The 72,089-nt window shown below is 37.9% G+C and overlaps 1 pseudogene; it reads right to left on the reverse strand.

Annotated features, from left to right (window-relative positions):
- Positions 1 to 7,830: 7,830 nt before the first annotated feature.
- LOC123934559 lies at positions 7,831 to 11,532 on the reverse strand (annotated as a pseudogene).
- Between the last annotated feature and the right edge of the window lie 60,557 nt (positions 11,533 to 72,089).

Consider the following 72,089-nt stretch of genomic DNA (forward strand, 5'->3'; position numbering starts at 1 on the left):
CAGAGAGAGAGGAGGAAGCAGGCTCTCAGCAGTGCAGAGAGCCCGATGTGGGGCTCGATCCCGGGACCCTGGGATCATGACCCGAGCCAAAGGCAGAGGCTTAATCCACTGAGCCACCCAGGCACCCTGAGATTAGGCATTTTTATAGAAAGCTCCAAAGAGATGTTAATGCTGCAAGGACAACACTTTAAGTAGCAAGGGACTAGTTGACCTCCAACATTCTTTTTCTTTGCATCTCTAGTTTATTTATGGGATATCATTCAACTGGCAATACACACACACACACACACACACACACACACACACACACACATTTAAACTGAGTTCCTCTGTGCCAAGAATTAAGCCAACTGAATGGCACCACTTGTAACCCTTGAACTTAAATATATACTGTCACTTATTTTAATGTTCTGTGGACATAGCCTACCTCTCCTGGAACAATATAAGGTCACTTATGAATGTAGTAGAGTCTTATATTTTTATATTATTCACCATCCTATGCAAAAAAAAATGGTGTGTTTCTAGTGTCAGGATTAATTAGGCAGAAGGTGAGTAGTTATGACTTAATCACTAAGTGGACAATGTGAGGTTGATAAAATATAAAAATGATATGGATATTATTGCTGTGTCTATTTGAGTTTAGTACCACAGGGAAAAGAAGGCTGATCTGTGTCATATTAGCCATTGGCAAATGGAGTCAGGGCATTGGGAATCATTTTGAGGAAACACATATTTCTAATGTTTTCTGAGCAGGACACAAGTGAGAGCCTATATCAGCTAGATTAAACAGACATATCTGCACATGTAATATATATTTTATAGCCCATAGACAAGATTAATATCACCTTTAAAGTTCCCAAACTTTTCTTGGTTCTTTCCCAGTGCTACTCAGATTCCTCCTAAATGTCTCTGGGAAACTTCAGAGTCTCTCAAGTTTGTACTGAGAACTAAACCTTTCAAGGTGTCTTTTATTTCCCTTCATTCCCATTCTGAATTGCCATGGTGGGTTTCATACTTGTTGCTCCAAGTGGCAGGTAACCAGAGGTGAACGTGACAAATATTATATTGTGCACTTCTACCTATCTCTTTGGTTCTTCCTGGCCAGAGGTCACTTGAACGACAGTCCCTTACAGAACAGGATTCCTTGCTCTCTCATACCAAGAGTGTGCATGATAAGAAATGTTGAGGAGTTAATGTTCCAAGAACAAATATTAACCAATGAGGGATGGACTTGATTGTTCAGCTTCTTCAGGCCTCAGTGAGACAATTCTGAGACATGTTAGATATAATTTCTTTGAGGGCCTCCAAGGGGATGGAGCCATAGCTGCCCATATGGTAACCCTTTATGGATGTACCTCTTATCAGTTTCCCTCATTCCTTGTCTCACTCTACCTACTCTCTCATTCATACTCTTAGGGACCACCTACCAAATAAACAGATTGCACCCAAATCCTGACTTCAGCATCTTGTTTTGGTAGAACCTAATGAAGGTAATGATCATTGAAATCTCAGCTGCCCATGAGAGCTCCTTTCTCTGGGACTTCAGCATGCATCCATGAGGGCAGAGCTGGGCTGGTGACCCAACTGTTCTATTGTTCTGCCAGTAATGACCCTCATAGGACATTCCCATTTGCACTCAGATTTTAGCATGCTCCCCTTAGGTTCATGTGCATTTCCTGCCATACATTCTTTCCTGCTTTGTCTAAGATTAGTTGACCATAGAGTTGAGGGTCCATTTCTGGGCTATCTACTCTGTTCCATTGATCTATGTGTCTGTTTTTGTGCCAATACCATACTGTCTTGATGATTACAGCTTTGTAATAGAGCTCGAAGTCTCGAATTGGGATCCTACCAACTTTGGCTTTCTTTTTCAACTTTTCTCTGGCTATTTGGGGTCTTTTCTAGTCCCATATAAATTTTAGGATTATTTGTTCCATTTCTTTGAAAAAAATTGATGGAATTTTGATAGGGATTGCATTAAATATGTAGATTGCTTTAGGTAGCATAGGCATTTTCACAATATTTATTCTTCCAATCCATGAGCATGGAATGTTTTTCCATGTCTTTGTGTTTTCCTCAATTTCTTTCATGAGTACTTTATAGTTTTCTGAGTACAGATTCTTTGCCTCTTTGGTTAGGTTTATTCCTAGGTATCTTATGGTTTTGGGTGCAATAATAAATGGGATGGACTCCTCAATTTCTCTTTCTTCTGTCTTGCTGCTGGTGTATAGAAATGCAACTGATTTCTTTGCATTGATTTTATATCCTGAGACTTTACTGCATTCTTGTATGAGTTCTCACAGTTTTGGAGTGGATTCTTTTGGGTTTTCCACATAAAGTATCATATCTGCAAAGAGTGAGAGTTTGACTTCTTCTTTGCTGATTCGGAGATTCGGATGCCTTTTATTTCTTTTTGTTGTCTGATTGCTGAGGCTAGGACTAATAATACTCTGTTGAATAGCAGTGGTGATAGTGGGCATCCCTGCCATGTTTCTGACCTTAGGGGAAGAGCTCTCAGTTTTTCCCTGTTAAGAATGATATTGGCTGGGGCGCCTGGGTGGCTCAGTGGATTAAGCCGCTGCCTTCGGCTCAGGTCATGATCTCAGGGTCCTGGGATCGAGCCCCGCATCGGGCTCTCTGCTCCGCAGGGGGCCTGCTTCCTCCTCTCTCTCTGCCTGCCTCTCTGCCTACCTCTCTGCCTACTTGTGATCTCTCTCTCTGTCAAATAAATAAATAAATAAAATCTTTAAAAAAAAAATGATATTGGCTGTGGGTTTTTCATAGGTGGCTTTGATGATATTGAGCTATGTACCCTCTATCCCTACATTTTGAGGAGTTTTGATCATGAAAGGATGCTGTACTTTGTCAAATGTTTTTTCAGCATTTATTGAGAGTATCATATGGTTCTTGTTCTTTCCTTTATTAATGTATTGTAATTGTATCACATTATATCACATTGTATCACATTAATTGTATCACATTGATTGATCTGCAGATGTTGAACCAAATTTGCAGCCATCATTAGTTTTTGATATAGTGTTCAACGATTCACTATTCACATATAACACCCAGTGCTCATCACAACACGTGCTCTCCTCAATGTGTTACCCCACCTCCCCACCCCTTCCCTTCTGTAACCCTCATTTGTGTCCCAGAGTCTCTCATGGTTTGTCTCCTTTTCTGATTTCTTCCCATTCAATTTTCCTTTCCTCCCCCTATGGTTCTCTGTGCTATTCCTTATATTCCACATATGAGTGAAACCATCTCTTAAACTTGCTCTCTTTTTCTATTGGCTTAGAGAACATGGAAGCACTTGCATTTTTAAATAATCAATGTTAAAATTCCCTTGGGCTTCAGTGTCCTCTCCTATAAGTCAAGAGTAGGATTAGAGGGTCTCTTAAAGACCCTTTCTACCTCTGTATGCATTTCTTACTTAAGCATTAATCAAAATTATTTGATAGTTCTGTACAGATACTTTCAGGTTCACAATGTTCAAAAAATATAGAGCATATTCATTGTTTAATCAAAAATGTGTGTCCATTGCTGAGAAATTCAAAGAATTCTGTCACTCTTGAGAAGTAAATCATAGTCATCAGAAGCTTCTGTAATTAAGTTTATTACAGAGAGTACAATATAATTTACATCTGCAAACTCTGAACTAACTAAAGTAATGGGATGTCAATTTTCATAAAGTACTCAGTGAAAGAACTTTTGTTGAAGCAGCAGTAATACAAATGGGGCCTGTTAAGGTCTGCATGTCAGACCAAAGGTGTTACAGAGCTGCTATTGACAGTGTGAACAAAACAACTGAGGATGGAAAGCTAGTCAACCAAGTAAGTACTTGTATTTCAAGAAATGGCTTAGGAATATCTTTTCTGAAATGGGCCAACAAAATTTCTAGGTAATAGACCATTTATTCTCTTTCTATTCTTATTCTCCCCAGCCTCCAGCCCCCAGCCCACTGCAGTAGATTCAGGTATGCTAACAGGTTTTTTGATTATACTCTGAAGTAGTATAAAGCTAAAAACAAGTATGTGTGGACATTACTTTTACTGTAGCAACTAAGAACTCAAATATGCTCACTCCTAGAATGATTACTGGTAAAGAGGCATGGGAATGCACAACAGTCTGAGAGCAATCACAACTCGTTCCCTGGGGCTATACTGTCAAATGGTTAAAAACAAGATTCTACAAGCATAGAATGAACATATGTTAAAGGTAACTTCTTAATGAGGGAGCCATCAAAATAGTAAAGCTGATTCAGAATTGATTAGGAGAAAGTGATAGAGTCAAAGAATGAAAGAATGCTAAAATGCAATTGGTAAACTACTTCTATCATTTATTAATATCCTACAGGACTATAGAATTGCAACCTAAGTGGTTATCTTTTTTACCAGACAGAAATTCCTTGCAGCTTATATATGTTCTAGAAATTAATATCTACCTTACAGAGTCACGAGTGAATTTTAAGTCAAATAAATGTACATTTCCTTAGAAAACTAGATACTCTTTGGTTGAGCATATTAGACATCGAATGACAGGCAGTCATTATTTTGCCTTATTTCCAAGTTTGGGATACTAATTTTTTTTAACAGCATATACCTAAAGGAACCCAACTGAGGTTTTCTTAGCAAAGATGAAGGAGGAAATGTTTGTTGGGTAGGCAATCAATAGTGTCTGCCATAAATCTTTTATTTCAAATGACTAAATATCATCAGGTGGTTTAAATATTTTTTCTAGAACATTATCTTAAACAAGGACAAAAATATCAAGCCCTATCAAACTGTTATATATTATATCTTCTATTTTGAGTATTATTAAAATGTTCTAATTTGAGTGGTATTTCAGTGCCACAAGGAGTAATTTTTATTGACATTTCAGTCTAAGTTCTAATTTTGAATGGATACACAGATTTCTTTATTCAACTTCCTTAAAGTAAAGCATTGTTAGTGATGAAATAATTATGACAACAGGAGACATTTTCTTAATTTTCTCCAGGGGCTGTTTTCCATTTGTGATTTGTTTTCTCTGAAGATAATCCTTGAAATATTATATCAAAGAAGAGATTGCTTCTTTCTTTCCACAAGCTTATCTATGGTAACTAAATCCCAATGACACAAGTTTCCTAGTGCCTTGGTATAGGCACTATACCAAGTGCCTATACAAACAAGTGCAAAAACAAACAAACAAGCTTGTTTGTTTTTCTTTGGTTATTATTTTATTTTTTTCCTATTGAGTCAGTAAGACCAAATTTAGAGCTCTATTTCAAGACTACCTGGGAACTCCTCAGGGAACATTTTGATCTGAAGGAAAAGCAAAGCTTGCCTCTGATTTCAAATGGCTCAGGCAGAACTGGGATACTAGTTATAAGAAGCCAATGCAGCCATATGTTCCATTTGGGATAAGATTCACTGTTAAGGAATTTGTCTTATGGTAAAGCTTGGAAATAACAGCTGTTTATAATTAAACAGGTGACTCTCTAGTAATTTCATTTGCAAGTGAGTCATGCCACATGGGTTTTATCGAAGCACGTGAGAAACAAGTTTTGTGCTTAGCATTCCCTTTATTATACCTCCTGGGTTTGTCATTCTATTTTTGTGGCTTAACGAAGAAGATTCTAACAAATGAAAATTCAAATTTTGTTTCAAAAGCCAAAAACCAGTTAACATTTTTAGAAGGGGAACACAGACAGTGACTTTACTCTAAAATCTTATTTCTATATTCACAAGCTAGGTAGGTTTTCTTTTTCAGTGATAAGAAGAGCTAGAAAAGTTTCTGCATTTAATTAAATTCTTCCTGAAGATGTTTATTGTGTCATTTACGGTTGAGCCTCCCTGATTAGACCAGGTGACTATTGCATTGAGGAGAAGTGTAAAGAATAAAATAGTAAAGGATTTAAGATTATCTCAGCAGGACCATGATACTAAAGAGGGAGTTGCCCTGAAGAAATAGTTTCTCATAAACAGTGAATTCTGGAACACTGAAAAGAAAAAAAAAAGAAATAGTTTCTCACCTGGCCAATATGAAGAGAAATGAATCCTTAATTTGTCAAGGTCTGATTTTGTTAATTATAAATATGAAAAAGTATATTATTAACATAAAACTCTACTTCAACTGTTCTATTTTTGTTTCCTAGTATTTTACCTTAAGACATGTACTTTTTAAAGGAAAGTATTAATATGATGTGATAGGGCAAAAAGATCAATTTTAATACATTTCTTTATAAACAGCATCATACAATGACAATGTCTCCCCTACTTTCTTATTCCAGCATTTATGAAAATACTGGTTTTATTTTTTTCCAGGTATTTTTATAGTCCGATGTGTACATGTAGTTACTTTGTTTTAGGATGCATGCCAAAGAAGATGCAGTTTGTAATCTGCTTTCTCCATCTAATATTATATCATAAATCTCATAATTATTTTAAGTAGTAATCTCACTATCTGGTAACTTGCATTAATAGTTTACTTGACTATCTGTTTGGCACTTAGGATTCTAACTATTTTTTAGTGATGTGAGAAAAACTCTTATACATAAAGGTTTTTCTTCTGTTTAAATTTATTTTTTATATGGTAGATGTAGTAGTCAGGATAGGCTAGGTTATGTTTCACTGACAAACTGACTTCCAAATTTCAGTGGCTTAATACAATAATAACTTATTTCTCATTCATGCTACATTTTCATCGTAAGTCAGTGGGGTCAAGGCACATAGTCTTCCGGGATCGCGTCTAATAGAGATTTCACAATATTGCAGCTGCCGTCTGGAACATGCGTCAAGCTCAATTATCATGGCAAAGGAAGAGATACTGGAAAAGTATGCCCAGATTTTCACTGCTTCTACCTGGAAGTAACATGACCCTCTATTCACAAAATATTTTAACTAGCAGGAGTGTTGGAGAGGGAAGAAAGATTATTTTCTTAGAATTCATTCCTGATCTGTTGAAATTCCTTGGTCAAACAAAGGAGATATATGTGTACTTTTGGAGGCTTCTTTGCAAGGTGCTTCACAAAGCAAAATGTGTCTTCTTTTTGGGGGCTGGTGGTATAGAGTGATGACAAAGAGCACGTCCTGGGAGCCGGAGGCATATCTGTGTTCATGTCCTGACACTTACTGGGTACATGTCCTCGGGCAAATTACTTAGGCTTTTTAACCCTCAGTTTCCTAATTTGCAACAAGGGTGTGATTTTCTCTATTGCACTTGAGTAGGATTAAATGAAAGGCTGTGTAAAATGTTGGCACAGTGTGTCAAGCCTGTGGTAAGTGTTCAGTAAGTGGTAAATATTACTGTTTACCACTTTTCATTATGTTTTCATTATGAATATATCTTTTATAATTTTACATGTATCAAATATGAAAGATTCTAAGTTTGGATTATTTAGTGGGTTCAACAGTTGATGGGTTTAGATGTGGTAATTATCAATGTTTTCAAAGCAATGAGGTGAGGGATCATACCTTTTCCCTAGTCATAGTGGATTGACAAGGAGATTCTCGTTTCTGATCACCACACTCGGAATCATCTCTATTACCGTTTCTTTAATCCTAATTGATGATGTAAGCATAAAAAGAAGAGGCTGTACTGTGTTATCAAGATTCCAGCTCTTATTTATAAGGCTAAGCCATTATGTATATATCTATGCTGGTTTTGAGAGTCCCACTCTTGAGATCTGGAGGTGAAACTGGGAGTCAGGATGCAGACAGGAAGAGAGGGATAATGTTTTCTAGGCTGTGGTATTAAAAACATGAAGTCATTTGTTTTATATTTTTCTCAAAGATAATTTCTTTTATTTCACTTGAATAGTTTTTATTTAAAGTCATATATAAGATGACTTTATTCCTGCATCTTCTCAACTGTTTCTTTCCTACATTTGTCCTCTTCCTTTCCTATTAGCGAGATCTGACTTTCCCTTCAAGGATTTTTTTTGCAGTCTTTGTCCAGACTTACTCTAGTGATAACTTGTCCACATGCACAATTGTACCATTCGCCCTCCTTCTTTTACTGTACTCTTCAACATAGACCACACATTTCTTCCTGTAAACCTGGACTACTTTGCCAGTTTGCTGACCTTAGTAGTGTCCTTGCACCATCTGTACTTCATCATCCTTTCAGATGGGTATTGACTGAACACTTCTGTTCTGTCTCAGCTCTTTGGAAGGTGGGGAAAGAGCATTGAAATAACTTTTGTGGTTCTTGCTCTGGTCGGAAGTCACAAAGAGATTGAACTTGATCTGGCTGCTGGCACTTTAGTGACGGCTGCCAACAATTTCTTATTTAAATGTTTGTTTGTAATTTTATCAAATAGGTTTTATTTATATGATATGCCATCTGATACTGAACAAATGTCAGTGTTCTTTTTATTTGGTGGTACTAATAAACATGTTTAAAAATATTTTTGAGGGTTTTTTATGTAGTCTCATTGTACCAGGTGTTATGGTATATAAAACTTAAGATTCTTATCTAAAAGAAATATATCATACACTTCTGGAAATAAATATCTATGGACATAGAGAACTCTTATTAACAGTGTGATAAGATAAGGACCAAAGTAAAGAAAAAATGTATGGCCCTGAGAACATAAGAACTGGCCAATTTCACCTGGGGTGAGAGAATTTTTTTTTTAAGATTTTATTTATTTTTCAGAGAGAGAGGAGCAAGAGTGAGCACAAGCAGACAGAATGGCAAGCAGAGGCAGAGGGAGAGGCAGGCTCCCCGCCGAGCAAGGAGCCCGATGTGTGACTCGATCCAGGACGCTGGGATCATGACCTGAGCCAAAGGCAGCTGCTTAACCAACTGAGCCACCCAGGTGTCCCAGGGGGAGAGGCTTTTGAATTGGGTCTTGAAACCTGAAGAAAGCGTCAACTAGTGAAGCAGGAAAAGTACATTACAGAAAAAGAGAACAAAAGGAGCAAAGACATAGAAGGGGGAAGGTCTGTTGTTTGTACACTTTTCTATAGGCATTCAGAACTCAAGAGAGGAATTTGAGCAGGAGACTGACATAATTTGATCAGTGTTCCAGCCATATGGAGGCTGGATTAGATGGGAGAAAAAAGGGTAAGAGAACCCAGTTCAGAGCCTCTTGTAATGATCTGGGAAAGAAGAGTGAGAGAAGGACAGTTTTTTTAAAATTAAAGTTAAAATTTTGATTCCACTATAGTTAACATACAGTGTTATGCTAGTTTCAGGTGTACTGGATAGTGATTCATCACTGTCATACATCACCTTCATCAGACAAGTGCACTCTTTAATCCCTGTCACCTGTTTCACCCAGCCCCTCCCTCTGGTAACCATCAGTTTGTTCTCTATATTTGAGCCTGTTTCTCGGTTTGTCTGTCTGTCTCTCATTTTTCCCCTTTGTTCATCTGTTTTGTTTCTTCAATGCCACATATGAGTGAAATAATGTATTTGTCTTTCTCTGACTTACTTCACTTTGCATTATATTCTCTAGCTGAGAGGACAGGTTTGCCAGCGATGGTGAAAGTATCGGCCTTGGCAAAGTAAAAGACATGACTCTGTCTATGATTCGGTAAAACAAGCAAAAGATGGATGAAGGCAGAGAGATGAATTCATAAGGCCGAGCTCTATGTGTTTTTATAAGAAGCAAGTATATTAACTTTTCAATTTAAAATAATAATTGTACCATAAAATAATTTTAGATGATGAGGTTCCCACAGAGGTATGCAGAGCTTGTGGGTCTGATCTAAAATGAACATATTCTTTCGGAGTTTAAAAAGTCTGGATTAATAGTAGAAACTATTGGTACAATGACACATTTTTCCTCTAGCTGTGCTTGGCGGCCTAGAAGCAGGGATGGAAAAATAATTGGAGGAATTCAGCTGAAGTTGAGATTCATAAAGTAGATGCAGCAGGAAGTCAGATGCTTTGATTAATCTAGATAGGTGATAAGGGCAAAGCTGAGGTTTTGCACATAACATCCAAGTTGGGTAACCTATAGTTCCTTTAAGCTGTCACACGATATGGAATTCCTGTACCACATGCTTTGCTTTTTTTTTTTTTAAAAATTTTATTCATTTATTTGAGAGAGAGAGAGATCACAAGTAGACTGAGAGGCAGGCAGAGAGAGAGGGGGAAGCAGCCTCCCTGCCGAGCAGAGAGCCCGATGCGGGGCTCGATCCCAGGACCCTGAGATCATGACCTGGGCTGAAGGCAGAGGCTTAACCCACTGAGCCACTCAGGTGTCCTGCTTTGCTTTTTAACTTTGGTATTCTGTCCATTTTCCTTTGGCTACTATGCTGATTCTTCATTTTTTTTCATCCTCACTACTTTTTTAGAATATACTGATGTAAGTAACAGAAAGTTCTTACTCAGTTGGGTAACAAAAAAGGAAATGTATTCTTCTATAAGAAGAAATGTATTAGCTCACATAACTGGAAGTCCCAAGATAGGGAGGATGCAGAGTTGATTGATTTAGCACATTTGTCATCACTAATTCAAGTTTTAACATCCTTTTATCCTGAATCTTCAATGTTGACACTATCACCAGGCTGAGAAAAATGAGAGGAAAGAGACTATGTCTTCCTGTGGCACTTTGTAAAGAGTGAAAAACATTGTCAGTGGCACCCAAGCAGACCTCTCCTCAAGAATCATTGACCAAAATTAGGTTACATGTCTGTTTTTTAACCAATCTCTGTCAAGGGGAATAGGATTATCCTGAGATCACACAGGTCTTACCTTGGAGTTAGTCAGTAGTGCTCACTTCCCCTGAAGAACATGACTGCATGGGACAGGGTGGATCTCTGAACAAAACTGAAGTCCTACAATGAAGGAAGATGAGGGAAATGGATCTTGTGTAGAACAGCAATATTTATTAGTCTTTCATCTTCAGATTTGAAGCTTTGCATATTCGCCCTGAGAAAAAATAGTAGTGCCTGTCATCTGGAAGCCGGCTTGATGCCATCACTGGGCCTTGGTGTCATTATAAGTTGGCTGAGGGCTCACAGTGGGGCCATGGTATTTTATTGTTGAATATAAAATATTTCCCCAAACACCAGCATAAGATGAGGCACAGTTAATAAAAAAAAAAAGTAAGGCATACTCTATAATCAGGTTTGAACACAGATAAAACATGAACATTGCCCAAGCCACAAAGATGAACAAACTTGTTCCTCTTCTAGCTAATCTGAATGACTATTGGTTCTTTACCAAATACAGCTTTAGCTACATTCTAGTTTTCCTTCTTTCTGCATAAAATTAATTAAGACATTCAATTAATTTTTGCATATGGTTTAAGAAAATTGTCTAGTTTCATTCTTCTACATGTGGCTGTCCAATTTTCCCAACATCATTTGTTGAAGAGACTGTATTTTTTCCACTGGGTATCCTTTCCTTCTTTGTCAAAGATTAGTTGACCATAGAGTTGAGGGTCCGGTCCATTTCTGGGCTCTCTATTCTGTTCCACTGATCTATGTGTCTGTTTTTGTGTCAGTACCATACTGTCTTGATGATTACACCTTTGTAATCGAGCTGGAAGTCTGGAATTGTATTGCTACCAGCTTTAGCTTTCTTTTTCAACATTCCTCTGGTTATTCAAGATTTGTTTTGGTTCCATACAAAGTTTAGGGTTATTTGTTCCAGCTTTGTGAAAAAAGTTGATGGTATTTTGATAGGGATTGCACTGAATGTATAAATTGCTCTACATAGCACACACATTTTAATAATTTTTTTTCCTCCCAATCCATGAGCATGGAATGTTTTTCCATTTCTTTTTTTCTTTCTCAATTTCTTTCATGACTATTCTATAGTTTTCTGAATACAGGTCCTTTGCCTCTTTGGTTAGGTTTACTCCAAGGTATCTTATGGGTTTTGGTGCAAATGTAAATGGGATCAACTCCTTAATTTCTCTTTCTTCTGTCTTATTGTTAGTTTATAGAAATGCAGTGTGCATTTGATTTTATATTTCTGTGCATTGATTTTATATCCTTCCACTTTGTTGAATTCCTGTGTGAGTTTTAACAATTTTGAGGGGAGTCTTTTGGGTTTTCCACGTAGAGTATCATGTCATCTGTGAAGAGTGAGAGTTTGACTTCTTCCTTGCTGATTCAGATGCCTTTTATTTCTTTTTGTTGTCTGATTGCTGAGGCTAGGACTTCTAGTACTATGTTGAATAACAGTGGTGAAAGTGGGCATCCTTGTCGTGTTCCTGACCTTAGGGGAAGAGCTCTCAGTTTTTCCCCATTGAGAATGATACTCACTGTGGGCTTTTCATAGATGGTTTTTATGATATTGAGGTATGTACACTCTATCCCTACATTGTGAAGAGGTTTAATCAAGAAAGGATGCTGTACTTTGTCACATACTTTTCCTGCATCAGTTGAGAGTCATATGGTTCTTGTCCTTTCTTTTATTAATGTATTTTATCACATTGATTGATCTGCTAATGTTGAACCACCTTGCTCAGGAATAAGTTCCTCTTCATCATGGGAAATCATTCTTTTAATGTACTGGTGGGAATTAAAGCTGGTATAGCCACTTTGGAAAACAGTATGGAGTTTCCTCAAAAAGTTAAAAATAGAGCTACCCTATGACCGAGCAATTGCACTACTAGGTATTTACCCAAAAAATACAAATGTAGAATGTGAAGCAGCACCTGCACCCCACTGTGTATAGCAGCAATGTGCATAATAGCCAGACTATGGAAAGAGCCCATGGATAAAGCAGATGTGGTATGTGTGTATATGTATTTATGTGTGTGTGTGTATATATAAAATGTATATATATTGCATATATATAAATGTATACATATAGTATATACATATATATAATGGAATATTACTCAGTCTTCATAAAAATTGAAATCTTACCATTTGCAATGACATGGATGGAACTATTATGCTAAGTAAGTATGCTAATGGAAGTATTATGCTAAGCAAAATAAGTTAGAGAAAGACAATTATCATATGATCTCACTCATATGTGGAGTTTAAGAAACAAAATAGAGGATCATAGGGGAAGGGAGGGAAAATAAGACAAAATCAGAGAGGGAGGCAAACCATAAGAGACTCTTAACTATAGGAAATAAAGTGAGGTTTCGTGGAGGGGCGGAGGGAGGATGGGATAACTGGGTGATGTAATGAGCACTGGGTGTTATATACAACTGAAGAAGCACTGAACTCTACCCCTGAAACTAATAATACACTGTATGTTAATTAATTGAATTTAAATCAAATAAAAAAGACATTAAATCATAGAATTACTCCTGCTTCCTGAAAGCAGTTAATCCAGAGCAAAGCCCTGCTTCTTCAAACCCTCATTCAAAGCACCTGATACAGGCAAATTCCTAAGATAAATCTTTTCTAAAATCCTCTCACTGACATTCCCCATGGTGGTTTTTCTCACTACATTGAGTACTAAACTGAGCTTGTGCAACTTTAAGTGTGTTCCTGGTCATCTTTGTCTGGAATGAAGCCTTAGCTTCATTCTGATCTTGGCTGCTTTTGGCCACAATTCTCATGGGGACCTCAGTTGTGCTACCCCAGGCTGCTTTGAGGCCACACTGCTCTGAATTATGGACTCTAAGTTTATGCGATCACTCTGCTTATCATAGCCTCAAAGAACTGACTGGCCATATAGAGAGACAAAGGAGGTCAGGATACATTTGACAGAATGGAGAAAGCATGAGTAGGATCAAGAGCAAAGGATTCTTGAATTAATCCACATCATCACTTATATTAGTGTCCAGCACATAGTAAATGCTCTATAAAACTTATACTTCACTATTGTATTTGTTAATATTATTACCACTATAATTATAATGGCACATGCTGATTTAGTTTTCATTAAAAAGTGAAAGAAGTTGAAGGTAGTTGGTTATGACCACAGATAGAGATTTTTAGATATAGTAGGCATCCTAGGTCCAGATGACTAGATATGGAGTTTTCTATGCTTGTGGATTGCCAAACTGTAGTTGAAGAATAATCAAGGAACTAGGTGTGTGTCTAAGTTAGGTTCCGTCAGAAGCAAACCCTGAAAATAATTTTAGTGTAACAGTTTATGTGGGAGATAATCTCAGGAAACACTGATAAGGAAATAAGAGAAGGAAATCTTAAAATAAAAGGTGTATTAATAAACAGGTTATTGCTGTGGGTAAGTGGGGCCCAGTCCAGCTGGAGACCTCTAGGAAACTGCAATGAGTATATCTCAGAGATATCTCACCTGACGGGAAGGAAAGCTGGAGTATTTATCTGTCAAACCCATCCTTCCTCAGTTGAGGATTGCTCCCAGAGAGGCATTAACTCCTTGGCACTTCTACATTTTGGCATGTTCCTGCAGCCAGAAGAGTCCCTTAGACAGAATTGCACAGTTGGTAGTTGTGAGGGTTGGTAGAATATGAGTAGACAGTGTCTACTATAGCATCTCAGTAGCTGGATGAGTCATTACTAGTTTTTGATAGTCCAAAATTACAGCAGAGAAAAGTTGCTGCTTATCTTATTACTGAGAAGCACTGATTTTAATTATAACCTTAAAGGTAAAGCTTTTTCTTCATTCATTAACTCATTTGCATATTTATTCAATGTTTCAGAGTCTGTGCTAGATGCTTTGGATAGAATGATGAGTAAGACATGGTCCTTGACCCCATGAAGCTTATAGTTTAGCAGAGGTACCAGCAAGGAAATAGTTTTTTACATTACTGGGTGAAAGTTGGCACCATATAGTAAATTCAGGGTGTTATAGGAAAGATAGAAGCAAGATGGTTAAGAAAGACTTTCTGGAAGGAGAAAAAACTGAAGACTTGAGAAATGACAGTTATGCAGGTGAAGAGAAGAAAGGGAGGGGATAATATTCCAGGCAGAGAGAATAAATTATGCAGAATCTGAAAGAGAGGGAGAGAGACAGAAGAGAGGATCAGGAAAAGAGGAGTGGGGGAGAGGGCAAGTGAGCTGCCAGGGACAATCACACATAGTTGAAACATGGCTAGAATATAGAAATGTGTGTATTGGGGGGCTAGGATGCGGTATTAAGAAAGACTTTTAAATCTGATGAAGAATTTAGACTTTATCCTGAGAGTGGTGAGAAGTCATAGGAGAGTTTTAATTGGGGGAAGCACCATGGCTAGATCTGCATTTTAGAAAAGTCATTATGGATGATATTGGAAGAGTACAAGACTAAAGGTAGGGAGGCTGGTGTGGAGTCTGTGGAAAGGATAACGAATAAAGTGTGGGGTAGATGAATGGGGTAGATTGAACAAAGAAATAATAATATTGGCAAGAGAGTGGCTGAATTGATGGCCAGTAAAGGAGAAAGAACTGATAGGGTCAAAATAAAAGAGTTGTGGATAATAAAAAAGAAGCATAGTGAGAGTAACAGAAGATGAGAATAGAAAGGATAAGACATTCTGACCCAAGTTTGAATTTAGGATGAGAAAGAGAGGGAGAGATTGAGAGACAGAGATATAGGAATGAGGGAGGGAAGGAACGAGGGAGGGGTATGGGGAGGGGAAGAGAGAGAGAAAGCGAGACAGTGAGTGAGCAGTTTCTGGTGGTTATAATGTGTCTGAGGTGTGACCATGGCAGTTAATTGATATGATTAGTGGTGAGAAATTTCTTGGAGAGGAAGACAAGCAGGAATCTTGGAATACTGGATATTTGGAGGGTGAAACCCTAAACTCCAAAGTGATATGACACAAGACAGAGGCAGGACTTGGGGTAGAGAAAAAAAACTGACCAAGGGATAATGTCTAAAATAAATGGGGGTTGGGATGGAAGAGTTGAGAAAGTCGGTGTGTAAGTGCAATGAGCAGAGTAAGAGGGTGTTAAAAACAGATGGCAGCAACAGTGGATTGGGCCAGGTTGCCCACAGTTTCTACCATTTTTGTAAGAAGGTGGAGGAATAGTGATCTAGGAAAAGCAGGAGGAATGGGGAGACTCCTCATTGTATATGGGGTAAAAGAGAACTACAAGCCTCTAAGAGATGAAGAGGGCTCAAGGAGTAGATGCGTCCTCTAGGGGAGAGTCTGAGAACAGAAGCAGGTGGAGGAGTAAGGGGAATTTGTTTACAGTGGAAGAAGTGTTCCAGAAGGCACAGGGTAGAGATTTTGGAAAGAAGGGGAGCAGTGGGTAGTCATACCAGGGAAAGGAATGTCTAGAGCATTAAAGGATCAAAATGCTGAGTTCAGATGACCAGATAGGCTTCTGTTTTGGGTGATGCCCTTGGATAACAGGAATGTGAGGCAAATTCAGCTGTCCTTTGGGTACACTGTAAGACAAGGATGTTGCATTTGTCCCCAGGAGCCAGCCAGGTCTGTAAAGATTCTCTTTTGGAAGAAGGCCTGCTCCAGGCAAGCAGCCTGCAGCCTTGTGTACTGCACACTAATTAATTCATTAATTTATTCAACATTTAGAGAGTGTTGGTTATGTGCAAAACTGGGTTAGGAAGCCATTTTATCAGCAACAAATGGGTGACCCACTTTAAGGAAAGCAAAAGCTAACATATGAAAATGAAATTCAACATTGGTTGCATTATCACAGAATTCTTTATTTGGGTAATTGATTCATGGCAGGGTTCCTTCCTTAAACCATTTTTTGGATGATTTTTTGAGCCTACCTATTGTGAAGTGATGCCTGTATATGAACTAGGCTCCAATATTGTCCCCTTTACCCTACAAAACATTAAAACATAATTTTCTAAGGGAGCCCTGCACAGCAGTTGAGAGCACTGATTGGAGCCAGGCAGGGTTTGACTCTGGCTTCATCACTCATCAGCTGTTGGCATGGACAGGTTACTTTCCCTGTCTATGCCTCAGTTTCCTCATCTATAAAATGGAGATAATAACATTACCTATGTCACAGAATTGTTATGAGGATTAAATTAGTTTCAAATTATTTGAAAAATATTAAAATTATCTGTAAGTAGTTAAAATTTTTTGAAAAATGCTTAGAGCAGTAAATGCTTATATACATGTTTAAATTGGGAGCATATAGCATATTTGCAATCAAGAACAACCAACTCATTGTTGCTGAAATGTAATGAAAAGTGGTTTTTATGTTCATTTACTTGTCAACTGTTTTCCAGACTCGGGTAAATAGTGGGGAATAACAGAGGCACAGAACCTGACCAGAGGGGGTCGAGGATGGTGGGTGGTGGCAATGGCCATTCTTTTCTTTTTTTTTTTTTTTTTAAAGATTTTATTTATTTATTTGACAGAGAGAGAGGTCACAAGTAGGCAGAGAGGCAGGCAGAGAGAGAGGAGGAAGCAGGCTCCCTGCAGAGCAGAGAGCCCGATGCGGGGCTCGATCCCAGGACCCTGAGATCATGACCTGAGCTGAAGGCAGCGGCTTAATCCACTGAGCCACCCAGGCGCCCCGGCCATTCTTTTCTTTTTATAGTAAAGGATCTCCCACTCATCCTGTGCTGTTTGAGAGTAAGAGCAATGCTCTGTGGAGGGTGAATAGCAAGATTTTGATTTCAGGGGTGATGTAAGGACACCAGACAGATATGAGCATGTACATCAAGAACATTCCCTGGGGCCTGCTGTGTATCCATTCATTGACACTGATGTACAGTGACTGCCCTCCCTTCTCCTCCCTAACTGGTGGTAACTGTTTTGGTATGAGTGTTTTGGTGCCTGTGAAGGCCATGACCTCAATACATCTCTATGGAGAATTGAAGTATCACAAGGAAAAAAGAAAGGAAAAGCAACTCAACAATACAAACCAATTTATAATATACTTGGTGTGTACACAACTAATGAATCACTGAACACTACAACAAAAAATTGATGTACTATATGCTAGCTAACTGAATAAAAAATTTAAAAAAATAAAATGGACAAAGAATTTGAGTAGATGTTTCTTCAAAGAAAATAAACAAATGACCAATGAGCACTAGACAAGATGCTCAACATCATTGTCATCAAGGAAATGCAAATTAAAGCCACAATGAGATACCACCTCCCACTCACTAGGATGGCTATAATCAAGAAGACAGACAATAATAAGTGCTGGTGAGAATGTGGAGAAAGTAGAACCTCTCATATACACTACTGTTGGGAATGTAAAATGGTGCAGCCACTTTGGAAAGCAGTTTGAGTTTTTCTCAAAATGTTAAACACAGAATTACTATATGACCTAGCAATTCCACTCCTAGGTGCATTTCTAAGACAAGGGAAATATGTCCACACAAAAATTTGTAGACAAATGTTCATAAGAGCATTTTTGTAATAGTCAAAAAGTAGAAACAATACAAATGTTTGCTGATGGATGAATGGATACAGATTTGGTATATCCATATAATAGAATATTATTTGACAATAAAAAGGAATGATGTACTGATAGATGCTATAGCATGGATGACTGTTAAAAACATCATGGTAAATCAAAGAAGTCAGATACAAAAGGTCACATATTGCATGATTCCCTTTATATAGTATGTCCAGAGTAGGCAAATCTATAGAGAAAAAAAAGTTGGTGATTGCTTGGGGCTGGGAAAAAGATTGAGAGGAAATGGGGAGTGACTGTTAATGGGTATAGGCTTTCTTTATTTTTTTTTAATTTTTTTTAATTAATTTATTTTTTTTCTTTTTTTTTCCATTTTATTTATTTTTTCAGCGTAACAGTATTCATTGTTTTTGCACAACACCCAGTGCTCCATGCAAAACGTGCCCTCCCTATTACCCACCACCTGGTTCCCCCAACCTCCCATCCCCGCCCCTTCAAAACCCTCAGGTTGTTTTTCAGAGTCCATAGTCTCTTATGGTTTGCCTCCCCTTCCAATTTTTTTTTTTATAAACATATAATGTATTTTTATCCCCAGGGGTACAGGTCTGTGAATCACCATGTTTACACATTTCACAGCACTCACGATAGCACATACCCTCCCCAATGTCCATAACCCCTTCCCCCTCTCCCAACCCCACCTCCCCCCAGCAACCCCCAGTTTGTTTTGTGAGATTAAGAGTCACTTATGGTTTGTCTCCCTCCCCAATAGCCAAACTATGGAAAGAACCTAGATGTCCATCAACAGATGAATGGATAAAGAAGATGTGGTATATATACACAATGGAATACTATGTAGCCATCAAAAGAATTGAAATCTTGCCATTTGCGACGACGTGGATGGAACTAGAGGGTATCATGCTTAGTGAAATAAGTCAATCGGAGAAAGACAACTATCATATGATCTCCCTGATATGAGGACATGGAGATTCAACATGGGGGGTTAGGAGGATAGGAGAAGAATAAATGAAACAAGATGGGAATGGGAGGGAGACAAACCATAAATGACTCTTAATCTCACAAGGTAGGCTTTCTTTTTGGGGTGATCAAAATGTTCAAAAATTGTGGTGATGGTTGTACAACTCCACAAATAAATATGCTAAAAACCACTTTAGAAGGATGAGTTTTATAGTAAATGATATCATTATATCCCCCAATACTCAATAATAAAAAAGGGAAACATTACATCTGACAGGAGCCATGTCAAGCTACCATTCATAAAGCTCTCCCATTTTCCTTCCTTGTTCTTGTTATCTGGGGAATATTAGAGACTGGAAAAAAAATCTTGAAAAGTCTGTCAATCCTCTTCCAGACAGAAGGCAGAAACATCCAGGGATGTGGATTTTAAAATGCAGCTCTTTGCACTTTAATATCTTCAAACGATTACTATGGTTACTATGAAATTCCACCAAATCAATGGAATATGAGAACAGGATAATAAGAGGTGCAGTTAAGGTAAGAAATTCCTCATGGGATACTTCATATATTGCTGCTACTGAGGAATTTCACTGCAGAAAAGTTAACCTGTTGCTAGGCAACACTGCAGCTTGAATTGAATTCATAGTGATCAGAATTCATATTTCTATCTCCAATAAGAAGAGTGCAGATAAAAAGCACTCTTTAAATTAAAAAGAGAATATAATCACGGAATTAAAGAAAATTTAAAAAGGACCCATATAGTCCTCATTTAAACAGAGCTATTAAAAATTCTGTATATTTTATTAGATTCCAATTGTGCACAAGCATACATTTTTCATGATTATAATTATAATGTGCATATCACCTAACAATCTTTTTTTCATTTAATATAAGGCCCCCATATAGTCATAAAGTCTTCCTAATGATTATTTTAAATGACCACATCACAATCCTTTCAATTCATGTCTCATAAGTTTCCTAAACCTTTGCTTTTTCTCTGGACATTGAGGTGTTTTTTTTTCTTTCATTTTTTCTCTTTTGTAGAAATTCCAGAGCATAGCTTCTTTGAGAAGAATGTATAATGTATAGCTCGACAAGTTAAGTACTGTTCTTCAATGACTATATTTAATTAGCCTTCTTTTTTAATAACCATTTGGAAATCATTTTGGAAGCACATTTAATCCATCCAATCAGTCATTTCTCCAGAGCCGGAACACTGTCTCAGTGCCTGGTTGAGTCCTAAAGCTGCCTGTGTGCCTGGCAAAGGACTCTGAGGGAAGCTTCACATTTTCGAGATTGCCAATTTTGTGGAATGTGGCTGGGGGAATTAATAAAATCATTTGACAAGCATTCCACAGGAATGAAATGGAATTCTCTTAACTGAAGGGAATGGTGCACCACCAACACATGAAATTAACATCAGAAAACTGGTCACATGCAGATCCTACTAGTTTTTAAGAGATAAGAAAAAGGATTAAGAAAAAAAAAAGGAATTTTATTTTCTCTGGTTTCAGGATTGTCATAGTTGCTAATCAGAGGTCTCAAAAGGTTAGTTCAAGATTGGGGCTTTTCTTATAAATATTTTATGATATAACCGCCTCATCTCCTTGTTGCATTTCGAAAAGGTACAGATTAGACATCTAATAAAAATGTCAACTCTTTTATTTGAGGATGTTTGATGGTTGGGGATTTTAAGTATATAACTTCAATTATGGCCATTATCAAGGCTTTCAAAACTAAATATTTGAAAACCATGTCGAAAAGTTGAAATAATTTTCCCTGAGTTAAAACAAAAATGGAAATCCTCAATCAAAATATGTGTGTGTGTGTTATTTTAAGAATTTACTTTAGATCAGAAAGGTAATGCAGTTCTGTTGTCAAAAAAAAAAAAAAACAAAACTCTTATCCCTTTGGCCTTTACCTTTCAAAACTGAAATGTTGCAAATTGATTTTGAGATGGGAAGCCCTGCTCATGTCAGTTAAATGCTTATTCTGGAAATTTTTGCCATTTCAAATAGAAAAATCTCTATAGGCTTTCTCCTGATTCATCAGCAGTCTGCTTAGCATTAAGAAAGGGCAAGCAAGACTCCAGAACTGGGTAATTACGGCTGAGCTCTTGGATATTTTCTTTGGGTGATAACAAGTTCGGATCTTCCCATAATATAAGATGCCAGGAAAAGCCTGCTGGCTGGCTGCATCCTGCATTTGGAAAGTGATTCAGCTTGGAATACTTTGGAAGCATCCCGTGAAGATACAGACCTTGCCAAATGGAGATTGCTTTAAAAAGACACTGACCAGGAATACAGCTCTCAGCAAGGGATCTGCAAAGATCTTTTAGCAGGATGCCATATTAATCATTAATGATCATGAGGATAAACTCTAACTCAGAGCAAATATGTGTTCCAAAAGTACTAAAGCATCTCGTGTATCAGGAAGCAAATGGCTCCCCAAAGTAATTGAAGTAGAATTTTCTAACTACTTAGAATTCAGTATCTGGTACCTTCATTTCACTTTAAAAAAAAATTAGGATTATTGGGGTATAATTCACCCTTTCTACGTGTATAATTCTGCATTTTGACGAACACATACAGGTCTGTAACCACCACCACAATCAAGACATAGAATATTTCCATCACTCTGGGAAGTTTTTTTTATGTCCCTTTGTAGTCAGTCCCCTCTTCTTCCTCCTATCCCTGCAACCACTGAACTGATTTCTGTTTTGACAGCTTTGCTTTTTCCAATATTATGTAAATGAAATCCTACAAGATGTAGCCTATAGAGTCTCACTTCTTTCATTTTGCATAATGCATTTGAGATTCATCTCTGTTTGTTCCTTTCAATTGCTTAACAGTATCTCATTGTATGGATATATCACAGTATATTTATCCACTTACCAGTTGATGGACATTTGAGTTTTTTTCCCTCATTTTACTTTCATATTATTTTCCTTTTGCATGATGGTGTACAGCTTACAAATCTCTTTTACCTTCATTTAGGTCCTGTTACGAAAATATTGTTAATTAAATTTTGCTCACAATAGTGAATTGAAGCTCCAGGGAGCTTAAATGGCATTAGATATTTACCAGCAAGAGATAACAACTTCTTTCCACTGTACAATGCCATTTCTGGTGGCCAGCTCTCTGGTCTGAGATGAATACTGTCACTTGAAGATCTTTATACAGATATTATATGACCATTTTAGATAGTGAGTGACACTTTTTTCAGGTCCTAGATTGAGTTGGCGCTTAGGTCATATAATGTCTGTCTTCTCTCATTCCTGGTTCTGGAGCATTTCACACAATCCTGTATGTCAGCCACTTATTCAACCCATTTAAAAGACCAGCTCTGGGCGCCTGGGTGGCTCAGTGGGTTAAGCCGCTGCCTTCGGCTCAGGTCATTATCTCAGGGTCCTGGGATCGAGTCCCACATCAGGCTCTCTGCTTGGCGGGGAGCCTGCTTCCCTCTCTCTCTCAGTCTGCCTGCCTCTCTGCCTACTTGTGATCTCTCTCTCTCGCTGTCAAATAAATAAATAAAATCTTTAAAAAGAAAAAAAAAAATAAAAGACCAGCTCTATTTAAGTACCTAAGTACTCCTAGGATGTGACATTTAAAAAAAAATTTATGATTACCCCTTTCTAGGCATCATGTTCTGTTCCTTTGTTCTAATGTGGGCAGCTTGACCTAAGCGCCACAGTTGCCATAGTTTTTTGTCTCTCTTCTGAGCAGTGGCCATGGCATGGCAGACACTCTACAATGCCATTGGCCATAGTGAGGAACTACTGGTCTTTCAGCTGTTAGACATCCGCTGTTGACACAGTGGTCCAAGTCTCATTTCAACAGGGTCTGGGACATTGTTACCTGATACCCTGTCAAAGGAGCAAGGACTTTGTACGATGAAGGATAGTGACTCATTGGAAAAGGAAAATAAAAATTAAAAGTTGAGAGAGCAAACTAATTTTTTTAGTGTTTTTAAGAGAAAGAGAGAGAGAAAGCATGTATATGCACATAGGGGAGGAGGGATGAGTTGCAGAAGGAGAGGAAGAATCTTCAGCAGGCTCTACATCCAGCATGGAGCCTGACATGGGGCTTGATCCCACCACCCTGAGATCATGACCTGAGCTGAAATCAAGAACCAGACACTTAACTGATTGAACCACACAGGTGCCTGAAACTTTGATTTTTTTTTTTAAAATGGAGAACTAGAGGAATAAATTTTTCCACAAGTGTGTGAAAATAGTTTTAAGACTCATGTTAGAAAAATGGACTTTTGGAAGAAAGATCAGTGGACCCTTAGTACATTTTTCTGTATAATAAATCCTGTCCTTTTGAATAGAATGTAATCTAATACATTAGAAAAAAACCCTGAGGCTTTTATTTTAAAGGTAGTGTGATATTGCTACAGGCAAAGTAATTATAACCATTAACTCCTCAAAATGTCAGTGGAGGCTTTGGCTTCAAAATCCCAGAGGAATCCCAAATTGCTTAAGCAGTTTTAAAATTTTAAGAATTGCATTCTTGGAGGGAAGAGAGAGTACTTAAGAGAGAAGGTACTCAAAAGTCTACTTAATGCAAAAAGTCACAATAATTTAAACTCTTTTTAAAACTAAATTCTTATGTTTCTTTGGCACTTTGTCTTTAGAGTAGTTTTATATATTTTGCAAAAAAATTACTGTAAACCCTAAACTTTAGGAGCAAAACACCATTAGGGCTTAATATTGAGAATACCTTTCTATTAACAATTTTGTCACAAAGATTACCCGTTTAGCAATATAAAACAAATGTATTATGAACAGGGGCACTTGGGTGGCTCAGTGGGTTAAGCTTCTGCCTTCGGCTCAGGTCATGATCTCAGAGTCCTGGGATTGAGCCCCGCATCAGGCTTTCTGCTCAGCAGGGATCTTGCTTCCCCCTCTCTCTCTGCCTGCTGCTCTGTCTACTTGTGATCTCTCTCTCTGTCCAATAAATAAATAAAATCTTTAAAAATATATATATATTATGAACAAAAACTGAATCCTTTTATAGAAAATAACTATAACTTGATTATTAGCGTGATTAATTATACTTCTTTATGATTTGTTATATTACTTATATAATGATAAACAAATGAAAGCAGTGATTAAAATTGAAGTGGGGAAGAACAATTCATTTATCCATCTTATGTTTATTAGGTATTTAACCAGATATGAAGGTGGATGTAAAGCAGGATTAACAACTCATCACTTTACCTGGGCCTTTCCTGGTTTTAACAATGTAAGTCCCATATCTGGGAACTTCTTTTGTCCCAGGCAAACTGAGATGGCTGGTCACCCTAAGAACAGTAGTACAGTAAAAATGCCCTGTAAAATCCTACTCTCAACAAATCTAGTCTCCTGGGAGAGATGAGATATGTACAATGAAAAATTTAATAACAAAGTAATAATTAAATGTACTGGTAACAACACAAATTATTGTTTTATAAAATAAGTATCATAGTTTTTTAAAATATTGAACCTTAGGGATACAATTTAAAAATTGAGCACTTACTATGTAGTAAAATAGTTACGATCTTCCCCAGAAAAAAATGTATCTTTCCCAGAAAACTGGACTTCAGAGAAATTTCATAACTTGCACAAATTTATAGAGTCAGTAAAGGGCTGAGCTGTAATTTGAATTCAGGTCTTTCGATTTGAAATTTGCAGGCTTCTCACTGTCCCAGGAGAACTTAGAGATAACAATTTTACCTGTTATTTTTCCTATATACAGGAAGCAGCTGATGCCTGGACTAGTGGCCTGCATAGTACCCCAGAGCACTGCAGTGACAGAACCTTGATTAAAAACCCACATTTCTTGGCTTAGAGTTCAGGGCTGAGGACATCATCAAATGACAGATCATACAGTCTGGAATGAAGACATGAATAACAGAATAATATTTGGACTATGCCCCTTCTTTTTATTTGCCCTCTAAGAATCTTGGTTGATATTCTCATCTATCTGATGCACAGCATAATTGGAGGGTGGGATCTGTTCCCCTGCTGGACTGGTCCTAGTGTACACCAGTTGGGTTCTCACTGGTTCTAACCATCATCCTAGTTAGAGGTCTGCTCCTGTCTTTAGGCTAATGTTTTCCATACATGAAATCTGTGACATACTGAATCAGCACCACCTGGGATATACCTTAAAAATGCTGATTCTTGGACCAACTATCTATTTCATCTCACAGATGTACAGAATAGTGACTGAAGGAGCACTTCAGTAACTGACAAGCTTAAGAAATGATTTCTGGGGCGCCTGGGTGGCTCAGTGGTTTAGGCCTCTGCCTTCGGCTCAGGTCATGATCTCAGGGTCCTGGGATCGAGCCCCGCATCGGGCTCTCGGCTCAGTGAGGAGCCTGTTTCTCCCTCTCTCTCTGCCTGCCTCTCTGACTACTTGTGACTTCTCTCTCTCTTTCAAATAAATAAATAAAATATTAAAAAAAAACAAATGATTTCTTAACCTTCTGTAACTTTTGTACTGGAATACTAATTCCATTTTCTTAGAAACATTTAAGATTTAATTCTTGTGTTCCCAAAGTCCTTTGAATAATGATTGATTTTAAGTTTTGCCCAAACATTGGTTTAAATACTGTATGGCCATTCAGTCCAATAAAATGCAACTATAGAAGCTGAAAGAATATGGGTGTGAGCCCCAGTGCTTTCAGGCATTGAACATAACTCCTGGGGGGAAAAACTGCAGAGAAGGAACAAAGGCCACTTAACAAAATCACTGAGTGTACCACTGCTTAAATACGGTTGGAAAGGTGAGAGGAAGGCACTGAAGCAGTTTTGATCAGAAATGTGATCCTTGAGACTTTGGAGAGGTTCATTACTTTTAATACTTGTGTTTATTTGTAGCAAGCAGACATCAGCTCAGATAGTCTTTGCAAATCCTTCTGATATAAGAGGATGTTAGGAAACAATAGTGAGCATAAAGGAGGCCACCGTTTCAATTTTTGAGCATGTGTAGGTTGGGTCCATGGGGCTGCTGCTTCTGGACTAAGACAATTATGAGAGGAAACAGTGGGAGGGAGCTCAAGACACGAAACCCACACTTTATTGCCTCTCCTCAGAAATAATGAAGTCTACAAGAGGTTCCCTAACTTTCTCAGTTCACGCCACACTTAGAATCTCAGTAATTTATTCACAGGGCACAAAGGCCAAAACAAATACCTAATAGTTCCATTTATGAAATAGTTAGGTCTAAATAACTTAATAAGGATTCATAGTCTAGCAGCTTAACACCTGTTGAACACTGAATAGCTTCTTGATCTAGTAGTCCTATTGGACATTACAATACCCATTTCTTATTTTACATTGATTTTCAGGCAGTACTTGCTTTTTCTTATAGTGGTGAAATATGATGTCATCAAAAGGAATGCAGCAATCTAATGATGAAACTGAACTATCTCAAACTAGGAATTCACATGGAGTCAGATAGTCCCTTGAAAAATGTAAATACTTCACGGCACTGGTGTAAACTTGCTATGTTGCCCTGGTGTATCTTGGCACACCATTGTGAACCCCTGGGATGTCTACAAAGAAATATTTATGATGACAGTTGGGCCATAGTCATGATTTCAGTTTTGATTTGGTCCAGTTCTGTTCTCTGCCTTAGAGACTATCCTTTTGTTCTCAGTCAGGAAGCACACACTGTTGAATGATCCCAAGTGGGTGTATTGTGGGTTTGTGTGATCCATCAATGCTTGCCCAATGGTAAGCTCTCAAAAGATGGTAATTTTCATTATCTTCACCATTCTTTGACAATACAAGCACAGAAGCAAACAAACTCCTAATGCCCTGATTGTATAGGCCCTCATCATGCACAGAGGCTCTTTTTGTTTGTTTATTTCATCTCCTACAGTTAAGAAAAATGTTTCACGGGGCGCCTGGGTGGCTCAGTGGATGAAGCCGCTGCCTTCGGCTCAGGTCATGATCTCAGGGTCCTGGGATCGAGCCCCGCATCGGGCTCTCTGCTCTGCAGGGAGACTGCTTCCTCCTCTCACTCTGCCTGCCTCTCTGCCTACTTGTGATCTCTCTCTCTGTCAAATAAATAAATAAAATCTTTAAAAAAAAAGATTTAAAAAAAAAAGAAAAATGTTTCACTAGGAACATTGGAATTGGGGAATATAGAAAATATGATTGAGATAGATTGTCTGAAGGTGAAAACATGGCCAGGTTCACCTCCACTTGGCGATGCACAGTTGAGCAAATATCACTGGCCCTTTTCACCATCCCTCTATTCTAACTTCCTGGTTCTGCTAGGGATAGTTACACAAACAGGAAGTCATGTGCAGACCTATAGAGAAGAGTGGCAGGAGGCAGAGAAGGGGGGCATTGGGTGGGATGGGGGCAGGAAATCAGTGGTAAAAGAAAAAGGACAAAATATCAAACAGAACACATATGAAGTTGCAATGCCAAGACACAGAGGGTTTTGGAGATAAGGATTTTTGGGAGTAGAGAAAGATGAGAGTGATTTCATATGTATCCTCCTATATGGATAATTATTTGTATGAAGATACACATATCATCTAATATCATCTAATAATTAAATGTGTATATAATAACATATGATTATGTAATAATTGTATGAAGATTAAACCAATCTATTTATCTAAAAATTTCAGCCTAGAATCACTGTGCAATACCCATTGGGCTGGGAATTAGTGAGACTAGTTCTTTTTTTTATAATTTGAATTTTATAATTGAATGTTCAGTTAGGCAGCATATAGTACATCATTAGTTTTGATTTGGTGAGAGTAGTTCTTATCTGAATTCAATTAGTAGACAGTTATATGACCTTGAATAAAATACTTACATTCTAAAAGTGTAGCTTACTTCTCTATCAAGTGAGAAAACTGGTAGATCATTTCTAGAATTTTTACTGCATCCCAAATATAAAATTCTTTAAGAAACCTTGTCTTTCATTCATTTATGCAAAAGTACTGATAGAATTATTTCTATGTGCTCAGATTTATGGTTGATTTTAGGGATGTAATGGTGAATATAATGGTAAGTAAAAAGAGGGCCTTACTTTAGAGGAGACTAATTTTTTCTTTCAGGAAGCTATCTTTGGAGATGAGACTAGGCCTGATGGATGAGAAATGTCAGCAACATGTAGTAAGGTGGTGAATAACCTTCAGAGTCCTTCTCAGAGCTGTCTCCTTCTGACAGTGAAGACTTGTGGTCTAAAGCAATGATATTAGGGCACCTGGGTGGCTTAGGTGATTAAGAGCCTGAATCTTGGTTTCGACTCAGGTCATTATCTCAGGGTCATGAGACTGAGTCCTGTCCTGGGCTCTTTTATGCTCAGTGCAGAGTCTGCTTGAGATTCTCTTTCTCTCTCTCTGCCCCTCCCCTTGCTTGATCTCTATCACTCTCTCTCACTCTCAAAGCAATAAATAAATCTAAAGCAGTGAAATTTTGGGACTCATTAGACCTGCTTGTCTTTAGATAACATTACATTTTCCAGTCTACTTTGCAGGTAAAGTAGTCATGTGACTAACTCCAAGTCAATGGAATGTGAGTAGAATGGCCTATAAATAGTTTCCACATACACTTCTCCATAAATCCTTCTTCAGGCATCATAGAGACAACCACAGAAACCTTGAGAGACATGTACTGAGGACAACAGAGCCACAGGATAGAAGGGGCCTTGGTGCCTGAATTATACCATGTAAGATATATTATTCAGAGAGATGGAGAGAGGGAGAAGGAGAGAGGAGAGAGAGAGAGAGAGAGAGAGAGAGGGAATGAGATTTTAGGGAATTCATTCACACAGTTGTGAAGGCTAGCAAGTACAAAATCTGCAGGGTAGGCAGGCAGGCTGAAGACCCAGGGAAGAGTTCATGTAGCTCAATTCCAAAGGCAGTCTGCTGGCAGAATTCCCTCTTCCTTGGGGACTTCAGTCTTTTTCTCTGAAAGCCTTTGATAAGGCTCACCCATATTATGGAGGGTAAATCTGCTTTACTCAAAATCTACTGATTTAAATGTTAATCTCTTCTAAGACATACTTCCACAGCAACATTCACAGTAGAGTTTGACCAAATATCTGGGTATCTTGGCCCAGACAAGAATTGACATAAAATTAACCTTCACTGAGGACAATCACCTGTTGACTTGACTAGGAACAGCTCTTTTAAAACATAGGTTTTAGAGAAATAATTTCTATAACACTTGAGCCATCCTTGTTATGAGCAGCTAGCATTACCTTAACTGTAATAGACTACAAAAAAATCTACCAATTACTTTTGGTAATTCCAATTTATTTATTTGAAATGCTTTCATTTTTGTACTGGCTCCCTGATGTGGAGGGCTAGGAAAGGGGCACTTTTATAAATCTAATAAATAACAATGATGATGATTATTGGATTCTGCCATAGGAATGTATTAAACATCTCAGGGTGGCATTATCTGCAGTGGGTCACCAGTAAGCACAACGACGCAGTTTGTTACTAATTGGTAGCCTAGCCGTTCAGGGACGTTAATGCACCTACTCAAGTGATTTGCTCCTATAGAGTAATTGATTTATTGGCATTCCATGTCTGAACATTTGTGAAGTCTTTGGTGCTAATCAGAATAAATGCACTGAACCAATCTTTACTAAACTGCCAATGACATTTCTATATCCCCCTTTTAAATGGAACACCTCTAAATTCAGTAATTTAGAGCATGTTTTACAGTGGACAAAAGCATTTATTCTTTCAGATGTGAGCTGTTGTGAAGGATAGTATTTTCCACAGGAAGGTGATGAGATATGTAAAAAAAAAAGTCAGTGACTAAATGGCTCATTATTTAAAAAGAAATGAGGAGACATAACAGAAAGGATAAAGGCTAAGTTGGTTACCATATTTGTAAGATTGTGATGTTTTCTATCTTCAGGTTTGTGCAGGACATAGATGATAACACTGAGGTTTTATATCATTTAAATTAAGTTGTCAGCTCAACTCTTTAGACACAGACTTCCTTTGAACCATTCAGTATGCTGTTAAGATTGTCCAGAGATTTCCACAGTGACATGGTAACCACTACCTGCCAGCCACTGAATTTGTGTAAACATATTAATCCTGAAATAATTCCTTTTTTTTCTTTTTCTCAGTCTGTTTGGTCAGATTTCACTCCTGAACCTGAATATTACAGGGCCTCAGAAGTGGTAATAAAGAAACTGAAGACAGTTGGAGATGGAGCCTGCTTTCCCTACAGTGGGGAAATCACTAACATAATAGGTTGATTCAAAGGACTTTCTGTTCTCTGGTGTCTGTGGAAGAACAAGTAGAAAAACCAAATTCACATTCCTCTTCTAGCCAAAGGGAAAAAAAAGACAATGGCCAAATCACTATGGTCAAAACTCATGACACATTAAAAATAATTCTTTTTCCAAATTGTTGACCTCAAAAATGGGGGTTATGGTGAAGTGTGTGGTTCTCACAGTGTGATTACTGGACTGACAACATCACCTTCATCACCTGGGAACTGATTAGAAAAGCAAATTATTGGGTCCCATCCTGGAATATTTGAATCAGAAATTTTAGGGGTGGAGTCCAAAAAGCTGTGTTTGAAAACCCCTTCCAGAGATTCTGATGCAGGCTCAAGTGTGAAACAGACTTTACACGTAGATGAATCTGGGCTACAGTGTAGCTCCATCACTTTATATATATATATGATTTTGAGCAAGTTATTCCCTATCCTCACTTCCTTTTTGTCTTTTGTATGTTATTTTAAAAGTGAACTGTACATGGAGTCTTCCAGGGAAGATAGTGGAATAGGAGGACCCTAGGCTCACTTCATCCCACAAGAATAACTAGTTAATACTCACATCAGTGTAAATAATCCAGAAAATGACCTGAAGCATGGCGGAATAAAGTCCACAACTAAATGTAGAGAAGAGGCCACATTGAAGAGGGTAGGAAGGGCAGAGGTGTGGCCCAGAATGAAAGAGAATCTCTGGACTATCTGTAGGAGTCAGAGACACCACAGGCATGGAAAGGCAAGAGAAACAGATCCCCCATTCTGGAGAGCCTGTAGGGGGAAGATGAATTTCTATAATATTTGGCTTTGAAAACAAGAGGGGCTGAATTCCATGAGTTCTTACAACCAGTGTGACTTAAAACCTGGAGTTTCAGAAAAACCAGTGGGCTAAGTATTAAAAGGGGTACGTGGGTGGCTCAGTGGATTAAGCCTCTGTCTTTGGCTCAGGTCGTGATCCCAGGGTCCTGGGATTGAGCCTTGCTTTGGGCTCTCTGCTCAGCAGGGAGCCTGGTTCCCCCATCCCCCCACCTGCCTCTCTGCCTACTTGTGATCTCTGTCTGTCAAATAAATAAAATATTTTAAAAAGGGGGGGCAGGAAGGTGAGAAGAAACTGAGTCCCCACCCTTAAAGAGACAGCACAGTAAATAGGACAAGGAGATACAGCATAGAAGCAGGAGCTTGAAAGGCACCAGGGGCATCCAAGAGGGAGAGTTATTTACTATTCTCAGAGTGAGTCCCAGAGGGACAGAGGCCCTGGGGAACTCTTCTAAAAAAAAAAACAAAAAACAAAAAAAAAACCCACAAAAAACTCTTCTAAATAAAATGGCAGGCACCATTTCTTTTTTTTTTTTTAAAGATTTTATTTATTTATTTGACAGAGAGAGAGATCACAAGTAGGCAGAGAGGCAGGCAGAGAGAGAGGAGGAAGCAGGCTCCCCGCAGAGCAGAGCGCCCGATGCGGGACTCGATCCCAGAACCCTGAGATCATGACCTGAGCCGAAGGCAGCGGCTTAATCCACTGAGCCACCCAGGCGCCCCGGCAGGCACCATTTCTTTCCATTTCTCCCCATCATGAACATGTGGCCCCCTGCAAGACTTGCTACCTAACTTGCTAGAATTGTTGCCCCCAACTGCACACCCCACCCACTGCTTTGGTGGATCTACTCTCTCCAAAATGCTCTTGGCCAGAGCCCATAGAGGGCAATGCTGCAGGCCTGGGAGTGCGTAAGCTGTCCCTACAGTGGCCAGCAACACTCCAGTGTGACTCCTGCTGCAGAAGAAAGGGACAGATAACCACACACACCAGTCAGATGGGGACGCAGCAGAAGGCTGGATGCAGATAGCTGATCTGACTGCAGACGCTACCCACCAATGAAAGCTTCTCAGGGGATAACACAGGGAAAATGCTCTGCAGTTTGGTGTTACTGCAACTTTGGTAAACACCTGCTCTGACTCAACTAAAACCCAAGATGTCCTCACACTGACCCACTAACACCACAGGGGCCAAACACTATCCACAACAGGTAAAAGAAATCCATTGCAGATGACTGGACTGAAGGAAAAGGCAGGCCAGCCCCAATATCAAGGCACATGCAACACACTTAGGAGACACCTCTAAGCAACAGGTTCTGGTGAACTGGGGACACTGCACTTCAGGGCACTATAGGACCTCTTCTTCATAAGACCTCTACTTTCAAGCACAGCAGATGTAGCCTTCTTTCCTAACACAGAGAGATAGACACAGAAAGTTAGACAAAATGAGAAGACAGAGGATGGGTGCCTGTGTCTCAATCAGTTGAACATCTGACTCTTGATTTTGTCTCAGGTCATAATCTCAGTGTCATGGGGCTTCATACTCAGCCAGGAACCTGTTTCTCTCCCTCTCCCTCTGCCCCTCCCCCTGCTCATACACTCTTTCTAAAATTAAAAAAAAATCTTTAAAAAAAGACAAAGGAATACATTAAAAATAAAAGAAAAGGACAAAATCATAGCAAGAGACCTAAGCAAAATGGAGGTAAATAATAAGCCTGATGGAGAATTTAAAGTAATGGTTATAAAGATAATCACTGGACTCGATGAAAGAGTGGAGGACTTCAATGAGACCCTGAACAATGAGGAAAAAAAAGAACCAATCAGAGATGAAGAACATAGTAAATGAGATTAAAAATACACTAGATGGAATAAATAGTAGATTAGATGAAACAAAAGAATGAATCAGTGACCTAGAGGAGAAACTAATGGAAAGTAATCAAGCTAAGAAGGTGAGAGAAAAAAATGCAAAATGAGAATAGATTTAGGGAATTTAGCAACACCTTCAATTGTGATAACATTTGCATTATAGGGATCCCAGAAGGAGAAGAGAGACAAAAGGGGGCAGAAAACTTATTTGAATAAATAATAGTTGAAAACTTCCTAAATCTGGGAAAAGGAAATAGAAATCTAGATCCAGGAGGCCGAAAGCCCCCAACTAAATCAACCCAAGGAGGGCCACACTAAGACACATCATAATTAAAATGCAAAAAGTAGTGATGAAGAAAGAATTTTAAAAGCAGCAAGAGAAAAGAAAGCAGTTACATATAAGGGGAAACCCCATAAGGTTATCAGCATAAGTTTCAGCAGAAACTTTGCAGGCTAGAAGAGGATGGCATTATATATTCAAAATGTTGAAAGCAAAAAACCTGCAGCCAAGAATATTCTATCCATCATTCAGAGTAGAAGGAGAGATAACTTTCCAGACAAATGAAAGTTAAAGGAATTCATGACCACTAAATCATCCCTATAAGAAATGTTAAAAGGGACTCATTAAATGAGAAGGAAAGACCATAAATAAGAGTAAGAAAAGTAAAGAAGCACAAAAGCAGTAAAAATAAGTGTATCTGAAAAAAATCAGTGATGGGACTCACAAAATAAAAGGATGAAACGTATGATGCCATATACCTAAAACATGGGGGGAGGAAGAGTAAAAAATCGGTTCAAACTTAAGTGACCATCAACTTAATATAGACTGTTTACGCAGAAGATATTATATACAAACTTAATCATAATCACAAATCAAAAACCAGTAATAGGTACACAAAAAATAAATAGAAAAGAATCAAAATATGTCACTAAAGAAAGACAACTAACTGTGAGGGAAGGGTGGAAAAAATATATATCTTTTTAAAAAAAGACCCATGTATATGCTGTCTATGAGATACTCATTTCAGACCAATCAAGGCACATGTAGATTGAAAGTGAAGGGATGGGGAAATATTTACCATGCAACTGGATGTGAAAAGAAAGCTGGGGTAGCAATACTTATATTGGGCAAAATAAACTTTAAAACAGAAGCTGTAACAAGAGACAGTGAAGGACACTATATAATCATTCAGGGGACAACACAGTAGAAGATATAACAATTGTCAATATTTATGCACTCAACATGGGAGCACCCAAATGTTTAAAGTAGTAATAACAAACATAAAGGAAATAAACGATAGTAATTTAAACTTTAAAATTTGAGGTAATTTAAAACTTAAGTACTAAATAAACAATAGTAATATAATAATAGGGGAATTTGTTTTTTTTAAAGGCTTTATTTACTGAGAGAGAGTGAGCCAGAGAGCACAAGCCGGGGGTGGGGTGGGGCAAGGGAGAAGCAGACTCCCTGCTGAGCAGGGAGCCTAAAGTGGGGCTCCATCCCAGGATCCTGAGATCATGACCTGAGCTGAAGGCAGCTGCTTAACCAATTGAGCTACCCAGGCACCCTAGTAGGGGACTTTAATACCCCCACTTATATCAATAGATCATCCAAAGAGAAAATCAACAAGGAAACAGTGGCTTTGAGTGACATATTGGATTAGATGGATTTAACAGATATATACAGAACATTCCACTCTGAAAGAGCAGAATACACATTCTTTTTAAGTACACATGGAGAATTCTTCAGAATAAATCACGTATTAGGCAGAAAACAAGTCTCAACAAATTAAAAAAGATCGAAGTTATGCCATACAGCTTTTCTGACCCCAATGCTATGAAACTAGAAATCAACTACAAGAAAAAAATCTGGAAAGAGCACAAAAATCTGGAGGTTAAATAACATGTTACTAGACAGTGAATGAGCCAACCAAGAAGTCAAAGAAAAAATCAAAAAGTGTGTGACAACAAATTAAATGAAAACACAAGGTCTAGAAAGTTTGGGATGCAGCAAAAGCTCTTCTAAGATGGAAGTTTATAGGAATTCTAAGCTTATCCCGAGAAGCAAGAAAAATCTCAAATAAACAACCTCATCTGAAACCTAAAGGAGCTAGAAAAAGAAGAGCAAACAAAACCCCAAACCATGAGAAGGAAGGAAATAATAAAGATTAGTAAGTAATTACCAAATTGGTAAGGTACCAAATTACCAAATTGGTAAGGAAGAAGTAAAACTTTCATTATTTGCAGATAACAAGACATTACATATAGAAAACCCTAAACCCATCCCCGAATAACTAGAACTATTAAATGAACTCAGTAAAGTCACAGGAAACAAAATTGATGTACAGAAACCTGTTTCTACACGCTAATAATGAAGCATCAGAAAGGGAAAAAAAGAAAGCAAACCCAATTACAATTGCACCAAAAATAATAAAATACTTAGGAATAAACCTAACCAAGTAGATGAAAGACCTGTACTCTGAAAACTATAAAACACTAATAAAAGAAATTGAAGAACCGAGGTATCACAAATCTGGATTTCAAGTGATATTACAAAGCTGTAATTACCAAAAAAATGTGGTTCTGGCACAAAAAGAGACACATAGATCAATGGAACAGAATGGAAAATGGGAAACAAACCCATGATTATATGGTCAATTAATCTTCAACAAAAGAGGGAAGAATATGTAATGGGAAAAAGGCAGTTTCTTCAACAAATTGTGTTGGGGAAACTGGATAGCTACATGACAAAGAAGGAAACTTGACTACTTTCTTACACCATACACAAAAATAAACTAAAAATGGATTGAAGACCTAAATGTGAGACCTGAAACCATAAAATTCCTGGAGAGAGTGCAGGCAGTAATCTCTCTGACATCAGTTGTAACATATGCCTCCTAAGGCAAGGGAAACAAATCAAAAAGAAGCTCTTTTGAAAACAGACACATAGACCAGTGGAACAGAGTGGAGAGCCCAGATATGGACCCTCAACTCTATGGTCAAATAATCTTCGACAAAACAGGAAAAAATATTCAAAGGAAAAAAGACAGTCTCTTCAATAAATGGTGCTGGGAAAACTGGACAGCGATATGTAGAAGAGTGAAACTCGACCATTCTCTTACACCGTACACAAAGATAAATTCGAAATGGATAAAAGACCTCAACGTGAGACAGGAATCTATCAGAATCCTAGAGGAGAACATAGGCAGTAACCTCTTCGATATCAGCCACAGCAACTTCTTTCAAGATATGTCTACAAAGGCCAAGGAAACAAAAGCAAAAATGAACTTTTGGGACTTCATCAAGATCAAAAGCTTCTGCACAGCAAAGGAAACAGTCAACAAAACAAAGAGGCAAGCCACGGAATGGGAGAAGATATTTGCAAATGACAGTACAGACAAAAGGTTGATATCCAGGATCTATAAAGAACTTCTCAAACTCAACACACACAAAACAGATAATCATATCAAAAAATGGGCAGAAGATATGAACAGACACTTCTCCAACGAAGACATACAAATGGCTATCAGACACATGAAAAAATGTTCATCATCACTAGCCATCAGGGAGATTCAAATTAAAACCACATTGAGATACCACCTAACACCAGTTAGAATGGCCAAATTTAGCAAGACAGGAAACAACGTGTGTTGGAGAGGATGTGGAGAAAGGGGAACCCTCTCCCACTGTTGGTGGGAATGCAAGTTAGTGCAGCCACTTTGGAGAACAGTGTGGAGATTCCTCAAGAAATTAAGAATAGAGCTTCCCTATGACCCTGCAATTGCACTGCTGGGTATTTACCCCAAAGATACAGATGTAGTGAAAAGAAGGGCCATCTGTACCCCAATGTTTATTGCAGCAATGGCTACGGTCGCCAAACTGTGGAAAGAACCAAGATGCCCTTCAATGGATGAATGGATAAGGAAGATGTGGTCCATATACACAATGGAGTATTATGCCTCCATCAGAAAGGATGAATACCCAACTTTTGTAGCAACATGGACGGGACTGGAAGAAATTATGCTGAGCGAAATAAGTCAAGCAGAGAGAGTCAAGTATCATATGGTCTCACTTATTTGTGGAGCATAACAAAGAACATGGAGGACATGGGGAGATGGAGAGGAGAGGGAGTTGAGGGAAACTGGAAGGGGAGATGAACCATGAGAGACTATGGACTCTGAAAAACAACCAGAGGGTTATGAAGGGGCGGCGGTGGGGGGGTGTGGGTGGGAGGTTGAGGAACCAGGTGGTGGGTAATAGGGAGGGCACGTACTGCATGGAGCACTGGGTGGGATGCCAAAACAATGAACACTGTTATGCTGTAAATAAACAAATAAAAATAAATAAATTTAAAAAATAATAAAAGCAAAAAAAAAAAAAGAAGCTCTTTTGACTACATCAAAATAAAAAGCTTCTGCACAGGAGAGTCAAGATGGTGGAGGAGTAGCAGACTGAGATGACATCAGGTTGCAGGAGTTAAGCAGATAGTCATTAAACCATTTCGAACACCTACAAACCCAACAGGAGATCAAAGAGAAGAAGAACAACAATCCTAGAAACAGAAAATCGACCACTCTCTGAAAGGTAGGAGATGCAGAGAAGTGATCCGAAGCAACAGGAAGATAGACAGTAGGGGGCGGGGCTGGCTCCTGGCAAGCGGCAGAGCAGTGGGGCACAAAATTCGAACTTTTAAAAGTCTGCTGCACTGAGGAACATTGCTCCAGAGGCTAAGCGGGGGTGAAGCCCTTGTGGGGACAGTGTGGTCTCAGGTACTGCGGGGTCACAGAAGGATCGGGGGTGTCTGACTGCAGCAGAGCTTGCAGGTATCCGAGCTGGGAAGCTGGCTACAGAAACGGAGCCGAGGAGTGAGCTCTCAGCTTGACGTCACCTTAAACTGTGATCCATGATACATTCGGACTTCTGCTCTTTGAGCAGGGACCCCACAAGTGGCAGATCCGGGGAGACTCACCTTCCTTCTCTGGAGGCAAGAATCTGCTGTGTTTGGTGACTCCAAATGGAGAGATAGAAACGCTTGGTCACAGGTCGGGTGAGCACAGAGCGCAGCCAGAGACCAGGGAGACAGGAGGGATTGACTGCTTTTCTCCAAGGGCACACTGAGGAGTGGGGCCCCAAGTTCTCCACTCCTCAGGGCCAGAGATTGGGAGGTTGCCATTTTCATTCCGTCCTCCAGAGTTCTACGGAAAGCGTTCAGGGAACAAAAGCTCCTGAGAGAAAACTGGAGCAGATTACTTAGCCCGGCTCCTGGCAAGGGCCTCGCAATTCCGCCTCAGGCGAAGACATTTGAGAATCACTGCAACAGGCCCCTCCTGAAGAAGATCAGCAAGAACATTCAGCCAAGACCAAGCTCACTGATCAAGGAGAACAGCAGAATTCCAGAAGACGGGAAAGCAAAGCATGAAATTCATGGCTTTCTTCCCATGATTCTTTAGTCTTGCAAAGTTTATTAAATTTTTTTAGTTTTATTTTTTCTTATTCTAATTTTAACTTTTCCTCTTTCCTCTTCTAGCATTTTTAAACTAGTTTATCTTAACAATACCTTTCTTAAAAAAACTTTTTAAACCTTCATTATAGTCATATTTTATCCTTCACCGTATCTAAGTTTATTTTTTGTATACATATAGGGTTATTTCTTCTAAAAATTTTTGGGATACAATTTCTTCTAATAGATCAAAATATATCCTACATCTAGCCACAGGGCTTTGTTCTAGTCTCCAGCCTGAGCAAATTCTCACCACTTTCTTTTTCTTTCTTTTTTCAACCAACTTATCAATTCCTTTTTTAGAATTTTTTTTAAGATTTTCATCTTTACAGTCATATTCCATCCCTTCATCATGTTTACCCTTATTTTACCTTTATATATGTATGTTTTTCTTTCTTTTAAATTTTGGGAAGTAGTTTCTTCTAAGAGACCAAAATACACCCAAAATCAAGTGGGTGGCTCTGTTCTATTCACAAGTCTAATATAAATATGTATATTAGAAATTAGAAAAAATATATGTATCTATATACATATATTATTAATATACATATATACATATATTATACATATACATATGTATACATATGTATATACATATATAATATACATATATTATGTACATGTATATACATATATTAAAATATATATATGTATTTTAATTTTTTAAAATTTATTTTTCCCCTTTCTTCTCCCCCGGATTTGGGGTCTTTATTGATTTGGTTAGCATACACTTTTCTGGGGTCTTTGCCACCCTTTTAATATTTTATTCTCTCATTCATATATTATTATCTGGATAAAATGACAAGGTAGAAAAACTCACCACAAAAAAAAGAACAAGAGGCAGTACGGAAGGCTAGGGACTTAATCAATGTGGACATTGGTAATATGTCAAATCTAGAGTTCAGAATGATGATTCTCAAGGTGCTAACTGGGCTCAAAAAGGCATGGAAGATAGTAGAGAAACCCTGTCTGTAGAAATAAAAGCCCTTTCTGGAGAAATAAAAGAACTAAAATCTAACCAAGCTGAAATTTAAAAAACTATTAATGAGGTGCAATAAAAAATGGAGGCTCTTACTGCTAGGATAAATGAAGCAGAAGAGAGAATTAGTGATATAGAAGACCAAATGATGGAGAATAAAGAAGCTGAGCAAAAGAGAGACAAACAACTACTGGACCATGAGGGGAAAATTCAAGAGATAAGTGACACCATAAGATGAAACAATATTAGAATAATTGGGATTCCAGAAGAAGAAGGAAAAAAGAGAGAGAGGGGCAGAGGGTATATTGGAGTAAATAATTATAGATAATTTCCCTAATATGCCAAAGGGAGAAGCATCGAAAATCCAAGAGCAAAGAAAATCCCCCTCAAAATCAATAAAAATAGGTCCACACCCCATCATCTAATAGTAAAACTTATAAGTCTTAGTGACAAAGAGAAAATCCTGAAAGCAGCCCGGGACAAGTCTGTAACATGCAATGGTAAAAATATTAGATAGGCAGCAGCCTTATCCACAGAAACCTGGCAGGACAGAAAGAACTGGCATGATATATTCAGAGAATGAGAAAAACATGCAGCCAAGAATACTATATCCAGTTAGGCTATCATTGAAAATAGAAGGAGAGATAAAAAGCTTCCAGGACAAACAAAAACTAAAAGAATTTGTAAACACCAAACCAGCCGGGCAGGAAATATTGAAAGGTGTCCTTTAAGCAAAGAGTGAGCCTAAAAGTAGTAGCCAGAAAGGAACAGAGACAATACACAGTAACAGTCACCTTAAAGGCAATACAGTGGCACTAAATTCATATCTTTCAATAATTAACCTGAACGTCAATGGGCTAAATGCTGCAATCAAAAGACACAGGGTATCAGAATGTATAAAAAAAACAAAACCCATCAATATGCTGTCTATAAGAAACTCATTTTAGACCCAAAGACACCTTCAGAATTGAAGTGAGGGGGTGGAAAACAATTTATCATGCTAATGGACAACAAAAGAAAGCTGGGGTGGCAATCCTTGTATCAGATAAATTAGATTTTAAGCCAAAGACTATAATAAGGGATGAGGAAGGACACTATATCATACTCAAAGGTTCTGTCCAACAAGAAGATCTAACCATTTTAAATATCTGTAACGTGGGAGCAGTGAACTATATAAACCAATTAATAACAAAATCAAAGAAACACATCAACAATAATACAATAATAGTAGGGGACTTTAACATTCCTCTCAATGAAATGGACAGATCATCCAAGCAAAAGATCAACAAGGAAATAAAGGCCTTATTAAATGACACACCGGACCAGATGGACATCACAGATATATTCACAACATTCCATCCCAAAACAACAGAATACACATTCTTCTCTAGTGTAGATGGAACATTCTCCAGAATAGATCACATCCGGGGTCACAAATCAGGTCACACCTGGTACCAAAAGACTTAGACCATTCCCTGCATATTTTCAGACCACAATGCTCTGAAGCTAGAACTCAATCACAAGAGGAAAGTTGCAAAGAACCCAAATACATGGAGGCTAAAGAGCATCCTACTACAGAATGAATGGGTCAACCAGGAAATTAAAGAAGAATTGGAAAAAATTCATGGAAACAAATGAAAGTGAAAACACAGCTGTTCAAAATCTGTGGGACACAGCAAAGGCAATCCTGAGAGGAAAGTATATAGTGACACAAGCCTTTTTCAAGAAACAAGAAAGGTCTCAATTATTCAACGTAACCCTACACGTAAAGGAGCTAGAGAAAGAACAGCAAAGAAAGTCTAAACCCAGAAGGAGAAGAGAAATAGTAAAGATAAGAGCAGAAATCAATGAATTAGAAACAAAAAAAAAACACAGTAGAACAAATCAATGAAACTAGGAGCTGGTTCTTTGAAAGAATTAATAAGATTGATAAACCCCTGGCCAGACTTATCCAAAAGAAAAGAGAAAGGACCCACATAAAAAAAAAATCATGAATGAAAGAGCAGAGATCACAACCAACACCACAGAAACACAAACAATTATAAGAACATATTATGAGTAACTATACGCCAGCAAATTGGACAATCTGGAAGAAATGGATGCATTCCTAGAGATGCATAAACTACCACAACTGAACCAGGAAGAAATAGAAAACCTGAACAGACCCATAACCAGTAAGGAAATTGAAGCAGTCATCAAAAATCTCCCAACAAACAAGAGCCCAGTGCCAAATGGCTTCCCAATAGAATTCTACAAAACATTGAAAGAAGAATTTATACCTATTCTCCTGAAACTGTTCCAAAAAATAGAAATGGAAGGAAAACTTCCAAACTCATTTTATGAGGCCAGCATTACCTTGATCACAAAACCAGACAGAGACCCCATAAAAAAAGAGAATTACAGACCAATATCCTTGATGAACACAGATGCGAAAATTCTCACCAAAATACTAGCCAATAGGATCCAACAGTTCATTACAAGGATTATTCATGGGGTGCCTGGGTGGCTCAGTGGTTAAGCCTCTGCCTTCAGCTCAGGTCATGATCTTGGGGTCTCGGGATCGAGCCCCGTGTCGGGCTCTCTGCTCAGCGGGGAACATGTTTCCCTTCCTCTCTCTCTCTGCCTGCCTCTCTGCCTGCTTGTGATCTCTGTCTGTCAAGTAAATAAATAAAATCTTAAAAAAAAAAAAGGGATTATTCACCACCACCAAGTGGGATTTATTCCTGTGCTGTAAGCTTGGTTCAACATCTGCAAATCAATCAATGTGATACAATACATTAATAAAAGAAAGAACAAGAACCATATGATACTCTCAATAGATGCTGAAAAAGCATTTGACAAAGTACAGCATCCTTTCTTCATCAAAACTCTTCAAAGTGTAGGGATAGTGTTCACCTACCTCAACATCATCAAAATCATCTATGAAAAACCCACAGCAAATATCATTTTCAACATAGAAAAACTGAGAGCTTTTCTGCTAAGGTCAGGAACATGGCAGGGATGTCCATTATCACCACTGCTATTCAACACAGTACTACAAGTCATAGCCTCAGCAACCAGAAAACAGAAAGAAATTAAAGGCATCCAAATTGGCAAAGAAGAAGTCAAACTCTCACTCTTTGCAGATGATATGATACTTTATGTGGAAAACCCAAAAAACTTCACTCCAAATCTGCTAGAACTTGTACAGGAATTCAGTAAAGTGTCAGGATATAAAATCAATGCACAGAAATCAGTTGCATTTCTATACACCAACAGCAAGACAGAAGAAAGAGAAATTAAAGAGTCAATCCCATTTATAATTGCACCCCAAACCATTAGATACCTAGGAATAAACTTAACCAAAGAGGCAAAGAATTTGTACTCAGAAAACTATAAAGTACTCATGAAAGAAATTGAGGAACACACAGAGAAATGGAGAAATATTCCATACTCATGGGTTGGAGGAACAAATATTGTGAAAATGTCCATGCTACCTAAAGCAATCTACATGTTTACTGCAATCCATATCAAAATACCATCCATTTTTTTCAAAGAAATGGAAAAAATAATCCTAAAATTTATGTGGAACCAGAAAAGACCTCAAATAGCCAGAGGAATGTTAAAAAAGAAAGCCAAAGTTGGTGGCCTCCCAATTCCAGACTTCAGTCCCTATTACAGAGCTGTCATCATCAAGACAGCATGGCACTGGCACAAAAACAGACACATAGATCAATGAACAGAATAGAGAGCCCAGAAATAGACCCTCAACTTTACAGTCAACTCATCGTTGGTAAAGCAGGAAAGAATATCCAATGGAAAAAGGACAGTCTCTTCAACAAATTATGTTGGGGAAATTGGACAGCCACATACAGAAAATTGAAACTGGACCATTTCCTTACACCACACACAAAAATAGACGCAAAATGGATGAAGGACCTCAATGTGAGAAAGGAATCTATGAAAATCCTTGAGAACACAGGCAGCCACCTCTTCAACCTCAGCTGCAGCAACTTCTTCCTAGAAATATCGCCAAAGGCAAGGGAAGCAAGGGCAAAAATGAACTATTGGGATTTCATCAAGATCAAAAGCTTTTGCACAGCAAAGGAAACAGTTAACAAATCCAAAAGACAACTGACAGAATGGGAGAAGATATTTGCAAGTGACATATCAGATAAAGGGCTAGTATCCCAAATCTCTGAAGAACAAATAATCCAATCAAGTAATGGGCAGAGGACATGAACAAACATTTCTGCAAAGAAGACATCCAGATGGCCAACAGACGCATGAAAAAGTGCTCAAAATCACTGGGCATCAGGGAAATACAAATCAAAACCATAATGAGATACCACCTCACACCAACCAATCAGAATGCCTAAAATTAACAAGTCAGGAAATGACAGATGCTGACGAGGATGTGGTGAAAGGGAAACCCTCCTACACTGTTGGTGGGAATGCAAGCTGGTGCAACCACTCTAGAAAACAGCATGGAGGTTCCTCAAAAAGTTGAAAATAGAGCTACCTTACAACCCAGCAATTGCACTACCGGGTATTTACCCTAAAGATACAAACGTAGTGATCCGAAGGGGGCATGTGCAACTGAGTGTTTATAGCAGCAATGTATACAATAGCCAAACTATGGAAAGAACCTAGATGTCCATCAATAGACAAATGGATAAAGAAGAAGTGGTATATATACACAATGGAATACTATGCAGCCATCAAAAGAAACGATATCTTGCCATTTGCAACAACATGGAAGGAACTAGAGGGTATTATGCTGAGCAATAAGTCAATCAGAGAAAGACAATTATCATATGATCTCCCTGATATGAGGAATTTGAGAGGCAAAGTGGGGGGGGGTTTGAGGGGTAGGGAAGGATAAAAGGAAACAAGGTGGTATCCGGAGGGAGACAAACCATGATACAAAAGAAACTGAGGATTGCCATAGGGAGGGGGGTATGGAGAAGATGGCTATGGACATTGGGGAGGTTATGTGCTATGGTGAGTGCTGTGAAGTGTGTAAGCCTGATGATTCACAGACCTTTACCCCTGGGGCAAATAATATGTTATATGTCAATTAAAATAATAATAAAAAAGCTTTTGTACAGTGAAGGAAACAATCAAGAAAACAAAAAGACAACATAATGAATGGGAGAAGATATTTGCAAATGACATATCTAATAAAGGGTTAGTATCAAAAAACATATAAAGAACTTATACAAATCAACAAACTGCCAGATAATCCAGTTAAAAGTGGGTAGAAGACATGAACAGATGTTTTTCTAAGGAAGACATACAGATGGTCAGCAGACATGAAAATATGCTCAACATCACTTATCGTTGGAAACACAAATGAAAACCGTTATGAGAGATCACCTTACAATTGTTAGAGAGGCTAAAGCCCAAACTCAAGAAATGGTAAGTGTTAATGAGGATGTGGAGAAAAAAGACCCCTTGTGCACTGTTGATTGGAATGCAAACTTGCACAGCCACTGTGAAAATGGTATGGAGGTTCCCAAAAAATTAAAAATAGTATTGCCCTGGGGTGCCTGGGTGGCTCAGTGGATTAAAGCCTCTGGCTTCGGCTCAGGTCATGATCCCAGGGTCCTGGGATCGAGCCCCGCGTCAGGCTCTCTGCTCAGCAGGGAGCCTGCTTCCTCCTCTCTCTCTCTGTCTGCCTTTCTGCCTGCTTGTAATCTCTGCCTGTCAAATAAATAAATAAAATCTAAAAAAAAAAATAGTATTGTCCTATGGTCCAGGAATCACATTACTGGGTATTTATTCAAAGAATATAAAAACACTAATTTGAAAGGATATGTGTACCCCTATGTTTATTTCAGCATTGCTTACAATAGCCAAAATATGGAAGTGCAAGTTTTCATCACTAAATAAATGGATAAAGAAAAATTTCTGTAATTAGATAGATAGATAGATGATAGATGATAGATAGGAATATTAGTCAGCTATCAAAAAGAATGAAATCTTGCCATTTGCAACAACATGGGTGGAGCTAGAGAGAATAATACTAAGCAATAAGTCAGAGAAAGACAAATACCAAATCATTCCACTCATATATGGAATTTAAGAAACAAAACAAATGAACAAAGGAAAAAAAAAGAGATACCAACCAAGAAAAGACTCAACTGCAGAAAACAAACTGATAGTTACCAGAAGGGAGGTGGTGGGGGGATGGGTGAAATAGGTGAAGCGGATTAAGGAGTGTACTTGTCATGATGAACAATGTATATGTATCGAGTAATGTATAGAATCCTTTGTATAGAACACTATACATAGAATGTATAGAATTTTTGAATCATTATATTGTACACCTGAAACATGTAATAATGCATGTTAACTATACTGGGATTAAAATAAAAACTTTATATATATACACCTATATGTAATATATATAGGTATATATATAATATACAAATAAAATATAGAATTAGGTCATCTAAAATATTAACTGCATGGTAAAAAGGAAACCACATTAAAGTTTTCAAAATGAAAAATAAATTTCCCTTCCCCCAGCTCCTCTGCCCAGAAGTTAAACACTTTAAACCAACTCTTTTTGAAATATGTTTCTCTGGTATTTAATAGTAGTATTTCAGATAATAAACATAAAATTGTATGTCTTACATATATTCTGTTAATGTCGCACTCTGAAAAATGAGGAATTTGGCTCACATCACCTGATATCACCTGATTTTGTTATATTATTGTTTTCACATAATTCAGGTTTATGTGATTTCATTTTGTAACTTTGTCTTTAGATTAATTATAAAATATTAAAGCAAATAAAATAGCACTTGTATATTAGGTTTATGTAAATTTATGCGAATATTATTCACTACAGGAGATTTCTCCTATAGAAATATCCATGTCACCAAACTTGAGAAGGGATTTTAAAAGCATCAAATTCTAGTTGTTTCTTTCAGATCATAGTCAACTGCCATTGTTTCATCTATTTCAAGCTTTCATGTATAACATTGCTTTTTTACTATAACAACTTTTGTAAGGCATTTTTCTTACAGATGTGTAGGTGGCAAATTATCTGCATTTTTGCATATCTGAAAATGTATTTTATTCTTACACTTGTAGAATGGCTAAGCATGAACTCTAAGTTCCTAATTACCCCCCTCAAGTTTTAAAAGCATCATTCCACTGTTTCTCAAAGTTATTTTAATTTCTTTTATCCCTGGAATTCTGAAGTTATGCAAATTCACCCCTCTCACCATGGTTTCCTGTTGCTCAATTCCTCTCCCACAGGTAACTTTTACCCTCTCATATGCATCCTTCCAGAGTCATTTTATGAATACACTGTTGGAGGAGAGCATCAATAAGATGTGACCACCAGTTGACCCCAGAATTGGACCTGGGCAATTGGAGGCTCCCTGCCCCTCTCCTATCCTTGCATTGCATGTTCCCCTTGCATTCCCCACTCGAAGAAGCTGCTCCAAGGACACAAACTTGAGACAGAAATGTGGTGTTGAGGGTATTTGGACTGGGTAAGTAACTGAATCCAGTGAAGGCCTCTATAGAAACTTAAGATTCAGACAGGGGCATGTGAAAAAGTAAGCACCCAAGACAAGCCTCGTAAATAAGTTCCCTTGCTTATTCAGCTTGCTACCTACCCAATATGCAGTGGCTTGCCTCTTTCTTTAGTCTCCTCTTGCCCTCGGTATATGAATGCCACCTTCAGATTATACCTGAAAAGCTTCCAAGCTTGTGAATCAACAACTATTACATACATATGTGTTAGTAAATAATACCTTCTATATTCTTTCCTTTTTTTATTTTTTGCAAATGTTAGTGTACTATTTTCTTATTTAACATGATATCATGATAATCTTTACAGTCATTACCTAAAAAATTTCCACATTTTTTGACAACTGTCAACAATTTCTTTTGTACAGATATGCCTTATTTAACCAGTGCCTCTTTGAAAATTTTGAGTGTTTTCCAATCTTTTGTAATCACAAACAATGCCACAATGAATAAGCATGTACAAATATCTTAGGATAAATTCCCCAAAGTTGTGCTGTTGATTCAGCAGATATGTAAATTTGTAATTTTGATAAATATTGCCAGTTTACCTCCATGAAGGTTGACCAATTCATACTCTCAGCAGCAACATACAAGAGAGATTCTTGCCTCTCCTTAGTCCAACAGAGCATGTTATTTCATTTTCACCAATGAAACATTTCATTGTAACCAATCTCAGAACTATTTTATGTCAGCATAACTTTCTGTTATAATGAGTAAGGATAAGCCTTTAAAATATGTTTAAGAATGATTTGCATTTCCTTTTCTGTGAACTGCATGTTCATAATCTTCCCTAGTTTTCTATTGCATTCTTGATCTGCTCTTAATTTGTAGGAATTTTTTACATATTAGGGAAAGTAGCACTTTATGCTATAAATTGTAAATATTTTTCTAAGTTGAAGTTTGTCTTTTGGCTTTAGGTTTTAGATTTTTTCTCAGTATTTTTCTTTATGGCCTCAGGATTTTTAATCTTTAAGGCCACCCCCAACGATTATGAAAGTATTCTTCCATTTATTTTCAGTTTTATTTTACTTTAAAATAAAAATATCTTTTCAATAGATTCCTGCCTCACGTTGAGGCCTTTTATCCATTTCGAGTTTATCTTTGTATATCGCGTAAGAGAATGGTTGAGTTTCATTCTTCTATATATAGCCGTCCAATTTTCCCAGCACCATTTATTGAAGACACTGTCTTTTTTCTACTGTATATTTTGTCCTGCTTTGTTGAAGTTTATTTGACCGCAGAGTTGAGGGTCCATATTTGGGCTCTCTACTCTGTTCCACTGGTCTATATGTCTGTTTTTGTGCCAGTACCATGCTGTCTTGGTGATCACAGCTTTGTAGTAAAGCTTGAAATCAGGCAACATGATGCCCCCAGTTTTGTTTTTCTTTCTCAACATTTCCTTAGAAATTCGGGGTCTCTTCTGGTTCCATACAAATTTTAGGATTGTTTGCTCCAGCTCTTTGAAAAATGCCGGTGGAATTTTGATCGGGATGGCTTTGAACGTATAGATGGCTCTAGGCAGTATAGACATTTTAACAATGTTTATTCTTCTGATCCATGAGCATGGAATGGTCTTCCATCTTTTTGTGTCTTCTTCAATTTCTTTCATGAGTGTTCTGTAGTTCCTTGAGTACAGATCCTTTACCTCTTTGGTTAGGTTTATTCCCAGGTATCTTTGGTTCTTGGTGCTATAGTAAATGGAATCGATTCTCTAATTTCCCTTTCTGTATTTTCATTGTTAGTGTATAAGAAAGCCACTGATTTCTGTACATTGACTTTGTATCCTGCCACGTTACTGAATTGCTGAATGAGTTCTAGTAGTTTGAGGGTGGAGTCTTTTGGGTTTTCTATATAAAGTATCATGTCATCTGTGAAGAGAGAGAGTTTGACTTCTTCTTTGCCAATTTGAATACATTTTATTTATTTTCGTTGTCTGATTGCTGTAGCTAGGAGTTCTAGTACTATGTTGAACAACCATGGCGAGAGTGGACATCCTTGTCGTGTTCCTGACCTCAACGGGAAGGCTGTCAGCTTTTCCCCATTGAGAAAGATATTCACTGTGGGTTTTTAATAGATAGATTTTATGAAGTTGAGGAATGTTCCCTCTATCCCTATACTTTGAAGCTTTTTAATCTGAAATGGATGCTGTATCTTGTCAAATGCTTTTTCTGCATCAATTGAGAGGACCACGTGTTTCTTCACTCTTCTCTTATTGATTTGTTCTTTCACATTGATTGATTTGTGAATGTTGAACCACCTTTGCATCCAAGGGATAAATCCTACCTGGTCATGGTGGGTAATCTTTTTAATGTACTATTGGATCCTATTAGCTAGGATCTTGTTGAGAATCTTGGCATCCATATTCATCAGGGTTATTGGTCTGAAATTCTCCTTTTTGGTAGGGTCTTTGCCTGGTTTGGGGATCGGGGTATTGCTGGCTTCATAAAAAGAGTCTGGAAGTTTTCCTTCTGTTTCTATTTTTTGAAACATCTTAAGGAGAATAGGTATTATTTCTTCTTTGAATGTTTAGTAGACTTCTCCAGGGAACCTGTCAGGTCCTGGGCTCTTGTTTTTTTGGGAGGTTTTTTTTTTTTTTTTTTTTTTTGCATTTTATCATTTTATTTATTTTTTCAGTGTAACAGTATTCATTCTTTTTGCACAACACCCAGTGCTCCATGCAAAACGTGCCCTCCCCATTACCCACCACCTGTTCCCCCAACCTCCCACCCCTGACCCTTCAAAACCCTCAGGTTGCCCCAACCTCCCACCCCTGACCCTTCAAAACCCTCAGGTTGTTTTTCAGAGTACATAGTCTCTTATGGTTTGCCTCCCCTCCCCAATGTCCATAGCCTGCTCCCCCTCTCCCAATCCCACCTCCCCCCAGCAACCCCCAGTTTATTTTGTGAGATTAAGAGTCATTTATGGTTTGTCTCCCTCCCAACTATCATATGATCTCCCTGATATGAGGACATGGAGAAGCAACATGGGGGGGTAGGGGGATAGGAGAAGAGTAAATGAAACAAGATGGGTTTTGGGAGGTTTTTGATCACTGCTTCCATGTCGTTACAAGATACTGGTCTATTCAGTTTTTCAATTTCTTCCTGATTCAGTTTTCGAAGTTTATAGGTTTCCAGGAATGCATCCATTTTATCTAGGTTGCTTAACTTATTGGCATATAATTGTTGACAATAACTTCTGATGATCTATCAAAATCCTAGAGGAGAACATAGGCAGTAACCTCTTTGACACTGGCCACAGGAACTTCTTTCAAGACATGTCCCCAAAGGCAAAGGAAACAAAAGAGAAAATGAACTTTTGGGACTTCATCAAGATCAAGAGTTTCTGCACAGCAAAGGAAACAGTCAAGAAAACAAAGAAGCAACCCACGGAATGGGAGAAGATATTCACAAATGACAGTACAGACAAAGGGCTGATATCCAAGATCTATAAAGAACTCCTCAAACTCAACACACACAAAACAGATAATCATGTCAAAAATTGGCAGAAGACATGAACAGACACTTCTCTAATGAAGACATACAAATGGCTAACAAACACATGAAAAAATGTTCATCATCATTAGCTATCAGGGAGATTCAAATCAAAACCACATTGAGATACCACCTTACACCAGTTAGGTATAAATCAACAAGACAGTAAACAACAAGTGTTGGAGACAATGTGGAGAAAGGGGAACCCTCTTACACTGTTGGTGGGAATGCAAGTTGGTGCAGCCACTTTGGAAAACGGTGAGGAGATTCCTTAAGAAATTAAAAATAGAGCTTCCCTATGACCCTGCAATTGCACTACTGGGTATTTACCCCAAAGATAGAGATGTGGTGAAAAGAAGGGCCATCTGCACCCCAATGTTCATAGCAGCAATGGCCACAGTCGCCAAACTGTGGAAAGAACCAAGATGCCCTTCAATGGATGAATGGATAAGGAAGGTGTGGTCCATATTCACTATGGAGTAATATGCCTCCATCAGAAAGGATGAATACCCAACTTTTGTATCAACATGGATGGGACTGGAGGAGATTATGCTGTGTGAAATAAGTCAAGCAGAGAGAGTCAATTATCATATGGTTTCACTTACTTGTGAAGCATAAGGAATAACATGGAGGATATTGGGAGATGGATAGGAGAAGTGAGTTGGGGGAAATTGGAGGGGGAGACAAACCATGAGAGACTATGGACTGAGAAACAAACTGAAGGTTTTGGAGGGGACGGTGGTGGGGGGTTGGCTGAGCCTGGTGGTGGGTATTAAGGAGGGCACTTATTGCATGGAGCACTGGGTGTGTTGCATAAACAATGACGTTTAGAACACTAAAAATAAAATAAAATAAATATTTTCAAGTCAGAATTTACCTTGGTATAAGATGTTAGGTATGAATCAAATTTTTAGTTTTTAGATGGCTACCCAGTTTAATTAAAATTCAGAATAATCCATCTCTTTCCCATGGATATAAACTATTACTTTTATCAAAAATAATTTTTCAGGGGCACCTGGGTGGCTCAGTGGGTTAAAGCCTCTGTTAGGCTCAGGTCATGGTCCCAGGGTCCTGGGATTGAGCCCCGCATAGGGCTCTCTGCTCAGCGGGGAGCCTGCTTCCTCCTCTCTCTCTCTCTGCCTGCTTCTCTGCCTACTTGTGATCTCTGTCTGTCAGATAAATAAATAAAATCTTAAAAAAATTAAAAAGAGTCTTTTATAAAAAAATAAAATAATTTTTCATATGTAGTTTACTTCTATTATTCTCAATTGATTTTTAAATTGTTTTATCTCTATAATATATTTTAATATCTGGTAGTGCTAGTTCATTCTTATTTGTGTCTGTTTTCTGAGTTTTTGTATGTAATCTTGCCTTATTTTTCCAAGTGAAATTTAGAATCTGTTTATGAGTTGCAAATAAAATTTCTGTTATTATTCTTAATGAGACTACATTACTTAGGGAAAATCGACATTTTTATTACAACACACCCTACTAATCATGAAATATGGTTTGTCTTTGCATTTCCCACACTCCTTCTGCACTTTCCACTGGCATTTGAAAGTTTTCCATTACATCTCCTATTATGTTCATTTCTAGGTATTTCGTATGTGTGTATGACTACTGTAACTTGAGATATTTTCCTGTTTCTTTTAATTGCCTATAGTTTGTAAATGTGATAATTGTGTACCTTTTTACACCCAGCCACATTATTGCATTCTATTATTATTTATAAATGTTTTTCAGTTGGTTCTCTTATATTTCAACAGTGTATCCTGATATTAGCCATAAATATGATATTAGACTGTTATAAATTTTATACCTTTAATTTAACTCTCTTGTCTATTTTTGTGTTGTCAGTGACTCCAGAGCAATGGTCTATAAGAGGAGACACCCTTGTTTTGTTTGTGATTCAAATGGCAATCCTTCTATTGTTCTGCATGTATGAATATATTTAATCCGGCCAAGAAATTTCCCATCTATTCCTATTATTAAGAGTTTTTAAAAATTCCTGGCAAAATGTCTAGAGATAGCTGGTGGTGGTGGCTACACAGAATTGTGAGTATACTTATGCCATTGACTTACATACTTAAAAATGGTTAAGCTGGTATGTTTTATGTCATGTATATTTTGCCACAATAGAAATATAGCAAAGAAAAAACAATTTCTTGATGGAGGTTCATTTTTCCCAAATGCATCTATGCAGATGATATAGTAACATTTTTCTATATTCGTTTAACAAGATGCAATATAGCATTGTGGAGAAGTACACAGGCTCTGAGCCACCTTGCTTATGTTCAAATACCAGCTCTGCTGCTTTCTAGCTGTATAACCTTGGGGAAATCACATAAGCCTCTGTGTCTGTTTTGTTCTCTCTAAATCATGACAAAAATAGTGCCTACCTCCTAACAGTTTTACTGAGGATGAAATAAATTGATGTACGTAGAGCACTTAGAACAATACCTAGCAATAGGAAGTATTACATGAGTTAATGTGGTGGATTATTTTAATATATTTTCCATATCCCAGGCATAAAACCCCAATTAGTAATGTGGAAGTATCCTGCTGGAAACCATGTACTAATACTTCATTTAGAATTTTTCATTATAAATCACATATGAGATTGAGTTCTAGTTTTCTTTTTTGTGTAATCTTTGTTGGATTTTGATATCCATGTTTGGCTTTGTTTATAAAAAGAACATGGGAAATTTCCTTGTTTTTCTATGCAGTGGGTTAAAAGAACAGTTGTCTGTTCTTTAGATCTTTATTCTTCTGTAACATCAGCTAAGTCTAGTGCTCAGTTGACAAATTAAAAATCTTTTTCTACTTAGATATCTCTATAACTTCTGTTGTCAGCTTGGGGAAAATTGTATTATCTTAGAAAACCTTCCTTACATCCAGTTTTCACATGCGCTTTTGGGCATTGGTCAGGTAGCCTGGTCAGTGGGGAACCCTCCCACTTGTCAAACGAGGGAGGATTTACTTGGGCAGTGAAGGGATTTAGTTACTTCCCTTCTGGGAACCAATGCCTTGGTTGGCTTTATTGTCTTCACATCTGTTTTGGGGAATCTGGATTTTTCCTCACACTCTATTTTGCTTTAATTCTTAGGTCCTCATACTTAAATCAGGAGCCAGGACAGGTAAGTCTTCTTCTAGAATTCAGTTCTGAATGTTGACTGGGTGCCATAAATATGTGATGTCTCTTCCCTGTGGTACTGTCACTGACCAGCTATATTCATCCTTCCAGGCTGATGCTTGATCTTTGTGGGTGCCCCCTCTAGATTTTAGTTCCTCTGGATCACCCTTGCAAAAGGTTGCTCCTCCTGCTGATGTTTTGTATTATGGCTCCCCTGCTCAGTCTCCCTCACTGGCCTGGTTCTAATTCACTTCAGTTTTCAAATATTTCCTCAAAGTTTCTGGTTTATTCTTGGTTTCTTTTCTTGTTTATATCATAGTTTTGCCTTCTTTGAAAAAATCCCTTTTTCTCTGATCTTCAGGATAACAAGCCATAATAATTAAAACAGATAATATGCTGTTCACCCTTCTAAGCCTTCTAAGTACTTTCATATATTAACTAATTTAATCCTCACAAAACTCTATGAAGAAGAAACTTATTATCTCTATATAGTATCATCAGAATGAATTAGTAGTATCTACCTTCTAGGTACATTGTGGGAATAAAACGTTTCATACAACACTTTGCACACATGTAGTACTCCTTAAAATTTAGCCCTTATACCTTGAGATTTGGCTTTGGGTTACAGTCCCTTTAGACTTAGAATTCCTAGGCTCTTTTACCCCCTTACTTCTGAAAGAGACTCTTTTTTTTTCATTGAAATCCAAGTATTCAATCATTTGAAGAGCTTTTCATTATTATCAGGTAATCATAAGCATCATCCTTCAATTTTGCCACCTTTATAGATATTAAGGCTGTAGTTAGCTACAACTTTCTCACTCTGCCAGAATCTATATATATATTTCCTTAATTTTCATATTTTACATTTCTGTGTGTCATTATTAAGTTTAATCTCCAGTGATTTTTTTTTCCTTCCAAAATTCAATGAGGTAATTTCTTCAAGATAAAACAGCTCACGCTGTTACATTTTCAATGTGCAGCAAAAAAAGCACTGAGATCCCTTTTGGTGTTAGAAATGTGTCCATTTCACTGACAGACCCCTTCCTTACTGAAGAAAGTTACACATGCTATGTGACTGTCTCTTTCATTTAAATCGAGGACACCCAAGGAGCTGGACAGTAAATAAACTGAAGTGTTATTTCCAGTATTCTTGCTGTTTGCATACACAAAAAGTGGGTGCTACCCTCCACTCAGACTCTGTAGGGCTTCTGGGGAATGGAAAAAAAGGGTGCTTACTGCTCTTCCAGCTAAGGTCATTTGGGGGCCAGTGTCCTAAGCAGTGATTCTTAATTCTCTCTGCACATCAGAATCAACCAGGAGTTAAAAAAGATCCTGATGTCCAAAGCCCTAGATCAATTAAATCTGGATTGTACTACAGGCATCAGGACCTTTTTGTAGCTCTCTGGTGATTCTACTGTGTGGTAAAAATTGAGAATAACTGCTCTAACTCCTTTGGTCCTGTCTGATTTAGTTTGACATTAAGGTGCTACAGGAAAGTGTTAGCACTGATGACAAATAGGTGGGAAAAATCAGTTTGTAAAACCTCCAAAGAATTATTGCTAGGTACACATTCTGCTAAGACAGGAATAGGTGATGGGATCTCTTCATGAAAACTTCTAGTTGTAGGGCAATCTGGCAGTTTTAAAAATCTTTACTTAAAGCAAGATAATTCACAGTGCAAATTAATTAGCAGTTATTTTGGGGGGTATCTTTTATTTCAACATGTCATTTTCTAATCTTCTTGATACTTGTTTATTTCATATTATTATTTCTGGTGTTTGACTTTACTTCTTACTTGGTGTGGCTTACTCCAGGTCTCTTTTTTTTTTTTACTGGGGAAGTGAGATCCTGCTCACAAATCTGGCACTATCTCTTATTATTTAAGATCTGTGATCTAAGTTCTGTGCTTCTAGGTTCATCTGCCAGTCAGTCTTGAGATCAGTCTTGCAGATCTCAAGTCTTGAGAAAATTCCTTGTGAGCTTTATTATCATTCAGGATGAGAGCTCAAGAACAACGGCGAATGTCTGCGGTCCAGTATAAAAGCTAATGCTTTCTGTATATCACACACTTTGAGATAAACCATATTACTTTTCAGATATAATGACTTTCTTTCTAAATATTTATTTTTTTGAGATATAATTGACATATAACATTGTATAAGTTTAGGGCATACAACACGTTGAGGTGAAATATTTATATATTGCAATGTAATTACTATGACAGTTTTAGCTAACACTTCTATCACATCAAATAATTACCATTTCTTTTTTGTGAAGAGAACATTTAAGTCTCAGCAATTTTGAATCTATTCCTTCCTCCTAGTGATCTCAAATCTAGATTGCTATCAGTCTTTTGACTGGTCTTTCTTAAGTATGGTCATCAAAGCTGTTGGCAGGGTGGCTGACTGAAATGAAAACCTGTCTCTATTGTTCTATTCTGTGCTTAAACCTAACCCTTTAACAGATCACCTCTGATGATGTCCATTTATTTATTTGTTTATTTCAGATTTTTATTTAAATTCTAGTTAGTTAACATATAGTGTAATATTAGATTCAGGAGTAGAATTTAGTGATTCCCATTACCCATTTAGCCCATCCTTTGCCCACCTCCCTTCCATTAATACTCAGTTTGTTCTCTATAGTTAAGAGTCTTTCTTACGGCTTGCCTCTCTTTTTTTTTCTTTCCCCTATATTCATCTGTTTTGTTTCTTAAGTTCTACATATGAGTGAAATCATATGGTATTTGTCTTTCTTTGACTGATTTATTTCACTTAGCATAGTATACTCTAACTCCATCCACATTGTTGCAAATGATAAGATTTCATTCTTTTAGATGGTCAAATAATATTCCATTTATATATTTATATATAATACCACTCCTTTAACCATTTGTCAGTCAATGGACATTTGGGCTCTTTGCATAAATTGGCTATTGTTGACAATGTTGCTATAAACATTGGAGTGCAGGTATCCCTTTGCATCAGTATTCTTGTATCCTTTAGGTAAATACTTAGTAGTGAAATTGCTGGGTCATAGGGTAGATCTATTTTTAACTTTTTGAGGAACCTCCATACTGTTTTCCAGAGTGGCTGCACCAGTTTGCATTTCCACCAAGAGTATAAGAAGGTTCCCTTTTTTCCACAGTCTCACCAACATCTGTTGATTCCTGTGCTGTTGATTTAAGCCATTCTGACAGAGCTAGAACAAAGAATCCTAAAATTTGTATGTAACCACAAAAGACCTCAAATAGCCAAAGCAAACCTGAAAAGGAAAGGAAAACTGGAGGCATCAGAATTTCAGACTTCAAATTTTATTATAAAGCTATAGTCATCAAGACAGTATGGTACTGGCACAGAAACTGACACATAGATCAATGGAACAGAAGACAAAGCCCAGAAATGGACCCAAAACTATATGGTCAACTAATCTTCAACAAAGCAAGAAAGAATACCTAGTGAAAAAAGACAGTCTCTTCTGCAAATGGTGTTGGGAAAACTGGACAGCAACACACAGAAGAATGAAACTGGACCACATTCTAACATCATGCACAAAAATAAATTCAAAATGGATGAAAGAGCTAAATACAAGACACGAAACCATCAAAAGACTAGAGGGAACACAGGCAGCAAACTCTTTGACCTTAGCCACAGCAACTTCTTACTAGAGGCAAGAGAAACAAAACCAAAATGAACTATTGGGACTTCATCAAGATAAAAGGCTTCTGTATAGTGTAGGAAACAATCAACAAAACTAAAATGCAACCTTTGGAATGGGAAAGGATATTTACAAATGACTTATCTGATAAAGATCTTGTAAATCTGTAAAGATTTTGTAAAACTCAACACCTGAAACCCAAATAACCTTAAGGAAGATGCAGAAGACATGAATAGGCATTTTCCCAAATAAGACACCGGCGGATAGACACATGAAAAGATGCTCAACATCACTGATCATCAGGGAAATACAAATCAAAACTACAACGAGATGGCCATGTATTTTAACATGGCATTCAAGGTCCTGTGTTATATCCCTTTGTCTACATCTTTATCCTACTTCTTCCCACTCCTTACTTTTTTTTTTTTAATTTTATTTATTTATTTTTATTTGTTTATTTACAGCATAACAGTGTTCATTGTTTTGGCATCCCACCCAGTGCTCCATGCAGTACGTGCCCTCCCTATTACCCACCACCAGGTTCCTCAACCTCCCACCCCACCCTACCCCCCCCCCCCCACCGCCCCTTCATAACCCTCTGGTTGTTTTTCAGAGTCCATAGTCTCTCATGGTTCATCTCCCCTTCCAGTTTCCCTCAACTCCCTCTCCCACTCCTTACTTTGCACTTCATGTTTCACTTTCTTTTTTCCCCTATTTTAAATTTAAATTCAATTAGCCAACATATAGTACATCTTTAGTTTTTGATATAATGTTCAATGATTCATTAGTCACATATAATACCCAGTGCTCATCATGCTTGATTTTCAGGACAGTTTAACATGCTTGGATTTTCTTTTGTCCTTCCTGTCTGCAGTCCATTTTTCTGGCAAACTCCCAGTTTTTCAGGTTCACCCAGGCATTTCTACCACTCTATTTCCACCCCAAGCTCAGTACCTGGTAGAGAGAAGGTGTTTAATAAATACACAGAAGTAATACATTCCATATCAGCTTACAACCATAGAACATAACAAAGGAGGCCATGAATGTATTTTAGGTTGAGTTCCCGAGAAGCAGAGTCTGAGACAAATATTCATGTGACAGTGATTTAGTAGGACATGTTTCTAGAAAAAAACCACCAGGGGAGTGGAAGGAAAGGAAGTCAAGAAACTGTTGTAGCAATATGCCACAGAAAAAGTTCTGAAAATAGTTCATAGGTCACACTTCAGAGTTGTCCAATCAACTCCAAGTCCAAGAGTGCTTGGGTATTTGTCTTCTCTACAAAGTAAACATAGGTTAGGGGCTATGGAGTGAAGAAGTAAATCCTCAGGCACTTCTGGCTTTTCATGCACACAGCCAAGCCAGATTCTGAGAGCCAGAGGGCAGTTGGCTAACAAAGACACAGGTGCTGACTGTTGGGAGGGAAAGCATGTCTACTAGGAACAGGTCTGCATGAAAATGGTATGGGCACAGCACTGTCAACATATGCTATAATGATTGTGGTCTAAATCTATACATGGAAATTGTCCTCTAGAACTCTGTATCTTTCACACCATCCAAAGATTCCTCCTATACCACTTTTGCAAAACCAAACAGCCCTCACTCAACCTGGAGCAGAAAGAGTAGAAGGGATGGGGCCAAAGTTCAATGCGGGTATTCTGAATATGGGAAAATTGTCATGTTGCCTTAAGTTATGAAACTAGGACCACTTCATTTGGGGTCATGAGACCACAAGAGTGCCCAAAATGATTAAACTTAAGTTTTAAGGCAAAGAAGTCAACTGCTTTCCCATAGAATAAAAGTCCCTGGCTTAAAGCAAGGAGATCATGTGGCATAAATAATCTCCATTAGTAAGCCCTCAGATATATGAAAACATAAGGTGTAGGAATCACCTGCTCATCATGTTAAAATACAGATTCGGTTTTTTTTTAATTGACAGAGAGAGAGATCACAAGTAGGCAGAAAGGTAGGCAGAGAGAGGAGGAAGCAGGCTCCCTGCGGAGCAGAGAGCCCGACGCGGGGCTCGATCCCAGGACCCTGAGATCATGACCTGAGCCGAAGGCAGCGGCTTAATCCACTGAGCCACCCAGGCGCCCCACAGATTCGTTTTTTAAAAAGATTTTATTTATTTATTTGACAGACAGATCACAAGTAGGCAGAGAAGCAGTCAGAGAGAGGGTGGGGGGAAGCAGGGTCCCTGCTGAGCAGAGAGCCCGACGATGCGGGGCTCAATCCCAGGACCCTGGGATCATGACCTGAGCCGAAGGCAGAGGCTTTAATCCACTGAGCCACCCAGGCACCCCTAAAATACAGATTCTTATTTAGTGGTCTGGACTGGGGCTTGAGATTCTCCATTTCTACACATTCCCAGATGATACTGATATTGCTGGTCCAAAGACCACACTGGAAGTGGCAAGGTCCTGGGGCACACTTAAAAGTGGAAATACAACCCAACAGGGGTGCCTATGTGGCTCAGTTGGTTAAGCATCTAGCTCCTGGTTTTGGCTCAGGTCACAATCTCATGGGTCATGGGACTGAGCCCTGAGTTGGGGCTCCATGCTCAGTGGAGAATCTGCTTGAAGTTTCTCTTCCTTTGCCCCTACCCCCACTCACATTCTCTCTATTTCTCTCTCTCAATAAATAAATAAATCTTAAAAAAAAGAAAATATAACACAACAAAAACAAATAGAAAAAGAACCTAAATTTGTGACTTAAAGTTTAGAAAGAAAACAATACAAAGAAGGCTACTATTACATTTCTTTTAGCTTTATTCAATATCTTAGAGACTGCTGATCTTGTTTCCTAGAAGAGGAAATTTAAGAAAAGATGTTCTCACAGACACAAGGGACGATGGCAGGATAGAAAGACCCTAAGCCCAACTCTTCTCATGGATACAATTAGATAACACATCAGTGTAAATGACCCAGAAAATGACCTGAAGACTGACAGAACAAACTCTCCACAGCTAAATGTAGAGAAGAGGCTGCATCAAGAGGGAAGGAGAGATAGAAATGAGGTCAGAATCTAAACAGACCCATGAGACTGTCTGCAGGAGGGAAGAATGCCATAGGTGCAGAGAGAGGAGAAAAACAGACTCTCAGAGCAAAGAACTATAATGGGGAACACAACTCCCCATAACATTTGGCTTTGAAAACCAGGAGGCTGATTTTCACAAGTTCTTATAATCAGCAAGACTGAAAACCTGGAACTTTAAAAATAGCAAGCCTGGCTCTGGAAGAGCCAGAAGGGTGAGAAGAAACTGAGTCCCACCCTTAAAGGGTCAGTACAACAATGAGCCACAGAGATATAGCATAGAAGCAAAAGTTTGAAAAAAGCCTGGGGCATACAGAAGGGAGATTTGCTTACTAATATAGAGTGTGTGCTGGAGGGCAGGGATTGTTGGGAAACTTCTGGAGGAACAAAGGAGCCTACTGGAGCCATTTCCATCTCCCATTCCCTACCCTAAACACATGCCCACCTGCAGGAATCACTGTGACACCAACACTCACTATCTAACTTGCTAACAGTGTACCCCACCCACACATTCTCCTGAGGATATGCCCTCTCCAGCTGAGACTCCAGTCTAAGTCTTCTCCCATAGCAGACTGTGTAAACCTTGATAACACTGCATCTCACCACCACATCCCTCTGCAGATCTTCTTCTCCAACAGGATCTTGGCCTGAGCCCATCTAAAGGAGTGCCACAAATGTGGAATTGTGCAAACATCCCCAACAGCAGCCAACACCTCTCCAAAATGACTGTCCTAGAGAGAGGGAAAATAACCATGCACATCAGTCAGACTGTAGCCCAAGCAGTGGGCTCAGGGAAGATAGCTGTTCTGACTATAGCCCCACCAACCAACAAAAGCTTCTCAGTGTATGAAACAGGCAAAGCACTCTGAAGTTTGGTGCTACTGCATCTCTGGTAAATGCCTGGTTTGACTCAACTCAAGCCCAAGGCAGCCCCATACCAGTGTTCTAACAACACAGGGACCAAACCCTGCCCACAACAGGCAAATAGAGCCATTTCAGATAACTGGACTGCATGCAAATGTGACTCAGTCACAACAGTAGGGCGCTTGTAATACACATAGGAGATATCCCTGAAGAGCAAGGCTCTGGTGAAGAGGGAACATTGCACTGAAGGGCAGTACAGGACCTCTTCTTCATAAGGACACTATTTTCAAGAGAAGGAGATGAGCTAACTTTCTGAACATAAAAACAGACACAGAAAGTTAGATAAAATGAGGAAACAGAAGAATATGTCCCAAATGAAAGAATCAGACAAAATTATGGAAAAAGAGCTAAACAAGATTGAGAAAAATAATATACCTGATAGAAAATTTAAACTAATGGTCATAAAAGTACTCACTGGACTTGAGAAAAGAGTGGTGGACCTCAGTGAGGCCCCAACAAAAAGAAAGAAAACCTAAAACAGAACTAATCAGAGATGAAGATCTCAATAAATGAAATTTTTTTTTAGTCTGATGGTGGGTATTACGGAGGGCACGTATTGCATGGAGCACTGGGTGTGGTGCAGAAACAATGAATTTTGGAACACTGAGAAGATAAAATAAAATTTAATAAAAAAGGCAATGTTTGCCAAAAAAAAAAAAAAAAATTCTAGAGGGAAGGAATAGTAGACTTGAGGAAGCAGAATAATGGATCAGTGACCTGAAGGACAGAGTAAAAGAAATCAGTCAAGCTGAACTTGTGAGCAAAAAAAATAATACAAAATGAAAATAGACTTAGAAACTCAGCTACACCATCAAGTGTAATAACATTCACATTATAGGGATCCTATAAGGAGAAGAGAGAAAAAAGGGACAGAAAATTTATAAGAAATAATAGCTGAAAACTTCCTGAATCTGGGGAAACAGAAATTTAGATTCAGGATACACAGAGATTCCTGCAACAAAATCAACCCAAGGAGGTTCACATCAAGACACACAGTAATTAAAATGACAAAAGTAGTAATAAAGAGAGAATTTTAAAAGCAACAAGAGAAAACAGTTATGTTCAAAGGAAATTTCAGAAGCCTATTAGGTGATTTTTCAGCAGAAACTTTGCAGGCTAGAAGAAAGTGGCATGATATGTTTGAATTGCTGAAAGGAAAAACCTGCAGCCAAGAATACTCTATCCAGCCAGGCTATCATTCAGAAAAGAATGAGAGATAAAGAGTTTCCCAGAAAGACAGAAATTAAAGGAATTCACAACCACTAAACTAGCCTTATAAGAAATGTAAAAGGGGACTTTTTGAGTGGAAAGGAAAGATCATAAGGAAGAGTAAGTAAGAAAAGTAGAAAGCACAAGGGCAGTAAAAATAAAATATTTGTAAAAATCAGTCAAGGAACTAACAAAATAAAAAGATGTAAAGTATGACACCATATACCTACAATGTGGGGGAGAGAAGTAAAGAATGGGTTCAAAATTTAACTGACCATCAACAATACAGACATCTTTCTGCAGATGATACAAACTGAGTGGTAACTAAAAATCAAAAATCGGTAATAGAGATGCAAAAAATAAAGAAAAAGGAATCCAAGTATATGACTAAAGAAAGCCAACCAATTGAAAGAAGAAAGCAAGAGAACAAAGGAACAGAGAAGAACTACAAAAACAACTACAAAAGAAATAAGAAAATGGTAATAAGTAAATAACGATCAGTAATTACTTTGAATGTAAATAGACTTCACATAAACACTTCAATCAAAAGTCACAAGATGGGTGACTCCTGGGTGGCTCAGTGGGTTAAAGCCTCTGCCTTCGGCTCAGGTCATGATCTCAGGGTCCTGGGATGGAGCCCCACATTGGACTCTCTGCTCAGCAGGGAGCCTGCTTCCCTTCCTCTCTCTCTGCCTGCCTCTGCCTACTTGTGATCTCTCTCTCCGTCAAATAAATAAATAAAATCTTTTAAAAATGTCACAAGGTGATGGAATGGACAAATAAGCAAAAACCCAGCCATATGCTGCCTATAACGGGCTCATTTCAGACCTAATGACACATAGAGATCAAAAGTGAAGGGATGGAGGGCATATATTGCATGGAGCTCTGGGTGTTGTACATAAACAATGAATATCAGAACACTGTATCAAAAACTAATGATGTATTTTAGGGTGACCAACATAACACAATAAAAAAAGTGAAGGGATGGAGTCATAATTATCATGCAAATGCATGTGAAAAGAAAGCTAAGGTAGCAATACTTATGTCAGGGAAAATAGCCTTTAAAACAAAGACTGTAGGGGCGCCTGGGCAAAGTCTCTGCTTTCAGCTCAGGTCATGATCCCAGGGTCCTGGGATCGACCCCCATATCGGGCTCTCTGCTCAGCAGGGAGCCTGCTTCCCCCCCCCCTCTCTGCGTGCCTCTCTGCCTACTTGTGATCTCTCTCTGTCAAATAAATAAATTAAAAAATTTTAAAAAAAGACTGTAACAAGAGATAAAGAAGGACACTATATAAACATAAAGGGAATAATCCAACAAGAAAGTATCACAATTGTTAATATTTGTGCAGCCAACAGAGGAGCACCCAAATACATGAAAGTTAATAAAAACATAAAAGAAATAATCAATAGCAATAAAATAATAGTGGGGAGGGCTTTAACACTCCACTTACATTGATGGATAGACAATCCAAACAGAAAATCTACAAAGAAACAGTGACTTTGAATCAAATACTGGACCAGATGGCACTAACAGATATATTCAGAAGATTCCATTCTAAGAGAGCAGAATACACATTCTTTTTAGGTGCACACAGAACATCCTCCAGAATAGATTTCATATCAGGTCAGAAAACAAGTCTCAATAAATTAAAAAAGATCAAAGTCATACCATGCATCTTTTCTGTTTGCAATGCTATGAAACTATAAATCAACCACAAGAAAAAATCTGGAAAGAGCACAAAAACATGGAGGTTAAATTACATGCTATTAACAATGAATGGGCCGACCAAGAAATCAAAGAAGAAATAAAAAAGTACATGGCAACAATTGAAAAGGAAAACACAAGGTCTAGAAGGTTTGGGATGCAACAAAAGCCCTTCTAAGATGGAAGTTTATAGGAATACAGGCCTATCTCAAGAAGCAAGGAAAACCTCAAATAAACAATGTAACTATACATCTAAAGGAGCTAGAAAAAGAAGTAAAAACAAAACCTCAAAGCAGCAGAAGGATGGAGCTAATAAAGATAGAGCAGAAATGAATGATATAGAAACCAAAGAAACAATAGAACAAACCAGTGCACCCAAGAACTGCTTCTTTGAAAAGATCAACAAAATTGATAAATCTTTAGCCAGACACATAAAAAAAGTAAGAGGATCCAGATAAACAAATTCACAAATGAAAGAGGAGGGATAACAACCAACACCACAGAAATACAAACAATTATAAGAGAAAATTATGAAAAACTGTGTCAACAAATTGTACAACTTAGAAGAAGTGCATAATTCCTAGAAACATAACCTCCTAAAATTGAAGCAAAAAGAAAGAGAAAATTTGAACAGACTCATTACCAGCAATGAAATTGAATCAGTAATAATAATAATAATAATAATGATAGTCCCTAAGAAACAAAAGTTCAAGACGAGATGGTTTCACAGGTGAATTCTACCAAACTTTTAAGGAGAGTTAATAGCTATTCTGGCAAACTATTTCAAAAAGTAGAAGAGAAAAGGAAACTTCTAAATTCATCCTATGAGTCATTATGCTGAGACCAAAACCAGATAAAGATACCACAGAAATAGAGAACTACAGACCAATATCACTGATGAACATAAATACAAAATCCTCCACAAAATACTAGCAAACTAACTCTAATAACACACTTTAAAAAACCATTCACCATGAATAAGTGAGATTTATTCCTGGGATGCAAGGGTGGTTTAATATTTGCAAACCAAGTAATGTGATACATCATGTCAATAAGAGAAAGGATAAAACCATATGATCATTTCAATAGATACAGAAAAAGCATTTGACAAAGTACAACATCCATTCATGATAAAAACCCTTAACAAAGTAGGTCTAGAAGGAAGATTTCTCAACATAATAAAGACCTTATGGAAAACCCACAGCTTATGTCATATTCATTGTTGAAAAGGTGAGAGCTTTTCCCTGAAGGTCAGGAACAAGAAAAAGATGGCCACTCTCACCACTTTATTCAACATAGTACTAAAAGTCCTAGCCGCAACAATTAGATGAAAAAAAGAAAAAAAAAAGGCATCCAAATTGGTAAGGAAGAAATAAAACTTTCACTATTTACAGATGACATAATATTATATATAGAAAATACTAAAGACTCCCCACCAAAAGTCACTAGAATTAATAAATGAATTCAGTAATGTTGTAGGATCCAAGAACAATGTATAACAACCTGTTGCATTTCTATACACTAATGTGACACAGCAAAAAGAGAAATAAAGAAAACAATTCCATTTACAATTGCACCAGAACAGTAAGATATCTAGGAATAAACCTAAAAACAAGGAGATGAAAGACCTTTACTCTGGAATTTGCCTTTAAAGTAGGTGATGGCTTATGTGGATGAAGGCTTCTATTTCATAGGAGTTACTCTGCTTTCTGACTCTGACACCAGAATAAACTTTCATAATGGCTGTGACCTTCATAGGCTGTGCTGGGTTAACAGGTGTTCATTAATCTGGGTAATTAAGAGTAAAAGAAAGAAAGCTGACCATATGCCACATATCTCAAGTTTCTCTAAATTCTCCCAATTCTAAGCCCACTCACTGGATTTTGTCTCTTTTCCATATATAGTAATCACAGTGGCTTGAGCCACATTATTGTACATGGAGAGGACAGGCCTTCGTATTTTTGCCCAGATGCCCTATTCTGGAAAAATGAGACACCTCAGGTGGGGAGAGATAAAGAAGACAAAGCATGATTCACGGATTTGGGCAGATGAACTTAATTATTTGGTTAAGGAGTTGTCCTAGATTGTCTGTGTCAACTGGCTCGACCACCCCTCCTAAGTTGGGGAACTCTATTTTCCAGAAACTTCTTTCCTGTATAATTCTGGGTTAGAATTTCCTAACGAAGAGTTATTCCTGTGACATTTGGAAGGTTGAAATAAAAGAAGCTATAATTATTTGGCTGCTGTGGATCATAAATATAGCAGTTTTGTGATATGCAGTGGATTTTGTGGATTTGTTAGCTTCACAGATCTTTCCATGAGCTCCCACTTTGGTTACCAGAATGGTGGCTTCTTGAATGTCCTCGCTTTCTACTTCTCACCCCCTTACCTACTTCAGTGGTTTAAGTGAAGTCCTTAAACCTCTGTCCTCTGGCTTCAACCCCTTCCAGATATTTACTCCCCCAACAAATCCCACTTTGGTGTAAATCTTGATTTCCATGTTAAATTCCCTAATTTTGTAATAAATACGGTGCCTCTGATTTCCTGACTAAACTCAGACTGGCACAGGAATTCTTGAATTTACTGAATTCCTAGTGGACTAGAAGGAAATTTAATTGTTTTGATGGGTTTCACTGGTGATGAGTACTTGGTATCTTTCCTGTTCTTCCCCCATTTTAACACTTTTCTGCTGGGGCAGGTATGTCACAGATTGGTTTTATGAAGAAGTAGACTCTGAGATTGAGTTTAATGTGCAGGACTTTTATTTAAGAGTGTCCATGGGATAAATATTTGTGGAAAGGAGAGGATGGAAGCAGAATTGTGTAAAGAAGTATACTTCAATGCAGATCCAAGAGCAGGTGTGGACAGCTCTATGGGGAGGTCTGGAGGATATAAGTACATTCATAGTTGTACCTATTTGGGTGAAGATAGTTTGACCTTAATATTTTAGTGCTTATCAGTCATTGGATATAGGCTACTGCAGGAAGGAGCATGAATTTGGGTGAGGATGCTCTTTTCAGGTAAAGCAGTCCTTAAAGGGTTTTCCAGCTGAAGGCTTGGTACAACAGCATTCCCAGAAGTTGGGACAATGAGTGCTTCCTTGAAGGGGGCTGGGTGGCATATTATAGAGCTCATCTCAGTAAGTAAGTTGGGCTGTGTTATGAGTCAGTACTGGAGCTACAGTTAAGTGTGAGGAAAGGAGAATGAGATTTGTGGTAGATGGAGCAACATGTCTAAAGGTCCAAATGACAGAGAGTACTTGACATTTTGAAAAACAACAAATAGTCCATCTGACTAAAGCATGACGTAAAAGAGCTTTGATTACATTCCACAAAGATGAGATGACGTGGGAACTCAGAGTCTGGATACACATGTTGAGCATGCCAATGGTCAACTTGCTCTTGGGACACTAGAAAAAGTTAAGTCTTTCTGGAAGCAAGCACAAAAGATCATTAGGGCCATCCTTGTCAACTCTAAGTGCTTTATATTTCCCAGCTCTCTCTGCCAGGTTGTGAAGTAGGCACAAAATCACTACTCGTGGTTAATTCCTCCAAATTCAATGGGTTTCTACATTAGTTGATCAGCTTCCTGTCTCTGACGTTGTGCTTCCCATTAAATACCACTCTGGGATGTGGCTCTTATGTGGCACTTCTCATTGTTTGAGAATGGGTTCTTTTTGTTAATCATTTGCAGGCTTCTTTTCTCTTTCACACACGTTGCTTCAGCTTTTGATGGCAACCAATCTTACCTTTAATCAAGAATGTTTTTTTCCTTAATGCAATGGTTTAACCTCCTTGACTGTTCTAAACCCTTTCTACTTTCTCTTTATCTCATTCATTTCCTTAGAAATACATTGTGTAATGTAATGGAAAGAACAGAGGGTTTAGATTCTGGCAGACCTGAATCAGAAACCAAGGACCCTCACTTTCTATTGATGGATCTTGGACAGTTATTCTAAACTCTCTGAGCATCAGTTTACTTATTTGTAAAATTGGGAGGGATGATGCCAAGATGAAATAAAGCCATGTGTGCAAGCATTTGGCATAAGCTGGACACAGGATAGGTTACTGTCCCTTTCCTTTTTTATCTGGGGTTTTAGAAATTAACTATGAACTTCACTTAGGTGAGGAGGGGGTTTTCCTTTTTGGGAGTTATTGGTCCTTCTGGTTTTTTCTCACTTCTTTTCTTTCTCCCAATGGCCATTGGCAGAGATCTGTTCTTTTTCCCCAGTGGAGTTCATATCACTAGTTTTATTTTTTTAAAACATTAACCTTAGCTGCATCACTGAGCTGGCTTTTATTTCCTAGTCCAGTTCTGCTAATAGGATTACTTTAGGCATTTCCTAATCTGGACATGTGATCAGTACCTCTGGACACAAGCAGTACTAACCCTCCAAATGAGACAAGCACTACCCAAGTAGCACTTCAGGTTTCATGGAATGAGAGAGAACATATTTGTATTCTATGGGCAGACAGGCCATGATGGTTCTAATTGGCTCTCCTGGGTGTTCTTGCAAGCTAATGTTCTTCAGAGTGCTGCAGAATTACAGTCTAATTTAATTTCCCCTCTGATCAGTTTACAGATCTTTATAAACGCAGTCTGGACAGATCAATGTTAATAGCCGCTGGTGTTTTGAAGCTAGACAAGTGGGGGAAAACAAACTGGAGCTTTACTTTTCAAGGGCATGGTTTAGATTTCCCAAGTGCCTTTCAAAGACTGCTAAAACTCCAAATGAACCTTACCCCTTGCTGCCTGTATTAGTCAGGATTTTTCAGAACCAATAGGATATACATAAAATAAGGAACTGGCTCATGTAATTATAGAGGTTGAGAGGTTCCAAGATGTGCAGTTGGCAAGCTAGAGACCCAGGAGAGCTGAGAGTGTAAGTGCCAGTCTGAAAGCTGGTATGCTCAAAACCCAAGAAAAGCCATATTTTTAGTTCAAGATCAAAGGTAGGAAAAGATTGATGTTCCAGCTCAGTAGGCTGGCAGGTGGAGTATCCTCTTACTCTGCCTTTCTTGTTCTATTCATTTATTCATTCAGCTGGTTGAGATATGTGCACATTAAGGAAACCAATCAGCTTTACTCAGTCTACAGATTTAAATATTAATCTCATCTAGAAACACACTCACAGACTCATATAGAATAATTTTTTTATTTTTTTTCATATAGAATAATTTTTGATCAAATGTCTGGGCAATCCATGGCACAGGCTTGTTGACACATAAAATTAGTCATCACACTGCCCCTCTCCCACTCCCCAGTAATGACAATTGCTTACGGAAACTGGTCCCATGGAGAAAAGTCTTTCCCTTAAGTCATGAGTGGCTTAAAATTAAGCTTACATTTCAAATGTTCTTTTCTAATTAGAATTGAACCAGCAACATCATTTGTACGATAACTTATGTTAGAAGGGATGACTAATGCTTGCCAATAGATAGACATCTTGGACTCCACCAGCCAGGGTTGTTTTCCTGTTTATATGTCTACTGTGGAGACTGCATATTAGGAGTGTTTAGAATTCAATTTATTCATTCTCATCATAAATATAACCATCAAAAATATATTTAAAGCCAGTGGTAAACAAAAAAGTCCGGAGATAACTATACTTTCATCAGAAGAATAAGTTTTAAACTAAACATGTTGAAAAAGACCAAGAAGATAATTATATAATGATAAAGGGGTCAATCCACCAAGAAGATAATTACAATTATAAATATTTATTCACCCAATATCAGAGCACCTAAATATATAAAGCCAAAAAGTAACAGAGCTAAAAATAGAAGTAAACAGCAATACAATAATATTTGGGGACTTTAATATCCCACTCTCAATAATGGATAAATCATCCAGACAGAGGATCAATAAGGAAACAGTGGATTTGAACATTATAGGCCAAATGGACCTAACAGACACATACAGAGCATTCTATTCAACAGCAGCAAAATACGCATTCTTCTCAAGTGCAAGTGGAATATTTTCTGGGGTAGACCATATGTTAGGACACAAACAAGTTTCAGCAAATTCAAGGTTGAAATTGTACCAGATGTCTTCTCTGATCACAATGGAATGAAACTAGAAATCAGTAACAGGAGTAAAATTGGAAAATTCATTAATTCATGGAAATAAAATAACACTCTCTTGAACAACAATTAAAGAAGAAATTGAAGGGGAAATAAAAAAGCATCTTGAAACAAATGAAAATGGAAACATGACAAATCCAAACTTATGGGATACAACAAAAGCAATTCTAAGAGGAAAGTTTGTGTCAATAAACACCTACATTAAAAAATAAGAGAGGGGTGCCTGACTGGCTCAATTGGAAGAGCACGGAACTCTGATCTCCATGTTGTGAGTTTGAGCCCCATGTTGGGTGTAAAGATTACTAAAAAAAAACCCCAAACCCCAAAACAAAAACAAAAACACACAAACAAAAAAACCCAAGAGAGATCTCAAATAAACAACCTAGCTCTATGCCTCAAGGAACTAGAACAAGAACAAACTGAGCCTAAAGTTAGCAGAAGAAAGAAAATTATAAACTTAAGAGCAGAGATAAATGAAATAGAGAACAGAAGATAACAGAAAAAATTAACAAAACTAAGAGTTGGTTCTTTGAAAAGATAAACAAAATTGACAAACTTTTATGTGGGGCTACCAAGGTAAAAAGAGAAATGACCTAAATCCACAAAAGTGTAAATAGAAAAGAAGACATTACAGCTGTAACCACTGAAATACAAAGAATCATAAAAAGCTACTCTGAAAAACAATATGCCAACAAACTGGACAATGTAGAAGAAATGGGAAAATTCTTAGAAACATAAAACCCACCAAGACTGAATCATAAATAGAAAATCTGAACAAATTACTATTATAGAGATTGAATCAGTAATCAAAAATCTCCCAACAAAGAAAAGCCTGGGACCAGATGGCTTTACTGATGGATTCTACCAAATATTTAAATAATTAACACTAATTCTTTCTGAAGTCTTCCAAAAAAATCAGAGAGGAGGAAACACTCTCAAACTCACTTTATGAGGCCAACATCACCTTAATAGAAAAGTCAGAAAATGACACTAGAAGAAAACTACAGGTGAATATGCCTAATGGATAAAGAGGCAAGACTTTTCTTTTTTTTTAACTTTAAAAAAGAGATTTTATTTATTTGACAGAGAGAGAGAGAGAGAGACAGAAAGAGAGAGAGAGAGAGAGGTGAGAGAGAGGGAGCTACAGGCAGAGGAAATGGGAGAAGCAGGCAGAGGATAGAAAGAAGCAGGTTCCTCGCTGAGCAAGGAGCCCAATGCAGGGCTTGATCCCAGGATCCTGGGATCATAACCTGAGCCAACTTAACAGACTAAGCCACCCAGGCACTCCAAGATGCAAAATTCTTCAATAAAATATTAGCAAACCAAATTCAGCAGCACATTAAAAGGATAATTTGCCATGATGAAGTGGGATTTATCCCTGGGATACAAGATTGGTGGTTCAACATCTGCAAAAGAATGAATATGATATATCACATCAATAAAATGAAAGAAAAAGACCATATGATCTTCTCAATAGATGCAGAAAAAGCATTTGAGAAAATTCAACATCCACTCATGATAAAACTCTTAATAAATTAGATATAGAAGGAATGTACCTCAACATAAAATAGTCCATATATAAAGTGTATTGTACTCAATCCTAAAAGGTTGAAAGCTTCTCCTCTAACATCAGAAACAGGACAAGCGTTCCTACTCTCAGAAATTCTATTCAACATAGTACTGAAATTCTAGCTGGAAAAATCAGACAAGAAAACAAAATAACAGGTGTGAAAATTGGAAAGAAAGAAGTAAAATTGTCTCTATTTGTAG

The sequence above is a fragment of the Meles meles genome, chromosome X (assembly GCF_922984935.1).
Source record: "Meles meles chromosome X, mMelMel3.1 paternal haplotype, whole genome shotgun sequence".
In the NCBI taxonomy this organism is placed as follows: Eukaryota; Metazoa; Chordata; class Mammalia; order Carnivora; family Mustelidae; genus Meles; species Meles meles.